At 42.7% G+C, this 61,543-nt stretch overlaps 1 protein-coding gene across 1 annotated transcript; it reads left to right on the top strand.

The window, feature by feature from the left end:
• Positions 1-10,423: 10,423 nt before the first annotated feature.
• Positions 10,424-56,804, top strand: LOC309403704 (protein ELYS-like; the record flags this gene model as incomplete). Its single annotated transcript, XM_081997948.1, has 35 exons — positions 10,424-10,870; positions 12,102-12,355; positions 16,830-17,010; positions 17,795-18,002; positions 19,274-19,390; positions 20,375-20,459; positions 22,222-22,372; positions 25,142-25,274; positions 25,362-25,543; positions 26,018-26,079; positions 27,003-27,131; positions 29,211-29,301; positions 29,388-29,477; positions 29,640-29,780; positions 30,574-30,678; positions 31,440-31,533; positions 34,024-34,147; positions 34,254-34,310; positions 35,497-35,643; positions 36,400-36,587; positions 36,760-36,904; positions 36,999-37,130; positions 38,290-38,437; positions 38,524-38,674; positions 39,218-39,325; positions 39,826-40,021; positions 41,266-41,482; positions 46,468-46,894; positions 48,268-48,370; positions 49,192-49,282; positions 49,900-50,084; positions 52,100-53,936; positions 55,263-55,400; positions 55,878-55,965; positions 56,612-56,804. Exons 1-35 carry the CDS (start codon positions 10,750-10,752, stop codon positions 56,802-56,804), a joined length of 6,819 nt encoding a protein of 2,272 aa, XP_081854074.1. The 5' UTR covers positions 10,424-10,749.
• Between the last annotated feature and the right edge of the window lie 4,739 nt (positions 56,805-61,543).

The following is a 61,543-nucleotide window of genomic DNA, read 5'->3' as shown; positions in this document are numbered from 1 at the left end:
TTTAGGCCAATGTTCACATATGCCTACAACTTGGGGAACATCTTCGGTCCAGACCTCTCCCTGTGTCCTTATTCAGGCCACGTCTGAGCCTTGCAAGGTTTGTTCTAGAAATAATTCCTGACACAAAGCCTTTCTGTCTGCATCCACACAGCTCAGGCTGTATGGATCCAAGCTGCATGCATCCAAGCTGTTGCCACTTCAAATTGTGCTTCCTGCCGAAGCGCTTGTCCTGCCCTTAATAAATGTAGCCCTGTCCTGCACATAATCACTCTAAATGCCTCAGCAAAGGATATGGCTCTAGCTGGTCCTCTCATGCTGCCATGCCTATCTTTGCATTCTCCCCTAGCTCCCTACCCTCTGTCACATGAGATGAGAGCTGCTTGTCGTCATTTTCAAGACCCTCCATAGTCCACCCCAGCTCTGCCTGTCTCAGGCACAGCCTCTCATCACGCCTAACCGAGTCAGCCCTGCCACCACCCATCAGCCTGTAGTATCATCCACGCAGTACGGTCTCGTACATGGCCCCGCGGGTGTCACGCTGTCCAGCTTGTCTCAGAGGAGATGCCTGCACACAGCTGCAAAACTAACGTACCTTCAAAATATCCCTTTTTTTTCTCACAAGAAACACTTCACAAAGGTTAGGCTTCCTTTTGTGCAGGCAAATACTGGCTCACCGATGCCTCGCGACTGTGTGGACAACCTCCCATTAGGTCAGGAGCCAGGCTGTCCCATGTGACTTCATTGCCTGGCACAGTGGGCTCCTTGTCCATGACCAGCACTCTTATATTCTACAAATTAATAGATCTAAAATGGCAACAGCAGCCACCGAGTCATGATCAGCATTTGCATAATAATATGAAGAATAGTAAACTTAACCTTAAGAGGCACAGCTGTAATTTAGAGATATTGTATGGTGTTAATAGCACTAGGAGAAACTGAATGTATTTGTCACTCCTTTGATGATCCTGCCACTTTTTAGAAGCATTGCAGATTTGTTAATTAATATATGAAAATGTCTGTTTTAAAGTCAAAGAGCGTTTTGACCATGTTACAATACATACACTCAAAGGAGTAGCAGTAGATTTGCACTTTTCACTTCATATTTACTTCCTCTCCTTTCAGTGACTAATGGTGTAACCTTAATTTTCTGTTAACTGTGTTGGTTTTTTACATATGCTTTCTCATTAAAAATAAGAGGAAAACTGCAGCTAAATAGCCTACTCCTTTAAAATCCAGAGGGACTGGGGAGTGGGGGCAAGCTGTTTTCAGACAAGTTTGGGATATTGGCAGGGGCTTCCTCTCCTGGGAAAGAGGAGATGAAGAAAGAGGCGGGTGCCTGCTAGTCATCTTTGAATCACATGCCTTAGATGGTTTGCATAGACTATATTCTACAGTGTTCAGCGGAAATGTTTCATACTCCTGGTTGTTTCTTCTGAATTTTGTGTTGAATATATTCATGTCCTTAAAGAAACTCTGAGGCTAGCAGGGAGCCTTGCTGTGATGGGAATCAAATTAGTTCCTACTTAAAAGAAACTATTGTTCTGAAAAGAGCATATGGGAATCTTAAGTAGGAACATTTAGTGTTATCACCTGGTTCAGGTTTTTTTAGTAAACGTTTTTGAGCATGTATGTGTTGTGGGTTTAAACATTCATCTCAAAGTTTAGCTGTTTTGCTCAAAAATCAATTAAACCCGTTATGGATGTGCTAAAGAGGTCTGGAATGCAAGAACTGGCTTGTATTCTGATTTTCACTCTTACCATTTGTATGGTATTTTAGGACATACGTGTGGGAGTGTGAGGGAAAAGGTAGGTATTAAACTGCTGGAGTGACACTTAATAGCTCTGGTATTTTCTGGACAATTTGTAAATTGTCATGAAAATTATCTTGAATGCGATGTGCAATGAATCTCTTTGTGAAGGATACTGTGTGGGTTGGAGAAAAAATAGCATAAAAGTGAAAATTCTGTTAAAATGCCAAAGACCAGAATTCTCTCCTTTGGTTTTTAAAGTTGAAAACAGAAGATTTAATCCTTAGTTTAAACTGAGGGATGAAAAGAAATTATGCTGCAGGTACTACTGTAAGTTCAGTGAGCTTTACTTAACTTGTGACAACAGCAAAACACTCATGTAAAAGAAATTGGGTGGCTTCCATTTAAGTGTGTTAGTGACTGCATTATCCTCTGTTGAAGCTGGGATGGCTAATGGATTTCTTTTATTTAAGATAAGTATAAAAGAAATTGAGCTCTTTTCGTAGCTGAAATAAAAGGAGTACCATATTCTGAACAGGCGTGTGCAAATTGATTAAAAACTGTCTTCTGCATGTTGATGGAGATTTGAACACACATTATAAAAAAGAACACAGTGCCTAGTTCTTGGCTACCTGGAGAAAAAGATGGGATCCTAGGGGCACTTTTTAGGTGGAAAGGAGGTTGGAAATATTTTCTGTCATTTAATTCTTGCTCTGTACAAGCAAGTGGGACTTTGCTCATTTTTTGTACATAAACAGTGTTGTGCAAGAGACACATCAGTCTGTTATCACCATCTCATCCTAACTGAAACAACATCCAGAACATCAAGTCATGAATTAGGATTCAATGAACAGTAATTCACAAGTACAGTGATACTTCAGTCTCCCGAATGTTGCTGATGTTCTACGTCCAAGAGGGAAAACCCAAAAGAGTGAGTATCTTGCCAAAGGTGATGGTGACATGTACCTTGTGTTGTAAAGCAAACAGAAAGAAGGTCACAACTCAGCTTGGCAAATTGACACAAAGAACTATCATCATGACGGTTGTAAAGAATAGTTTTGTACAGTAAGTACCTCCAGCTGCCCTCTCTTCAGTGGTGAATGTGTGTGATTGTCATGGTTTCTATTTGTAAAAAACTGCTTATTTATGCTGCCATATAGGAATTTTTTTAGCCCAAAATTTTATCTAACAACTAGAGCTAAACTATTTTTAAAGCATTTTTAATTGCTAGTATTATTTCATTGAAGTTTAGCTATGTTTCTGCTTCCTTGCAGTTTAGACCTTTGCAGTTAAGTAGAAACAACCACAATAAACTAGAGACAGAATCACAGAATCACTAAGGTTGGAAAAGACCTCCAAGTTCATCAAGTCCAGCCATCAACCCGACACCACCATGCTCACTAAACCATGTCCCGATGTGCCATGTCTACACATTTTTTGAACACCTCCAGGGATGGTGACTCCACCATCTCCCTGGGCAGCCTGTTTTAATGCTTGACCATTCTCTCAGTAAAGAAATAATATCCAGGCTAAACCTCCCCTCGCACAACTTGAGGCCATTTCCTCTCGTCCTATCACTAGTTACTTGGGAGAAGAGACCAACACCCACGTCGCCACAACCCCTTTTCAGGTAGTTGTAGAGAGCGATAAGGTCTCCCCTCAGCCTCCTCTTCTCCAGACTAAACAACCCCAGTTCCCTCAGCCGCTCTTCGTAAGACTTGTGCTCCAAATTCCTCACCAGCTTTGTTGCCCTTCTCTGGACACGCTCCAGCACCTAAACATCCTTCTTGTAGTGAGGGGCCCAAAACTGAACACAAGATTTGAGGTGTGGCCTCACCAGGGCCGAGTACAGGGCGGTTATCCCTGCCCTACTCCTGCTGGCCACACTATTTCTGATACAGACCAGGATGCTGTTGGCCTGCTGCTGGGCACACTGCTGGCTTATGTTCAGCCGGTTGTCAACCAGCACCCCCAGGTCCTTTTCTACCGGGCAGCTCTCCAGCCACTCGTCCCCAAGCCTGGAAATCAAACCAGGACTCAAGCATGCCTGGAAACCTCTTTATTTACAAAATGTACAAAATGTACAAAGTCCTCTTCTGATTGGCACTTAGCATACCTTACAAGCAAATAATCCTGGCATGAACCCCTTTGGACTGCTGAAGGATGTTAATGCAGAGCCACTGCCTTTACAGACACCTTCACACGCTGGTACCAGGCTTAAGCTTTCCTGAAATATGGTTGCATCTTCTCCAGAGTTTTCACTGACACTGCCAAGACTGCAGTTATTGCTGAAATGGCTGTGCTGGCGAGAGTTTGTAATGAGGTATAAACCCCACACAAACCAAGCCTGCAAACTACTAGCAAGGAGGTCCATTTCCAGGCTAAGCTTGGCAGGAGTGGAGCCCAGTAGCGAGGGATGCTGCTCCTGCCAGTGGGGCCTCGTGCCTGAGGAGGGCCCAGCTCCTCTGAAACCCATTTTCAGCAGCAACCAAGTGCCCCAAGGAGGTCAGGCGGCCCCTGCGATCAGAGACACACGTAGGCCAGGCTGGCACAAGGAGGACAGGCGGCCCCTGTGATGAGAGGGATATGCGTAGGTAGGGCTGGCCAGAGCAGGCCATCTCCCCACCATGGCGGGTTCCCTCTTGGTGGGACAAGGGGGCAGGCCCAGCCGCACAGGGTAAAGTGCTGTGCGCAGAGAGTAGGCTCTTCAGGGCGTTTGGTTTTGCCATTGGTGGGAGTGCTCGCTTTCCAGTCCCGCCGGGGCCCGAGGCTAAATGGTGCCTCCCCTACACCCCGCAAAAAAGACGGGGGCTATGGTAGCCCAGGAACTACAGTTCCCGGCGTGCCCCGCGCGAAGACGGCCCACCCCTGAGAGAGCCGGAGCGGGGAGCGGAAGCGGCTGGCGGCGCGGCACGCTGGGACACGTAGTCCGGAGGCGGCCAGTGCCCAGGCCTGTGTTCCGCGGATTTGAAAATTCCCGCGGTGGCTGCGGCACCTCTCGCGAGAACTACGCCCCCCGCCCCGCCCCCCGCGCGGCGGGCGAACGAGAGAGGTGGGTGCTGCGCGCGTGGGGGAGGGGAGCGGCGCGGAACGAAACGGAACGAAACGGAACGGGGAGCGCGCGCTGGTGCAGGAACCGAGCGCGGAACGCGGCGCACGCGGTTGCGCAGGAGCTGAGTGGGGCGCGGCCGGGCAGGCCCAGGGCAGGCGGACGCCACTATAACCGCTGTGGGAGATGCCGCCGCCTTAATCGGCACGTACGGGGGACACAAACGGGCTGGGGGGTGGGGGGGGTGGGCGGACGGACGGACAGGAGGGAGCGGCGTGGGGGGGAAGGCGGAGGCGGCGACCTCCGCTCGCCTGCTTTCCTTCTCCGGTACCAGCAGGTACCGGGCACTCCTGAGGCGGCTAGGCCGGCAGCGCCGCCGCTGGCGCAGCGCGGGCCGTGCGGGGGCCCTGGGCGGGCCCGGCTGCTGTCGCCCGGCCCCTTATGTAAGTGACCCCTTGGGCTGCGGCTCCGTGCCTCGTCACGCGTGGCCCGTCGGCGGCGGGGAGGCTGGGGCTGCCGGCGGCGCGGCCTGGGCAGCGCACATGGGAGGTGGCGGCGTGCGAGGCTCCGCAGCTGGGAGGCGGCCGGGGGCGTGAGACAAGTGGCGGCTGCCGCCGGGAGTTCTCCCTCCGGCCCGGCCATCCGCCGCCCGGCCGGCGCACGCCCCCAACCCTTGTTCCTTAGGTCACTTTCTGAAGGGCTTTTCTTTCTTACGATTTTTTCTCCAGCCCCCCGCTGCCTGGTGTCGTTTTCCAGCAAGAGGCGGGAACTTCGCTGTCCGCCTAGAGCGGCGATCGCGGGAAGAGGGCTGGGTTTAGCGGGTAAAACACACCTTTACAGGAATCCAGCGAATTTTGTGAGGGTCTCTTGATTTTTACATGAAGCATGCATCACCCAGCAAAGTTGCTGACTTAAAAGTGCGTGAATTCTTCATTAATAAACCGTGACTCCAGGTCTGGAGCTTCTGCCAAGAGAAAGAAGCATGGTGTCAGTCTTTCAGGTCTAACAATTCCTTCCCGATCATGTTTGGTAAAACTATGGGAAACGTAGGGACTTAATTCTGTGGGGAATGCTGAAGCCCGTTTGGGGCGTATGGCTAAACGTGGTAGTTCAAGCGCCTCCTTGGGCCCATCAGTCCGGATGATTGTATCCGTCTTGGCTGGCAGCTGTCCTGTGCCTTTGGGCACACAGTACTGTGTCCTGCTCTGCTGAGGACAGCTCCTCGTTCATGTACTGCATCACCTCAATTTCCTGCATCGATTTGCCTGGGGTTTGCTTTTTCAGGACAGTGAAATGAACAGAATCAGGCCTCTGCTGATTTTGTGTCTTCTACCCAGCAAGCTGTCAGGGAGAGTTTTAGAGAAGGAATGGTGACAAGCCTTCGCTGGTGTGGTATTGTTTACTTGTGTGGTGGAGGGCGTACTTAAATTGGTAGGAGAGAGAGTCGCCAAAAACCTGGGCCTGTTGCATGTGTCGCAGATGCTTTGGCAGTTCATCTTCTCAGCTTGCTGTTTGTAAAAGTATCAGAGTGAGATACTCAGAAGCTGTCTGGACATGGTCCTGGGCTGCCTGCTCTAGGTGACCCTGCTCGAGCAGGGGGGTTGGACCAGATGACCTCCAGTGATTCTGGAAGGCCCTTCTCTTCATTGTGATTCTAGAATTTGTGCTGTGAGAGGCAAGCGACCTTAGCCACGTTAGACAGGGACTGCAGCTCTTGAAGGTAAGTCTAGTTGTGTTGGAGAATAACCATAAGAGGCAGCTGGGTAAACTGGCTCTAGTGTCACTTCTGATCTGTGTTGGGTTTTTTTGTTTAAAGGGAAATCACATCTATGGTCTGCATCAGATGCAGGATCTTAGCTGTTGGGGGTTGTTGGCATAGGGAGCTGAAATCCTTTCTTCTATTCACCTTCTGCCGCAGATTTGTGCTACTCGGAGAGCTTGTGGGGCATCCGCACAAACTCTGCAAGGCAACCTGTAGGCTGCACTTGAGTGAAATAAGCCTGATTGATTGTCGAAGACCGTCTCTGTTATGCTAGTGGCTTTTTAGAGTAAACCTCGGGGTTTGGATTAAATGCAGGGGTTCTGCCTAAAACATCAGGGGGAGTTTGTGTGCCTTAGTGGGAAAGAAATCACCCAGTGGTAGTTACTAGATCACCTGCTAACTCACTCACTAAATCCTCTTTCTTCCAGAAGTAAAATATAGCAAAGTGCCAATTCACTGAACCTGACTGCTAAGGTGCAGGAAGTGTCTTTCCCATCTACTGCTTTTCCAATGCTTGTGAGTTGCTTCCTGTTTTTCTGGGGAAAATGTCATTGAAGCAGTCATAATAATTCAAAAAATTCTGTGACTGTCATCTTTACTTGTTATTCAACAAAGTGGGTGCTGTTTTTCTGAAAAGAACTTAGCTGTTCTTCCTGTTCTTCTTCTCGGGCTTCTTCCCACTCTCTGTCCCATTTCCTTTGAGAACGTGATCTGAATAGTGCCACACAATATTGTCCCTTCTCTGATCACCGAGTAACACTCCCCTGAAGTCCCCTTAGCTTCCACACTGGGCTGAAGGAAAGAATTACTCCCGTCAGCTGTGGCCTTTCTCAGCGAGGTCGTGAGCCTCGACGTGCAAGAGGGAGTTAAAAGTTGACTGGCTGTGTCTTGGGTGCTGTCCTTTCTACAAGTAAAAGGGTTTTTTGCAATCCTTGCAAAGTGAGCATGTAGTTTCACACGTGTATGAGCTAGCACAACGGCTTACTGCCTCAAGATGGGGACGGATGAATTCCCTCTCCTGCTTCCCATTGCATTGTCCTGCCTCTTTCCTCATGCCAGCTTTTATGCTTGCTAGTTCTCTCTGCAAGCCAGTTTAACTCTCTAACCTGGTGGAAAACGATCTGCTTTTCTGGGTTAGTTTCCTGTCTGCTTAGGGAGTTCACTTGGCTCATAAAGCGCGCTAGAAAGTGTTCAAGTCAGTGCAAGGCAAGCCACAGGAACAGAGTAGGGGAACAAAAGGGCAGCGGGAGGGATGGGAGGCGGCAGCGAGGCCTCTGTTGTGGTGGCGGTGAAGTCAACATGTTTTGTGAAATCGTATGTTCAGCGCAGCTGACCATAGGTTTAGCTTTTTCTTCAGTAAGGCCACAGCGTTGTTGGCCTTTGATTTTCATGTACTACAGTCAGCGACAACTGACATCCCAGAACTCTGGCTTGGCTGTATGTCATTCTGCTTGAACACGTAATTGCTTGACTTTTTTTCTTTTCCCGCCTGGAGCTTTTTAATCCAAAACTCTATCGTCAGTCTACGACTTGTGACGTGTTCCTTCCCGTGGAAATAGCTGATGATGTTTGGAAGTCGTAAGTACCGAGGATGAAGAAGAATGGTAATTTTGGCAACTTGTACGCAGACCACTTTGGTGTAGGATACAGCTGGGAGGTTGGATTCCGGCTTACTCCTGAACGTGGAGTGAGCCTGTGGCGTTTTACACTAATCTGCCTTCTAACAGACAGGAAGAGGAATAGGATTGTAGTCGCTGTTTTCAAAGAGAGCAGAAATGCAGTTAGTGTTGGATATATCTCCTAAAGGAGAGGCTTCATGCCTCTACCCTAACTCTCTCTATTTTGCCACTGTTTTGATTTCCCAGTACTCCTTGGTTTAGCTTAGCAGAATGACGCAAGTACAACATCCTGTTTAAAATGTCCATTGGCTTGCTAGAGGAAACCTGGGCATGGCTGATGCTCCAGCATTTTCACATGCTTTTATATGCAGTTAGTAGCTGCCGCATGATTGCATTTACTTAATGAATGGTCCAGGTGTTGGAGTGTTACTTCTTTGACAGTTCTTACTGGTGCTATTGGACTGGTAAGCACACTTGATGTGTGCTGTAGACAGGAGTACACTGTGTCAAGGTGTGAGCTTTCCAGCAGAGCAGAATTCTTTCCGATTTGGTGGGGAGTTTGGCTGGTGAGTGGTTTGTTTAGAAACTCAAATCTCCCCAGTAGAGTATGTTAAAACTGGATTTCCAGTTTGGCCACACAAAGTTCAGGCATTCCCTCTGTGCTCTTGGCCTGCCCAGGCAGGCAGTGGCGAAGGCGGGGTGACTCACGGAGAGCATGCAGTTGAGAAGCTTTCTTGGATGCTGCTACCTTCCCTAGTGGAAGATCCTTGTTCACTCTTTTTCTGAAAACCACCTTGCTACTACTATGATATGTTGTATTAGTAGTCGTGGAGTGCTTGGACCACTACCCTCTGGATGCGACCATCCAAAAATTCCTCATCCGCCCAGCAGTCCACCCATCAAATCCATATCTCCATTGGGTGAGTACTCGTGGAGTACTTACCACACAGACTTGTTTTTCAGACACCTCGGTGCTTATTTACAGGAAAGATTTCTTTTTTATTCACTACAGTCATCTATGCAGTTTTGGGAATTTTGTGCTGTTGTTTAAAACTCCTTAATATATGTTGTCATAGCCAGGGTTCTCCCTTAAAGGAGGACTGACCACCTGAATATTCGGGCAAATTCTGGCAAAGTGGTCCGGCTGGCTGGCTGCAGCAGCGTCCCGCAATGCTGGCTTTGCTATCGGCAACATTTCTTTCAAAACCTTGACTTGTGCCTTGTGCAGGACCCTGACGTACCCTGACTTGACACTTGCTGTGTTTCACGCGCTTGTTGTTTTCATGCTGGCAGAAGATGCTGGAACATGCTCACAAGTAGAGTGCTTGTGACTTGCAATTGAGTAGATTCCAGTGCCCAGGTTTCAGAGCATGACCTTGCTTCGCCATAACCCCCAGTGCTGTAAGCAAAATAGGTTACTAGTGCACGCTGGAAGAAACAATCCTAAAACTGTAGTTGCAGGAGAACACGTGTGCTGCAGTTAATGCAGCAAGGCTTTGTGTGCACATTTAGGTGGCTGGCTGTAGTGTTTCGTAGCACAGACTAAGGGTTCTGTTTGACACCTGAGTTGCTCAGCGTGTGTAACAGCCGGGAACAGTGAACGACGCGTACTGCCTGCCTTTTGAGACTTCATGAAGAAAGCAGTGCTGTTTGAGCAAGATAATTAAACTGTCTTGTCTTCCGGGGGCTTTTTCAGTAACGCACAGAACTTGCAAAACATGGATGCTTCAGGTCGTTTGTATTCGCACGTCTATGGAGTATCTCTTATTTGGCCTCCTATGTAATCGTGTCAATCGCTTCAGCTTTTAAGTTCTCCCACCAAAAAAATAAAGGAAATTTTTGTTAAGGCCTGCCAAGAAGTGGGATAAGGACAGGCAATAGGAAGGAAGGGACTGGAATAAGGAATATGAGGGTTCAAGTGTAGGAAGAAAATCAGTGCCTCGAAGTGCTGCATTATGTTTACGTTGTCAGAGTATGGAAAACTACTTTCTAACTGATGAGCTCTGAAAGTCTGTATTGCTCGTAATGTGAAAATATCAACAGTACATTTTCTGGAAGAATTTGAGAGTGAAGGTAGTTAAGAACTTAGTATTCCTTAATGTTCAGAATAAATGTGCAAAAGTGAACAAGACATAAATGATGCATGAAATCTACTAGAAGACAACTGACAATAAATGATATGGTATAAAACCAAGGGAAAGGACAAATGGAAACTTATACCTGTTACTGAGAAGCTTTTTAAGATACGATTTTTCTCAGACCCCGTCTTACTAGCCTATGTGAGTAGACTTGAACTCGGTGTACTGTGTTTTTTCCTGTTACTTACCTTGTCAGTACCTCTGTGATGCTTTTTGTTGGTGATCTCACAGGCATCAGGAAAGCACCGGGTTCTCCTTTTGCTCTGCTGTGGGATCAAAAGCTGTCCTGAGTGCCATTTTTTTAAGGAAAAGAGCAACAGGCGATGTGTAGGAGATTTTTCAGAGCATACTGATGAAACTTCTGTCAATCTCGGAAATATTTATGGCTGACATGAGTCTGTTTTTGCATCTTTGCCTTTATTTCCAGTGAAGAATGCGAGACCTAACGGCTCAGGTAACGAGCAGTCTGCTGCGGTTTCCCGAGGTGACTATCCAGGCCCTTGCGGAAGATGGAATAACCCCAGGTTCTGTGCTGTGCGGGAAGTTTTCTGGAGGTGAGCATTTTCCTTTAGCTTTTAGGTATAAGGTTGTCACTGCCTGGAGGTTACCTGACGCGTAGGGTCACGGTATCAGCTGTGTCAGGTTGGTGCTGTTAAGACGCATCAGGTTTTGAGAGAACAAAAAGGATGTTTTAATGATTAAAAATGCTAATAGTAAAACACTAGCATAGTTAAACTTTGACATTACAACAGCTTGCACCGGTCTTGTGCCATTAAAATAATTCAGTTAGTTACTATGCTCAGTCACTGGGCCCTCCTCCATTTTTCATTAAACAAAAGGCAGTTTTCAAAAAAGTAATAGTGTTGTTTTGGGCTGTATTTATTTGTGCCAGCTCAAGCTCTAGGACCATCCTAACGTCACATGCAGAAATAGTTCTTCTGCAGTGTTGCAGAGGCAACCCCCCCCATTTTTCTTTTCTAGTCTGAATGAAAACAGAAGGAAGAGGATAATCCTGTTCAGCGCCGCAGCCCCATATCTCCCAAGTACTTAATGGGGTGCAGATGAGGAGCCAGTGAGAGCTGCTGGAAGTGGCTGAGCAGATTAGGTAGTTGAGTTTCTGGGTGATCTGAAACTGGATAGAGCTGGGTGCCCATCTGGATGTCTAGGCTTCTGTTAAGCCCAGGTAGAGTCTTATCTACCAGACTGTAAATGCAGTAATTGACTTAAGACTTCCTTTGAGCTTGAAGTAGCTCAGTGAAACAAAGTGTGCTACATTCTTTCTGTGATCGGCATGTGTAAAAGCCTAAGTTTGCTCAAGCAGTGCCCATTTTAAGATAGTTTCTTGCTGAAGTCCAAACCCCTGCCCAAAGTAGGCATGTGTCAAGTAAAACTCAGAAACTAGAAATGGATTGGTTTAGATTTGTTGCGTCTGAAGTATGCTCTAAGAGTTGTATTCCCATATGTATTCAGGTGATTTCTAGCAAAACCAAGCCAAACATGGTATAAAGACTGTAGATCAATATATTGTAATCTTTATCGCAAATGATCAGAATTCTTCAGTGCAGGAATGGCAAGTACAAATGCAAAATAAGAAGGTTGTTAATTCTAAGATGCGTTGCCTGAGGATTTCAGTAGGCGACTTTAAATAATTGACCCGAGTGAGGTAAGTCCGTCTTCCTCTGTTAGGTACTTTTCTTGAAGGAAAGGGGCAGTGACTGTGATTTTTCAGTTGTTTTCAACCTTCTCTTGGAGATGGGCCGTAGTCAGCTTGCTTTTCTCTTACAGGGAGAAATGGCCTCGCATGGCTGGCGTGTGGTCCTCAACTTGAGGTCGTGAACTCTGTGACAGGAGAGCGGCTCTCGGCATATCGTTTTGGCGGTGTGAATGAACAGCCTCCCACTGTTCGTGTGGTAAAGGAGTTTTCCTGGCAGAAGAGAACTGGACTACTGGTTGGGTTGGAAGAAGCCGAGGGAAGCGTTCTCTGCCTGTACGACCTTGGAATATCAAAAGTGGTTAAAGCAGTTGTTCTTCCAGGAAGGGTATGTACTTTTTAATCGGAGAAACGAAGCTTTTAGGTGGTTAGGTGCTGCATAGTCCTGTTGCAGGAAAAGTTTTGGAGCGTCTCTTTGGAAGAGGTATTTTTTTCTATATTACATTAACATGCTGTCACTTAGAATAATAAAATATTTGGAGTTGGAAGAGACCTTTTAAGGTCATGTATTCCAACTCCCCTGCAGTGAGTGGAGACATTGTCAACTAGATCGTGTTGCTCAGATCCCCATCCAACCTGACCTTGAATGTTTCCAGGGATGGGGCATCTACCACCTTTCTGGGCAGCTTGTTCCAGTGTTTTACCACCCTCATTGCAAAACGCTTCTTCCTTTATATCTAGCCTAAATCTAACCTTTTTTTGTTTAAAACCATTACCCCTTATCCTGTTGCAACAGAACCTGCTAGAAGCTCTGTCCCCATCTTTCTTACAAGCTCGCTTGAAGTACCGCATGGCTGGTATAAGGTCTCCCGGGAGCCACCTCTTCTCCAGTCTGAACAACTCCAGTTCTCTCAGCCTGTCCTCACAGGAGATGTGTTCCATCCCTCTGGTCATTTTTGTGGCCCTCCTCTGCACCCTCTCCAATAGGTCCATGTCTTTCCTGTGCTGAGGGCTCCAGACCTGGATGCAGTACTCCAGGTGGGGTCTCACCAGAGCAGAGTAGAGGGGCAGAATCCCCTCCCTTGACCTGCTGGCCACGCTTCTTTGGATGCAGCTCAGGATGTGGTTGGCCATCTGGGCTGCGAGCGCACATTGCCGGCTCATGTCCAGCTTTTCATGCATCAGTACCCCCAAGTCCTTCTAGGCAGGGCTGCTCTCAGTGCCTTCATGCCCCAGCCTGTATTGATACCGGGGATTGCCCTGACCCAGGTGCAGAACCCTGCCCTTGGCCTTGTTGAACCTCATGAGGTTCACATGGGCCGTTCCTTGAGCTTGTCCAGGTCCCTCTGGATGGCATCCCGTCCCTCGGGCATGTCAGCTGTACCACTCAGCTTGGTGTCACCTGGAAACTTGCTGAGGGGTGCACTTGATCCCACTGTCTGTGCCATTGATGAATGTATTAAAGAGTACTGGTGCCAATACGGACCCCTGAGGGCCACCACTTGTTGCCAGTCTCCATGTGGACATTGAGCCATTGGCCACTACCCTCTGGATGCAACCATCCAACTAGTTCCTCATCCACCTAACAGTCCACCCATCAAATCCATATCTCTCCTATTTAGAGAGAAGGATGTTATGGGGGACCATGTCAAAGGCCTTACGGAACTCCAGATAGATGACATTGGCAGCTCTTCCCTTGTGCACTGATAGAGGGACTCCGTCATAGAAGGCAGCTAGGTTGATCAGGCAGGACTTGCCCTTGGTGAAGCCATGCTGGCTGTCTGGAATCACCTCCCTGTCCTCCATATGACTTAGCTTAGCTTCTGGGAGGATCTGCACCATGATCTTCCCAGGCACAGAGGTGAGATAGGCAGGTTGGTAGTTCCCAGGGTCCTCCTTGCTACTTTTTTTTAAAGATGGGTGCAATGTTTCCCTTTTTCCAGTCACCAGGGACTTCACCTGACTGCCAGGACTTCTCGGATATCATGGAGAGTGGCTTGGCAACTACATCAGTCAATTTCCTCAGGACTCTGAGATGCATCTTGTCAGGTCGCATAGATTTGTGCATGTTCAGGTTCCTCAGGTTGTCTTGAACCTGGTCTTCTCCTGCAATGGGAGAGACTTTGCTCCTCCAGTCCCCATCTTGCAGACCGTTGACTTGAGAGGTGTGGGAAGAGAGATTGCCAGTGTCTTCCAAGTATAAACTTCAGAATATCCAGTCTAGAGAGCTTTGATGTAAAGTTTTTCTACAAAAACCACAAAAAAGTGTTTCAGGGGAAAATATGATGAAACCTTGGGGGAAAAAATTGGCTGTTGTGTGATAAAGGTTATGATTTTTGCAATAAAGGGAAAGCTTATCTGAATTTTTGCTCTTATGCCCTGAATGGTCTTGATTACAAGCTTGTTTGGTCTGTTGCTTTCGTTTTGCTTCCGATCTTCTTGCTCTTAGATTAGTTAGATCAGCATAAACAGGACACAGATACTGCTAGTTGGACTGTTAACTTCTAAGTTGTGAGTGGGAGTAAGGGTAAGCAGAACCAAGCAGATAAAACTTGCACTTGGCCACTGTCCATATGTTTTGAATTTATTCTGTAACTCATACTTCAAAATTACACAGTACATAATGTATGTTTTTAATCTGCCTGAATGTTTCTCTGATTTTCACTAATTATTTTTAGAAGTAAAATGCAGATCTATTCTTAGCATCGCTTTCTGCAGTTTTTGTCATTACTGTTTTAAGGATTTAATAAGCATCTTAATTTCTGGACTGTCCTCCATGGGGGTATACCTTCTGTGGACAACTAAGTTGTACAGGTTAACACTGACTTAGAGTAACTGAGGTCCAACGTGTCAGGTCATTACTATATTAATACAGGCTATTTATAATGACTGTATGACTGCCTTTTAGTGTAAGAGTAGATGTGTACTCATTCAGAGAGTAAAGAAATGAGGTAAAAAAACCAAACTCACAAGCTTATAAAGAATTTTGGCATTTTTTTTGTGGGGCCATCTCTAATTGCCCTGTGATATACATCTGAAATGCAGCAGAAGACTGAAGAAGTTAATGCAATATTATTTGAATCGAATTCTAGTAAAAGTAAACCTGAATTAAAAACACCAATTGTATTAAATTGGTTTATAATGATTGTATGTTTCAGAACTATTGAAGAGTAGTTTCACAAATTTTCCTGGTTTGAATGAGGCAGAAGGGTAGCATTCAGATTCAGTGAGCTGAGAACAGTTTTCTTTGTTCATTCCCAGATTGAGTTGGCAGTAGTCTAGGAGAATATGAAAAGCCAGTACTTAGTGCAGTGGAAAAATAGACGGTTTCAGGAACTTCTGCATGGAAAATTGAAGTGTTAAAACTGGGAAACATTTTTGGAAGACCGTTTGCAAATACGGAAAAGATTTGTTTGGAGCCAGTGGTACAATGAAAAAAATCTTAAGAGAAAAAGAAGTTACAAGCAACACTTGAACTTTTGGCTAATTCTGCAGCAAGATACATATAGTATTTCAGCTTTCCTCATAACAGTCATCAAAACTTAGAGGAGCAAGAATTTGAATAATCAAATCACTTTTGATAGTCCTTGGTGTAGCAGAGAAGATGGGAAATTTAATTTGATTTATAGGAAATCTAAACCAAAATGAAGCTGTATAAATTATTACAGGTACTGCTAAGATTAGAATTCTTGTGACCAAGATGAAAGGTAAATTCTGTAGTAGATTGCCAGGCTGTGTAGTCATAGCAAGTGCTTGATACAGAAGAGGAGAAAACTTTGGGGCTTAAGGGTTTGGTTATTTTTCCCCACCTGTGTGGGTAAAAAAAAATATAAAAACATGGCCTACCTTGTGATGCTCACTTCTTTGTGTTCTTTTCATGTGAAACTTTGTTGTTGACGTAAAGCTTTTTCCGTTGTGTTGCATCTTGTAAGAAAGCTAAACGCTAGTTCTTTTGTTGTACAGCTGTAGTGCGGGTGTCTTCATGTGCTTGTACCTCTGCTACAGCAGTCACTATTGCCCTGGGATGTGTTGCAGTGCTGAAAGGTCTGTCTTGACCTCCTAATGAAGTTGCGTGCAGACCGCGTCGCATGTTAAAGAGCAGCGTGCACTTCTTCCTGAGCTGGAGTTAGCTTTTTATCTGACAAGCTGCTGTTACTTCTGCCGTTGTTTTGGGCTGGCTTTTTAAATCTTGGTTAGCATTCATAAAAGTGCATTTAAAACAGTTTTTTTTTTACTTTATCTGGTCATTATTTTTCTTCTCAGTGAGGACCAGTGTAAATGTGACGAAGCTAGTATCTGCCTTCAGCACTTTCTGAAAATGTTTCATTCTCATGGAAATGGTGTGTTTGCCATGCAAGTTGCCCGCCGCCTCGTCTGACTGACAGCCATGGCTTATCCTAATGCCTGTTTGGCAAAGGCGTCACCGGCTGTATGGCAGTGCTGATGGGCTGTGGACAGTGGGAGAACTAGATGTAGTTTTCTCTTTCTTACTTAAGTCCCTTAAATATGATAAAGTTTCTTGCGTAGAACTGATTTTCTGTGCTTTCTTAGAGTTAATTATTTCTATGGAGGAGATGGAAATTGGTAAGCTGTAGGAATAGAATTCCCAACTTTAAGGTGAAGTTAATTCAGTTAGGTAACTGTAGGAACTCTAGTAAGTGGTAGGCAGGAACAGGTTTTTGTAGAGGGCCTTCTGTTCCCCCCCCCCACCTTGATGTAATTTGAAACAAGGCTTTGCTTCCGAGTCCTACGATCCTGTATTTATTGTCTCGTTTCTGATGTGCTAATTCTGGCTTCACTTCTGAATGATTTCTCTTCAGCTTGTCAAACAGCTTGAATAGCAACTTGTAGTTTTCCTGTAGGTAACTGCTATAGAACCCATAACTAATTATGGAGGAGCCAGCGTGAGCACTCGGCACCTACATCAGAGTCTGCGATGGCTCTTTGGAGTGGCAGCAGTGGCTACAGGTGTTGGTCATCTACTTCTGGTTGACCTTTGCTTGGATGACTTATCCTGCAGCCAAAATGAAATAGAAGCATCAGGTAAGCTTGCAGGTTTTAAACTTGAATTTGAAAGGAAGGAAAGTTGTGTCTTTTAAATAAACAATACGCGTCCCACTTTGAAGATACTAGTGTGCAGACATTTACGACTGCTGATTGCAGATGGTGGTTTGACACCGTATAGTCCTGAACCGATGAAGAATGGGAGTGGCTTAATACTCCTCCCAGTGCTCTAAATGCCTCCCTCCCACCCCGACCCCTATGTCGCTATGATTCTTGCTAGTGAGGTATAGGAATTGTAGCATCTGAGTCGGTGCAGCTGCCTGATAGGGAGTTGTGTCAGAGGTGCCCTATTTCTCCGGAATGTTCTTGTGCTTCTGCAAATTGACTTGGGGCAAAATTGGGACTCGTTTTTTAAAATACATCTGACGTATGAAAAATCACGCATTTGGATGAATGAAATCTCTAATTTGAGTACTCAGATTGCATACGCTGTTTCGGCTACTACAGCAGCGACTTCAGGAGTAGATGTCACTTCAGATAGATAGCTTCATCATGAGGCCCAGACTCCTCTGATTTACAGAGTGCAAGAAGAATTTGTCTATGAAGGTTACACTTTTACCAGGTTTTGAAATACGAGTGAGAATACCCATCGCGTCAGAGAGTTCTTAATGTTCTTTGAACACATCCAGCATGGAAATAGCAAGAGAAGTGTTGCATAAACGGGTGTTTTGCCTGGGACGGTAGAAGTAGATTATACCTGTTGTCACGTCAGTGTTTAAAATGGCATACCGCATTCATTTATTGTGTGGTTTTGTGTGTGTAGATCTAGAAGTCGTCACTAGAATTCCTGCTGAAGTTCCACAAAGAAGAGAAACTGTGACCAGAGAAGGAAGACATCTCTGTTTCCAATTACAAAATCCTTCAGGAGCAGCAATATCAACCCTGTGCTACATAAGCAGAAGCAATCAGCTCGTTGTGGGTTTTTCAGATGGCTACCTGTCACTATGGAATATGAAAACATTGAAGAGGGAGTAAGTAGGCCTGTACCCTTGGCCATGCCAGGACAGGGAGGGGTCTCAATTTTTTTGCTGAAGGAAGTATGTTCATTTAGGAGAGGCCTTTTTCAGGGACTGGAATTTTGATTATAAGCTTGGAATGTTTGGAAATCCTCTTCTGAGACAACTGCTAAGTCCTACATGGATTAAGTGGACCGCCTTCTCCCCCATGGACTAGCATTGTTTTCCTTCTTGTGCCTGTGGATTGAGGAATCGTGGAAAGCATGCTCCTTTGGGGTGACGTCAAGCAGTTAGGGTGCGATAGAGCTGAGTTCTGTAAGACAGTGTGTCCTCTCGGTAGGATTCAGTGAAACCAGGAAATGTGTGTATTTCGATGAAAGAGATTTTAGAAATTATGTTGCAGCACCAGTTGCTGCCATTGGGGCATACATGGAAAGGCTTAAGTATGTTAAGAATGTGCTTTTGGTGATAGTATTCTCTAAAGTGTCCAGGGTGAAAGTAGTGAGACATGAAAAACCAGTAGCTGATCTGTGCCAGAAAGTAGATTCTTTCCTGCATTTCAGCCTTGACCGACGTAGGGGATTGACCCCTTCCAAGGCAACGATGCATGTGAAGGAAAGTTTACTTGGAAGACTTGCAGATGAGGATAAGGGACCCGTAAATCTATAAGCAATAGAAAAATGAAGAGAAGATTTTAACTCTGCCACAGAGCAATCGCACTTGAAATACTTGACCAAATTCAGATAGGGATTCCCTTAAGCACATCTGCAGTGACTGACCAGAAACAATTGGATGCATAAAAAGACAGTGGAGGAATAGTTAGGGGGCAAGAATGGATTGTGAAGGTGCAGATACAGTTCAGAAACCTGGAAGAAAAAGTGGTTTACGTCGTCCAAGTGAAGAAGCGAGGAACTTCTTCTGCTTGGTGCCATTTTAGATTTGTTCAGGAGCTATGCTGCTTTTTAAGTTCAATATTGAAGTAGGCTACAAGAGCAGGACCAATCTTCTGCGTGGCAGCTGAAGTAGTCATTTGTGTTCCTTGTCCTCAGGCAGAGTAGGACGTTAGCCCAGGTTATTGCATTTGATGGACAGTAGTTTCCTCACCTCCTGACTGTTGCATAAACGTAGTGGCTTCCTTGACTCACTTGTCTGAGCCAGAAGTATGACCTTTTGTGCTTTGAGGATAAGCATGTAAGGTGCTCTTTTTCTCAGAAGATGTTTCTGCCCTTCTGCAAACAGTTTGTGCCAGCGGGCTGACCTTTCTTCTTTTTTCTTGAACCCTGCAGGCACCACTCTCAGCTTGAAGGAGGAAGGATTCCTGTCTATGCTGTTGCTTTTCAAGAGCCTGAGAACGATCCTCGTAATTGTTGCTACTTGTGGGCTGTTCAGTCTACACAAGAAAGGTGAATTGAAACTTACTGGAAGCCACTGACTTTTTTTTTTTAATATATTTGTTGACATACAGTTGGTACATGTGTATTGCTTTTGTTTATGTAGCTGTGTGGGAGGTTGTCTGAGGTAGGGAAGGTGTTACGCTTACAAGGCAATTTTGACAGGCTTTAACGGACGTGAAGAGGGACCTAATAGTTCCTACCTCCTGAAAAGAAGGCAAAGGAAAAGCAGCCATATTTTCGTGTGCGTTCTTAAATGATTTCCTTTTGTTTCTTGACGACTGCTTCGTGGCTTGTTTGAGATTCGCACCATGGTATTAAAATACCGTTAAAAGTTGTTGAGGCTGCAGATCTAGCCCAGTAAACATGCCGATGTAACAGCCTGCTGCCCTTAAAGGAGGGAAGTGACAGTATTGCCGATTCCCTTGCGGCAACTCTAGCAGTCTTTGGAGCCTTCATGAGCCGGTTCAGCTCAGCTGGCAGAGAACGATCACTGGTCAGCAGAAAAGTCACCGGTTGCCTGCTGGGCTAATGAATCAAATCAGTATGTGGAAGGGTGCAGTGTATGCAAGAGAGGGACTGGAACTTTGGTGGGAAGGGACGGGGAGAAAGAGCTCTCTCTTCCAGCACCGGGAAGCTATTTAACCAGCTCAGGTGTTCATGGAGCGGCAGTCTGCTTCAGTTTGACTTTAAAGCAGTTTTGATCGAGAGCTCTTCACTGTGAAGAACTATCTCCAACACTGTTTAGTCCATACAACATGCTAAAGCCTCCAGATCATATGGTTAGCATTTGCCCCTCAAGGTGTGCTAGTGTCAGATCGTCCTCCTTTATGTTTTAGCAGCTAAATGTGACGAATCGTGATGTTTTGGGAAGTGGTGTTTTTCTTTTCAGCAAGAGCACGCTATTAAGAATACTTCAGTCTAGATCTAATAAAATGATAATGAGGACTATAAAACAGCTTTGTCATCAAATTTCCTCATTTTTACCTTTTTCAGTGAAGGTGATGTTGTGAGTTTACATCTGTTGCAGTTAGCATTTGGTGACAGAAAACGCCTGGCATCAGGACAAGTCATGTATGAGGTAAGATGTGCATGCATGTGAAAAAATGAAAACAGTTATTTTCTCTAAGTGCGCATCAGTTAAGTTGTCAGGGCTAATATTTACCATGAAAATTCAGAGACCATTAAAAAGGGATCTGGTTTGCTGAGTCTTATCAGGCACAGCCTATGGCCATACTTTTTGAAAACAAGCCAGGCAATTGTATACTGCAGTGTCGTGTGTTCCAGCTAGATTCGTCTGCAACGAGCCCATATAAATTGAATTCCTGAAGAAGCAGCAGCTTTTACCAATAAAATTGTTCTTAACGGCACGTAGGAAGAGAAGACAGGGCTTTGAATAGCTTTGCTTAACCAAACCACATGCTTGAATAAGCTTCTCTCTGTCTCCCTTTCTTAAAATACGTGTCCCTCTCTCTCTCCGCACCCCCCCGCAATCTCCTTTTGTGATCTTTGTTTTTATATTATTTTTTTTTCATTTGAGCTCTACAAGCTGGACTTGGAATGAAATGAAGTTCCTTCCCTTAGATTTGCTTGCCCCAGGGTAAATGTAAAATAAACTGCTGGGCTTCAGAAGTATTTTTCTTCTCAGTAATGAAAGAGTTAATTTTGGTTTTTAAATTATTTTTGGTTGAGACTGCCTTGATATTTATTTCCTGGAACTATGAAGAGAAAGCTTGCCTTTTCTCAGATTAGGCGAATTAGATGTATCACATGAGATGATATTGGAATGTGTTGTTTCACGCCAACAACTCAGCTTCTCAGCTTTGAGAGCTCTGAAAGCTTAGGGAACTTGGGTAGAATGTGGTCTGATCAGTTTGGGGGTTGTTTTATGTTAGGTGGTGCGTGGGGTTTTTGTTGTTTTTTTTTTTGTTTGGTGTTTTGTTGTTGTGGTTTGTTTTGGGTGTTTTTTTAGTTGTAGAGCTGCCATTTGTCCACAATACACACATTCATGTGTTGTGCGGTAGACCGGATGAACAAATGCTGTATTTGGAAAGAGGGTATTTCATTTAATGCTTACTTGGGAGATGGTGGTAGCAGAGTTTCAACACAATCCTGCTGGGGTCTCTGTGTATCTCAAAGTAGTTTGCTTACTCTGTAGTAATTCGTGATCCTAAACACCTTGTCCATGTGCACCCCATGTCCTCTCTGTTTTTCCCTTTTGCTGTTGGCTGTGCTTGGTGCAGGAACTGAGGGATATTTCACCCGTTAGTCTCTGACAAGCTTCAAGGAGGAGCTGGTAAGAGCTGACGTGGTTTGAAAGAAGATTGTGAACCAGTAAGAAGGCCTCATAGTTGCGACAGAGGGGTGCATGTTCACTCCAGTGGTGTGCCTGTAGAGAAGAGCTCTCAACAGAGCTTTAGCTGCTGTAGTGCCACGACTTTTCTAACTCCATCGGTTCTGTAATCAAGACATGGAGCAAAGAGCTTTGTGTACATATCTGTTGTATTATTTCAGGTATCGCTTTGTAAATATACGTTTAGGTTTGTAAAGAAACGTTGATGCTGCATGGAATTCTGCAAATTCTTTTGATCTGAATAACATTAGGGAAATGCTACATTTTGGAGCTGTGCAAAGCCTTTAGAGCCAAACTTACCCATTACAATTTGACACTTAATTCTCTTGCATGTCAGTTGTACTTTCTATTTACCGTAAGAAATAACTCAAGGGAAATACACAGTATAATATGCATATTATGTCAGAGAGAGACATTCGTTCATATTTAGGTATACTGTATGTTTTAATCTCAAAATGACCTTTTTCCTCCTCTTTTATTCTTTCCCCAGGGTTTGGAATACTGTGACGAAAGGTACAGCTTAGATCTCACGGGTGGAGTCTTTCCCTCGAGAGGGCAGACGAGCAATACTAAATTACTCAGCTGCCAGACTGTAGAAAAATTTCGCAACCACGTTGACAGAGAGGATAGTATTAATGAAGGTTTGTTCTGATGTCCGTGTTTGGTTATTCTACAATAAATGCTTTTGGAATCTAAGCAATGAATGCTGTTCTGTACCCACAGGCTGAAGGTCTTAAATGTTGTTGGGCTTATTTAAAAAGAAAAACTGTGTGCTTAAGTGATGTGGGACTTCTTTCAGGGGAAAAATAGGTTTTATTTTATGCTTGCTGAAATGCTATAGCGGTGTATCTGTATAATGCTGGTCAGTCCCTTTATTCCTCCAGCTGTTGTCTTTGAACAACAAGATCATTCCCTCCATTGCTTAGGAATGTTACCCGCTTTTTTTTTTTTTTTTCTGTTCAAACTTGTATCTGCATCCAGTTGTCAGCCAGTCACAAGTGGTGTTCCCCAGGGCTCGGTTTTGGGGCCAGTCTTATTTCATATCTTTATCAAGGACTAGGACGAGGGGATTGAGCGCACCCTCAGTAAGTTTGCAAACGAGAGCAAGCTGGGCAGGAGCGTTGATCTGCTTGAGGGTAGGAAGGCTGTACAGAGGGATCTGGACAGGCTGGACCAATGGTCTGAGGCCGACTGTATGAGATTCAACAAGGCCAAGTGCCAGGGCGCTTTGGTCACAACACCCCCATGCAATGGTACAGGCTTGGGGAAGAGAGGCTGCAAAGCTGCCTGGTGGAAAAGAACCTGGGGCTGCTGGTTGACAGCCGGCTGAACATGAGCCAGCAGTTGTGCCCAGGTGGCCAAGAAGGCCAAGAGAATCCTGGCCTGTATCAGAAATGGTGTGGCCAGCAGGAGTAGGGAAGGGATAACACCCCTGTCCTCATCCCTGGTGAGGCCACATCTGGAATCCTGTGTTCAGTTTTGGGCCCCTCACTACAAGAAAGATGTTGAGTTGCTGGAGTGTGTCCAGAGAAGGGCAACAAAGCTGATGAAGGATCTGGAGAACAAGTCTTATGAGGAGCGACTGAGGGACCTGGGGTTGTTCAGTCTGGAGAAGGGGAGGCTGTGAGGAGACTTTATCATTCTCTACAACCACCTGAAAGGGGATTGTAGTGAGTTGGTTGTTGGTCTCTTCTCCCAAGTAACTAGGGATAGGACGCGAAGAAAGGGCCTCAGGTTGTGCCATGGGAGGTTTGGACCGGATATTAGGCAAAATGTCTTGACCAAAAGGGTTGTCAAGCGTTGGAACAGGCTGCCCAGGGAAGTGCCTGAGTCACCATCCCTGGAGGTATTTTAAAGATGCGTAGATGTGGCACTTAGGGTCATGGTTTATTGGTAGACTTGGCAGTGTTAGGTTTACGGTTGGACTCAGTGATCTTATGGGTCTTTTCCAACCTAAATGACTCCATGATTCTATGATTTTCCTGTCCATGTTTTCCTCTCTAAGTCTAATATGTTCCTACTCCCAACAAGTTTTTAAAGTAATAGTTTTCTTTGTCCATATACACAGGTATTATGGTGTCTTTTGTTATTCAAGGGTATACATCCTAACTCACTGTCATGGCAGAATGTTGTGTACTTGTCTGAGAGCAAATGTTGCATGTCTGTCTGTGGAGTCTGTACCATCTACCCCAGTGGTGGCTGATGCCTCCTCCCTGACAGAGGTGCTGAAGGGAGAGGCTGCAGTGCAGACCTCGGACTGTAGGCAGTACCTAGCTCTTTCTCCTGGGCAGGGACAGGTGGCAGACCTGCCTGCAAGAAGTGTGTCCAGGTTGAGGACCTCCTGCAGAATGTGGTTGAGCTGCAGGAGGTGGTGAGAAGGCTGTGTAATATCAGGGAGGCTGAGAAAGAGTTAGATAGCTGGCCAAGCGCAGTGTGCAGTGGACCCACAGCCAAACAGCCAAAAACTCCCCCACCAGCACACACAGAAGGGAGGGGGGCCAATAATGCAGAAGAATGAATGGTTGCAATGGCAAGGACCAGCAGGAGGAAGAGACTTCCCTCAAAGCCTGAGGTGCTCTTGCAGAATCGTTTCATTGTTCTGCAGACTGAGGAGGAAAGAGCTGTCAGATCAGGAGAGATGCTGGAGCTAAGGCAGCCTGATCTGCTCCCCGTATAACAACCAGTGCAACTAAGAAAAGGCGATGGGTGATAGTTGTAGGTGACCCTATTCTGACGGGTACAGAGGCACCCATTTGCCAAGCTGACACACTCTCTAGAGAGTTGTGCTTCTTACTGGGACCTCATGTCAGGGATGTCACCAAGAGACTACCAAGCCTTGAGAGAACTCAAGTATAACATCATGAATGTTTTATGTTAAAATTTTTATTCCAATTTCCTGTTTGCAGGGTTTGGCTTTTTTTTTTAAATTTATTTTCTGTGGTAATTGATTTCTTTCATTCTGAATATGCTGGGAAGGGGCTATTCTTAAAACTTGCAGTTGACTCAAATCTGGAAATTATGAATGCCAACTGATTGATACGAGTGTACGTGATAAATAGTTGTATGCTTTCTGAAAGTAGCAATGTACATGTCCCTAGCATATTTTTTTCCCTAAACTATTTGTCTAGCTAAACGTCTTGATCAACTCTTAATGTCTGGAAAACTTAATTAGCTAATAATTGTGTGTTTGCTTTGGCTTAGAACTGATACCATTTGAACAAGAAAAAGGGGCAGTATGACTGAAACCTGTCACAGAGATGTTTGCTATTCCAGACATTTTTTTGATTATTCTTAGTAAGTGTTGTGTTTTCATGGGAGATAGAACAAAGCCAAAACAGAAAGTGGTGTTTTAAAAATATCAGAGAGATCATCTTTTCTACACATAAGAAACAATGTCTTGTCTTTTACAGTAATATCTCCCGAGACCAGTGTGTCAATCTTCACTTGGCAAGTGAATACATATGGTCAGGGAAAACCATCTGCTTATTTGGGTGTATTTGACATTAATCGCTGGTATCATGCTCAAATGCCAGATTCACTAAGGTAGGTTTTTCTTACATTGTTTTCAATACCCCTCCAAAAACTTCATTTGAATGCCGGCCTTTAGCTTATGCACTTGTTTTCTTTAAGGCCAGAAGAATTCCTTCATGACTGCCCCTATTTTGCATTGTGGTCACTGGACACTGTGATAAGCATGACTTCTCCAAACTTCCTTTTGGATATTCTGGTACATGAGCGAAGTCTAAGTCGGGGAGTTCCTCCTTCTTATCCACCACCTGAGCAGTTTTTTAATCCAAGCACCTATAATTTTGGTAGGTATTTCACTGCTTTTAATAGAGATAAGCTTAATTTGAGGTCAAATGCCACTTATTCGTTCTCTTGTTCATTGTTTGTCAGTCAAAAACCAAACCAAACAAAAAAACCCGCAACCCGCCCCACCCCAGCTCTGATTATGTTGTACTAACAAGATATTTAATATTGTGAAACGTCTCTGACAGTCTGCTGAGTTTTGGGTTTTGGTGCTCTTGTCATGTAGCCTGTGAGGTGGTGGCGGTCATAAAACGAAATGACTTTGAACTGAAGCTCAAAGCACAGCACCTCAATAGCACTAGAGATAAAATTTCTGCATGCAGTAATTGTTTTTTAAAACAAGTCTGTAAGTGATCTGATGAAGAAAATGGGTCCTCAGTTATGTCTTTCCAGACACTGGTATTTAAAAAATGTAAACTGGTCATAACCTGGCTGTGAGAGTATGGGAGGTTGTCAAACGTTCCTTGTTTTTGCAGATGGTACGTGCTTGCTGACCTGCGGAGTTGTTCATGTGACTTGCACCGGCTTCCAGAAGGAGGTGATCTTTTACTGTATCTTTACTGAGAATGTCAAGTACCTTGTCTAAGTTTTCTGTTGCACGGCTTTGAGTGTCAGAGACCATTTTATGCTTGTGCTGCCCATCCACGCGCATAATTGCAGTTGTGTCCTGCCAGTTTTATGCAAAGGGTAACGTTTTAGGTGCACTCTTGGGGCTGTAAAACTACTGTTGTCTCCTGTTGAAGCATGGTCAGGGATTGAATGTCTAGAAGGGAATAGATCGCTGCTCCAGGAGCAAGAACAAAGATGTTGTGGAAGTCGGGGAAAGCTGTTACTTCTTTACTACCCCTCAGTGGAACTGCCTGCATAGTCCTGAGTTAGGGTTTTGATCCCCGGTTAACTTGAAAAAGGAGGACAGAATGGAGAGAGGCGAAAATTATTTAACTGTTTGAGAAGTGAAATGTTTTTTTTCTCCCGCAAAGTATAACTTCTGAGCCTCTGCACAGGTTGTGACAAAGAACTTCGCATTAAGTTTGAGCTCACTAAATATTTCCAACGTGAATCAGTTTGTGCACAAACAAGCATAGAAAGGATCTTCCAAAGTATGATGAAGTTGTGTGTTAGTTTTAGCTTACATAGAACGTATTTTGTGTCAGTGTTCATGGAAACAGAAGGGCCTGTGTATTGACAGAGAAGCTCGAAAACACATAATTAAGCATTGCAAGGGCTGATAGTTTGTCGTACAGGATTTCTTTAAAGATACTGTAACTCTTGCTTTTTCTGCTGTCTGTAAGATTCTACGTAGTAACGCTTACTCAGATTGCAAACCTAAAGCATATTACTGATGCAAGCTTTCTGACAGTTTAAGTGAATATTTGTATTATTTCTCTCAGTGGTTATCCAGAACCTTGGTGACTCAATAATAATGCTGTCTTAATCTGTAATTCTCGATTGGTGTTTCAGACCTTGAAATTTTTAAAGAAGTCAGGTCCTTCAATAAGAGAAGCCATTCATGAGAGCTACAATAGGTGTCTTGTAGCTGGCTTGCTGTCTCCGAGACTAGTTGATGTCCAGCCATCCAGTTTGAGTCAGGTGAGTGCACATCAGGGAATCAAGGTGGAAATACATCCGTCTTGTCTGACAGGGCTGTACAGGCTGTAAGACATGCTAATCTGATTTTCATACTACTTGCAAGTTGCACTGAAATGCAGGTGTTGACTTTAGTTCACCAAGGTAATAGTATACTTAAACGACTGAGTCTGACTGGGAACAGCCCCAGTAGGTCTCTTTTGAGACCCATCTATTAATTCCGTGCCACAGATAGGCACAAGAAATTGTGCAGTCCGTGCTGGTCATGCGCAGCAGAAAGCGTCTTTCCCTCAGAACGACCTTGATCCCCATCACTTTCTCAAGTGTTAGGTCCAGTGCAGTAGCTGACGAGGGGGGTGTCTCACTCGGATGCGAGCTATTGCAAACATCAGCTTGCTGCACTAAACAGGATCATTTGCTTCCAAGGAAGTGGGCTGTGGTAAACAACTCCTGTTGTCAGCTCTACGTGACAGTTTCATCACTGCTTGCCCTCATTTCCCCTTCGTCAGCAGGCTTTTCTGCAGCCTCTCGAAGCAGATCTTCACCTCGGTAGCCTTTGCCTTGTCCTACAGTAGCCCAGTTTTCTCCTCTTAGACGGCCCTCTTGTTGCTGCAACACCTTAATCACCTTTGTCTTATGACACCCATGACCTTCTGTCTGCTTTCTCCCCCCATAGTGACTTCACCCCCCTCTGTCATAGGCTTCCCATCTGCAGTGCACCTACCTTTCTCTCTCATCTGAAGAGTTTCATGAGAGATGGAGCCTATGTGGTGCACAGCCCATCTTCCCCCAGGCAGGAACTAAGCTGAAGGATCAGCTAGCTAGTCATTGCCCAGTGGAGCAAGTAGTAGGACAGGGAGAGCAGTCTTCCTGCTGGCCTCATCTTCCTGTCTCCTGGATTCTTCACCAGATTTGTGGAAACGTGGTAGGGCAGAGAACACTTCTGCACAGGGTGGTAGCTAAAATAAATTTCTTGGCAAGCTGGCCTAGCATGTAGACTGTTTCCTTTGCAAGCCTGATGTAGACTCTTACATTCAAATGAGATATTCTGATCATGGCTCCAGTTTGGAAATAACTTGGTAAATCAAGAACGTTTTTAATACCCTTTGCTACCTCTCTATTGTTCAGAGACCTGTGATGCATTTGAGCAGGGATTTCTTTTGCATGTTAGTAAGACAAATTTCAGAATTGTGGTCAGGAAGCTTGGTTAGGAGTTTTGTTGGCCACCATAAGCAGTATTTGGTGTGTTTCCTTGTCTGAAACCTGTTTTCAGAAGAAGATGGGAATATGCCATGTGTATTCTAATGTGTAGAAATCGCTTTGGATTTAATGATTATGCCTAGAAGGGAAAGATACTTCTGAGCATGTTTAAAAACAAACAAAGAACCTAAAAGAAAAAAGTAAAATTTTATGAAGGATCATTTCACCAGAAAGAAGTATCAGAACACCAGCTGAATTAAGCTGCTACTTTGTGTCATATGTCTGTGCATTGTGCGTCTAAAGGATTACCACTACATGATAATACGGTATTTGAACAGCCTAAAATTTAAACCTATTAGAATTTAAATGCTTCACGTCTTTTCTGTCATTTTAGGAAATTGTACCTTAGCGTTTTGGGTGTCAGAACGGCTTCCTGTCGTCATAGTCCAGAAAGCTGCTTGACCTTAGTTCTACGCAATGACATTTGCAGGGAAACAGCAGTTGTACTTGTTCTGTCCCCGTCGTGCATTCCTGATGGCAAACTCAACTGCACAAAATGCGCGATGGGTAGTAGCAGAGAATGTTCCCGAAGCCAGTTAGTTGGAACTCAGTAAATGGAGCCTATAATGCCGAGGCATGGAAGCAAAGATTAGAATTAGCCTTCCGTAACTTGAAATGTCGAAGGAAAAGTGAGAGTGTTCCTCAGACCAACAGGCAGCCCAGTCTGCGGCTAGAATTAAGCAAAGAATGTGGAATTAGTTGCATGTGTCCTAATTGGGTTTGTGATGTCTGAATGGACAGGTGGACAGAAACATTTACTGTTGGTGGGTCAGATACTGAAAGTATGCAAGGTTCTCATTTTATTTTGTCTGTTATGTTTAGGAGGAGCAGTTAGAAGCAGTATTGTCAGCAGCCATCCAGACAGGTTCTTTAGAGCTTCTGACTGGATGCATTAAATATTGGACATCTGAAGGTAATGGTTCTTATGCTGTTTTTATGTTATGTCCTTGTTAGTTTGAAATTGTTGATTTATTTCTTTTTTGTTTTCTTTTTTTAAAGAGCAGCCAAGTTCTGCTGCTAATTTACGGTTTGTTCTTGAGTGGACATGGAACAAAGTGGTCTATACAAAAGATGAATTTGACCAAATATGTGAGTACTAGCATAGTCATTTTGCAAACATAAACTCATTCTTTCTAACTGAGCTTATGCAGTAATCTGCGGTATATGATACTGCACGTGGTTACTTTAGGTGTACTTTGAAACTCTGCAGTTGCACTGTAGGCTAATGATTTGATGTTTATTCTTGAAAAGGTGTTCCGCTCTTTGATGGCTCTTGCAACTTCATTGACCCACAGACATTACAGTCTCTTCAGCACTGCCAGTTGCTTTTGAGCAACCTTAGCACCGTCTTAAACTGTTTTCTAACAGAAGCACAAGAGCTTACTGAAACAGGTTTGTAATAGTATTACTAAATCTTTGCTATGTTTTATTAAGATTTGGAATTATGCTTGGGTTATAATTGTGGAAACATGAGCTTTTGTTTGTTTTAATGGTTGGAAGACAGTCACATTTAGCTGGGAGAAAGGGCTTAAGTCTGGGACCTTGGCACCACCACTTAATACGCTTTGAGTTCAGGGAAACAGTTTGTTGTGGAGTTCATGCAAGTGGGTAGGGGAGGCTACATTCAGCGAGAGCCTATGTAGGCAACTGGGTTGAAGTCACAGCAACTTGAATGTGGTAATGCTGAAAATTAATCCTTTTCATTCTTCACTAGCAATTTATAATTGCATGCAAATCTTGTATTGGAAATTGCTAAAACTATGAAGGAAGCATAAATGAGTAACTTTGTAAAGTAAGTTACTTGAGTTTCTATCGCTTTTTATATTTTAAATTGTTCTTGGCACATTGAGGGGAAAAAAAAAGAAAAAAAAAAGAAAGAATATCCCTTTGCTCTAGTAAAAAACTCTGCTACATGAAAACAAATGTCTTATTCATGAGTGTATTTAATAGCTCAGGCTTTATTTATTTTTTTGTTTTAGCCATTAGTGAATCTCGTTCTTTGTAGGGGTTGCTTTTTGTTTTGTTGGTGATTGTGGGTTTTTTCTTCTAATAAGAAAGAGTGAAAAATGCAAAGACAAAGATTTCTACTGTGTTATTTTTGTACTTTCTATTTAGTCTGATGAAGGGAGTTTTGTAAAAATGAAAGGAATTGCATCACAAAAATCATCCTTGTGCCTTCTCTCAGGTTTTGCAGACTTGACAAATAAGCAAGTGGTAACTAGCCTCATTTCTTTGTATGCACAAGTGGTCATCTGGTTCTGTCGATCCAGTCTGCTTCCAGAGGCTTTAGGTGAGCATAAACCATAACACGTTTGTAACAAGGAGACTATCCAGTAAGGGATTCCTATGAACATGTTCCTAGCCATGCTTCTGTAAATGTTTCAACAGTAACAAGTTGTGTTGGTTCAGTGAGAGCGTATGCTGAAGTTTCTGGTGAAATTGAGATTTTGCTGGTTTACATAGTGTGGAATAATGCAACCGGTGTCTTTCCTGGATGTTTTTTTAGAAATAGCAATAAGCCTCTGACTTCAAGGGGTTGCTTGTGTCCACAGCTTGAACTACACGCCTTTTTAACCAAATAACCATTAACCAACTAGTACTGGAATGCTTGTTTTTACAGTAAAAGCGTTACCTGCATGTTTTGAACTTTTTATGTGTTGCTTGAGGAAAAACTATACCTTGGAAATACTTCTTTATTTGGATGGATTATAAATTCTATTGCCAGCCTTGACTGTCTTACAGATGCTCACGTGGTATTTTCAAAAACACATTCCCTTTGAGAATTGTTTTTTGTTATATAGTGAATTTCAGCTTACACTGCATGTTCTGAACACTACATCAACTGTAAACTTGAAATGGCACTTGAGACGAGAAGGCACTGAGTCTTGTGTCCTACATCTCTTTTAGCAAAGGCAGAAATAGGACTGGCTTCTTTGGGAGTTAGAGGCTCCTGATGCTTAGCTTGTGTGATCTTCTGTCTTTTTAGTCAAAAGTTCTAGTTTAAAAATGGGATATTACTTCTTTGACTTGCTCTGCCTTTATTGCCTGTAGATGATGATATGCATTTGTCTCGACCTTTCTACAACTATCCTCTGATTCAGAGCTACTATACCGGTCACCGACAGAAACTTGAGCGTTTATCAAGGTAAGCCTTGCAGGAAAACTCTAGAACAGTTCCACTGCAAATTCACAAGTGGAAATGGATGGCTTTTATATCAACAGTTGTATTTGCTATGCTTAATGCGTTGGCTGGCAGTACTCTCGGTGCATGTGTCCTGTGGAACACAGAGGCTACTTTCCTGTGTTAAAATGTTTATATATACCTCTGCTCAGTAGCATTTGTTGGTGTCCTCATTTATTGGTAGCGGACTTAATTTATTGGCTAACCTGTACAATTCGTTACTACTGAAAAAGATGGTGTGATTAGGATAGGGTCGGTCGTCTCCGGTTCAGCAAAGCACAGCGTTCACAGAGCAATCACAGAATCACAGAATCACTAGGTTGGAAAGGACCTTTAAGATCATCAAGTCCAACCATTAATCCAGAACCACCATGTCCCCTAAACCATGTCCTGAAGCGCCACATCCACACGTTTTTTGAACACTTCCAGGGATGGCGACTCCACCACCTCCCTGGGCAGCCTGTTCCAATGCCTGACCACCCTCTCAGTGAAGAAATTTTTCCTAATATCCAATCTAAACCTCCCCTGGCGCAACTTGAGGCCATTTCCTCTTGTCCTATCACTAGCTACTTGGGAGAAGAGACCAACACCCTCGTCGCCACAACCCCCTTTCGGGTAGTTGTAGAGAGCGATAAGGTCTCCCCTCAGCCTCCTCTTCTCCAGACTAAACAACCCCAGTTCCCTCAGCCGCTCCTCATAAGACTTGTGCTCCAGACCCCTCACCAGCTTCGTTGCCCTTCTCTGGACACGCTCCAGCACCTCAACATCCTTCTTGTAGTGAGGGGCCCAAAACTGAACACAGGATTCAAGGTGCGGCCTCACCAGTGCCCAGTACAGGGGCACAATCACTTCCCTACTCCTGCTGGCCACACTATTCCTGATACAGGCCAGGACGCTGTTGGCCTTCTTGGCCACCTGGGCACACTGCCGGCTCATATTCAGCCGGCTGTCAACCAGCACCCCCAGGTCCCTTTCTGCCGGGCTGCTCTCCAGCCACTCCTCCCCAAGCCTGTAGCATTGCATGGGGTTGTTGTGGCCAAAGTGCAGGACCCTGCACTTGGCCTTATTAAACCTCATACAGTTGGCCTCTGCCCATCGATCCAGCCTGTCCAGATCCCTCTGCAGAGCCCTCCTACCCTCCAGCAGATCAACACTCCCACCCAGCTTGGTGTCATTTGCAAACTTACTGAGGGAGCACTCAATTCCCTCATCCAGATCATCTATAAAGATATTGAACAAGACTGGTCCCAGAACCGAGCCCTGGGGAACACCACTCGTGACCAATGGTTTTGGACAGAGAAGAAAGCATGTTATGAAAAAAAAAAACAAACCATCTGTTTTATTGACTAGTAACGGATGGGAATAATTGTGTTGGCCTCAATCTCCTACTCACAAGTGCATTTGTGTAATTTAACAAGATAGTCAGTTACATGTAGTTACTAGGCACACCCAGCACTCTCCTGGCTGCTGGATAGAAGTCACTTCCTAATGTGAACTCTCTTTCCTGGCCTAGCTTGCTAATGCCTCGGATTAGATAATAGGTTTTTCTTTGGAAATTGTGCTGAAAACTAAAGAAGGACCTAAAGAAGCTTAGGCTGTGGCACTGTGAACAAGATGAGTTAAGGGGGAGGCTGCAGTCTGTTAGGTATTGACTGGGAGGTTTGGCTTACTTAGCTTACTGCTCAGGTGACTTCTGTACAGACCCGAGTGTTCCTTAGAAGCATACAGCCTCTAGCGTGCTTTTCCTGCTTTTTATCATCGGGAAATTAAAGGGTAGTGTCGCAGTCAGCAGAAGACTGTGATGGACTTTTGAAGAATGTGATTTTTAAAAGTTCAGCCATCCATAATTGTACTGGTATGTGTCAGAAACATAAATACTGCTTAAGATGATGCCAAGATTTTACCTGTATGCTCAGCTTTCTGAAAGTAACTTGTTTTCAGTAGCAGAAGAGAGATGCTGAGAACAAAATCTGAAATTTCCATTATGTTGTCTCACAGCTGTGATTTGGAACACTTGAGTTTGAGGCACTGGAGTTGTGTTGCAGAATAGTCCTGATGTTTTCATACTGTTATGTTTCCTCTGCTAGAATGTATGAGTGGTTATTTCTGGCACTGAAAGAACTTTGTTTACTCTTCCTTTGTACTACAAGTAACACAACAAAAAAGAAAACCTACACACTAAAAGGTCATTGCAACTTTTCCCTTAGTGAGAGATCTTTTAGGATTTCTATTTCAAACTCCTTTAATAATTGAATATGAACTAACGAACATCTTTCATCTGACTTGGAAATTTCTTTCATGACTTGAAATTCAAGTCACAGTCATGCCTTTGTGTGTTTGCTGTTTTCTTTGCCTCATGGGAGCTTTTATTTTGTTTTGACTGGAGGAAATTTGTTTTGAGAGGCTGGAATTAGTGTTTTACTCTGCACAAATCCTTGCTACCTTTTGTTCCAGAGGAAAATGGGATTCTGACTGCTTGATGATTGATGGAATGGTTTCCCAGTTAGGAGACCAAGTTGAGAAGGTGTGGCAGAGAGATGAAGGAGGAACTGGGAGATACCCACCTGCTAGTTTGCATGTGAGTGTTATCATCACTGAAAACAACAGCAGCAGCCCCTCGATCCCCAAACCAATGATTTATGAAAGACAGGAGTTTATTAAAAACTTCCACTTTTTCATTTCAGGCGCTGCTGGATCTCTATTTGCTCGAAAACATTGAAGAAAGCTACAAACATGCAATTGTATCCTTTCTCGTTATTTTTATTACACTTTCAGTACATGCACATAAATGTTCCTAAGTGTTTGCCACCTACGAGTTTAATATAATTTTTCTGTTTATGCCTCAAACACAATGCAAGTGAAAACCTTTAGTGTAGAATTAAGTCATAGACAGAAGGATTGTTTTATTTCTTAGCACTGTGAGTTTTTTATGATTTATTTTTTTAATGTTTTGTTGCAAAGCCTTCTGATATGACAAAACAAGTTTACTAAAAACATTGAAGATGATAAGCCTCTTTAGGGTGTCTCAAAATTTAAACACAGTTTTTAATTTTTGGAAGCACCCGTATCCGTAGCAAATGGCTACTTGCTAGAACGATGCACTGAAACGTGCAGCTTCAGAGCAAACATATTTCTAACAGTGGTTAGAACCAGTACCTGTTTTTTGCTGAAATCATCAATTTTCCAGCCCAGCTGACAGTGCTTGCTTTTTGTTCTGTTAAAAGTGCTGGCACACAGAATAATAACCAGGGAGAAGAGAAAAGGCATTGGGCAGCAACTTAATTTTTTAAGCTGCTGAAATACAGAGAATTGCTTTTGGTTGGTTGTTGCCTAACCCCAGAGGGGAGCCAAGAGAGCAAGGGGGTTAAAAACTGTTGTAGCCCAGAGCCATCTTATTAGAACATGTCTCTGAAAACGATGTCAGAAAGAGAAAATGACACTACCAATGAGTGATCCGCATACTGTTTGAAACCCAGTTTTAATCATTCAGAGCCAAGTTGTATTGTAAGGACACTGTCATTTACGTTGTTTAATATACCCAAATGAGGGGAAAAAAACAGCTGTAGAATTTGTGTGCTTTAATCACTAAGCATTGGATGTTCAAATGTTCTGATTGTCCAGTTGGTAGTTCCGTTGCCTAAAGAGGGAACCTGAGTTTATAACGGAAGTATTTAAAGACCTGAAGTTAACCTTTTTGATTGCCTTACAGAAATCAAAGAGTATTTCTTTCTGGTTATTTATTCAGAATGCAACTTTGTGGTTAGAATCTGACTATCTTCAGGTTACAATAGCTTAAAATGGCAAGATTTATACATTAGTATTTTCTGCTTCCTACTTATATTCTTCCTTCATTATGTTTTTCTAAATGTAATGTGATAAAATTTTGGTCTTAAAATTTATTAGCCTTAATTAGATACTTGATATCAGACAATTTACTTGCTGCTCGATATCATGCATTCCTTTCCGAATAAAACGGAAACTTCAATCGACTCCTTCCCAACTGCCTTTGCTATCCCCTGGGGTCTTGTTAAGCTTATTCAAGGTTTTTGGCTTCTAGATCACAATGATTATGAAGTAAGTATGTTGCAGTTTAATTAGACATACATTGCAGTACAAAGCTATCATCTAAAACATGATTTAAAAAAATTGGTGCTTAGCTAATACCAGGTGCTAAAACCATAGATGCCTTTTTGTAGTACTGCTATGACATCTTCAGCAGTAAATTATAATTTGAAACTTTGTTTTCATTATTTTGATAGAAAATTGATTAAAACAAAGAAGAAAGCATCTTTCAGAATGCTTGGTATTTGAATTTTCAAAGCCATCCGTTTAGGTTGTTTTCAGCACACCAGTTGAGCACTTTCTCAAAACCAGTGTTTTAAGTACTCTAAATAGTGAAACTGCGGTCGTGGCAGCAAGATTTGAGACAGAAGTCTGCAAAAGAGACTTTTCACCCGAATTCATGTTCTTTCTGATGCTGAAGGTTGTGCTTTGCCTGTCACGATGTTAATGTAGTCTGTTTGTCTGGGAGAATAACTGGTTGTTTAGGAGTGTATTTATAAAAAATGATGTTTGTGTAGAGAGATTTGATTAACCTAGAAGAGTGTGAATCACTCCTTTTGAAACACCCGCTTTCTTCTGTATGGCCAAGTGAATTTTTTTTCCTGCCAAATACTTAAGAATTGTTATTTACGTACCCTGTATCAAATATTTCATGAGTCATGTAAGTTTACTTAACACCCATTCACCCTCACTTAAGAAAGTTGTGAATGTTTTTGTTGCATGGGTGTATGTATATATTGTAATAAACCTGATCTCCAACTTCTGCAGAACTCCCTGGCCCTGCTCTTTCACCCAGCTACAATCAAAACTGTGTCATGGCAACATACGAGAATTATTCAATCCCTCATGTGCCAAGGAGAGCATAGGCGAGCCCTCAGATACCTGCAGATGATGAAGCCATCAATGTCAAGCAGCAGTGAAGTGCGCCTTTTCCTCACTGTGTTGTTGTCCAATAGGTAAAGAAATATATCCTGCCGTTTTGGCATTCAAATATTGTGAGAAGTGGAGCACAACTGATGTAAATCACGATCCCCTGAATTTCCTTGAAACTTGGAATACAATAACTTTGGGGCATCTTTTTGCTTATACTAAGACTATTCCTTTACATCTCAAAAAAATTAATTACAGGTGCATGGTGGAGGCGTGGAGTCTGTTGCAGCAACATTCCACTAAGTTAAACATAGAAGAGCTGTTAAAACACATGTATGAAATCTGTCAGGAGATGGGACTGATGGAAGACTTACTGAAGCTACCTTTCACAGACACTGAACAAGTATGTGTGGACAAGAAAAAAAATCTTAATTGTCTCTTTGAAAAGAGAAAAAGCAGGATCATAATAGATTTTTGAAATGTGTTCTTTCTCATAGGAGAGTTTGGAGAAGTTTTTACAGACCAATGCTGGTGTTCAGAATCATGAATTTCTTTTAGTCCACCATCTGCAGCGTGCCAACTATATTCCAGCACTGCAGTTGAATCAGTCAATGAAGGTTAACCTTATGGTAAGCGTAAAAGTTCTGTCAAGAGTTCAAGCTTCTGTGTAGGTGTAACTAACTGTTTTTGATTGTACTCAGTAATAATCCTGCGTTGTTTTTTACACCATTCGTTGAAATACTAGGAATAAGATTCTACACCTTAAGTTATAGCTGAACCTAAACGTTGAACAGAATACTTCGCTACTGCAAAGCTGCTCTGTGAAGTTAAGAACGAAATGTTACAGACCATTGCTGATGCAACCTACAGTAGTTTGTTTGCATCTGAGGACTAAATACACATTTTTTCTATCAGCCAGTCTTATCACGCAGTTGTTCACATATGTATGGTATAGATGATCAAAAGTGTTTTTTTTGTGTCACTCCTTTCTGTGGAATGAAGAGTATGGTGTGTGTGATCTCTTGTATCTGGCATGCAACTTTGTTTTTCTAGCTGAGAGCATTGTGCATGCCCATCCACGGGTAAAATTTGCGTGGTGGTTTGGTTTTCTTTGTTTCTTCAAGTTATAGCGTGCTCCGCAATTCCAAAACTTTGACTGTACCACTTTTATGACAGAAATTCTTATCTAACTTCCGTTTCTCAAAATAACCAGATTAACTTTTGTATTGTGTGAACTTCTGTGATGCCTTTGCTGTTTTCCGGAACCCTAGTTTTCCAGTGCACCAAACTTAAAAGGTGCTTTTGGAAGTTTTAGATCCTGCATTTGAAAACTTTCATCCAACCAGAAGGTGTGCGTAGGTAGGTTTTTCTTACTCATTTTAGCATGCACATCATTTTGTCCAACATCATTTGCAGTTCTCCCATACAGTCAGTCATCTCGGACATTGGTGTTTCAGAAAGAATAAGGGAGAGCCTGCTGTTTTGTAAACCGTTTGAGGATTGCAGGTGACAGCAAGTGTATCAGAACAAGGTTCTGCAGAGTGCCAGAGCTGTTTTACCTTGAAGTTGTGGGTTCTGTTATTCCTCTAGTCTTCCTTCCACTTTGCCAAAACTACCAGGTGATGGCGTGTGCTGATGGGCAGAACTTGCTGCTGGTGTGTGCAGTGGGTGTATTTTCCTTGACCTGTAGAGGAAATTTATTCACTAATTAGAAAGAGCACAGATAGTTCTGTGCAATGAACTTCTTGCAGTCAGTTACCTTTTTGCTTTTTGCTTTTCATGGATCAGAACGATCGTGATCCTCGCTTGAGAGAGCGAGCAGTTGCCAGAAATTCCATGCTAGACCAATATGGCAAGATCCTGCCTAGAGTTCAGAGGAAGCTGGCTGTGGAGAGAGCCAAGCCTTACCGTTTGCCTTCATCGGTCTTAAGTCAAGGTACTTTTTAGGGGGTGAAATATAATGGACAACTAACCGTGGCTTTGATTACACAATGCTGATGTTTTTTCCCTCTTCCTTTACAGTCGCAAGACCAACACCATTGTCAACAGTAACAAAACAAACTAATGCAAGAAATGTGCATACAAGAGCAACTTTTATCAGTAATGTATTGTCCAAAATTGGAGAAGTTCGAGTGGGAAATGAGCCGCAAACCAGTTTCTCACACTATGCTAGGTGAGCAGCCTTTTCACAGAGTTTAGTCTTGAGGTACGTGTTGGGAGAGAGAGAGTAACATCCGTTTGAATGACGCTAGTGTTTCGGAGGGAAGGTGCGCCTGAACAAAGATTTGTTTGGCTGTTTTGCTCATATGATATGTAAGAGCGAACAAACAATATAGCATAAGTAATAGTCGGAGAGAGTTTTTCTGCTACGATGATCTTATTTGTGCAAATATACGTGCTTACATGATGGCAAATGTGTTTACAGAATTTAAGATAGCTGAAAGTAAAGCTATGATTACCGTTCAAGCTATTGGTGTACGGATTTTGGTAGACTTGATTGCATGACCAAATAGTACTCTTTTACCTCCTCCTGCCCAGTTTTTGCCTCGTTTCTGCCTTTTTTACCCCAAAACCAGGCAGAATTGTAAAGAGCGGAAAAGAGGCTAGCAGCTGTCTGATGATTTTCCTCCAGGTGGTATGGTCAACTAAATTTGAGTTCTGATACGTACGGACTTCAGGGGATTGAAAGTCACTTACATTTTCCTTTTAAATCTAGTCCTAGAGCTACAGAACCACCAGCCGTAACACATCCTCTCCCTGACGCAGAGTTGCGTGATGCATTTCTTGAGACACCAGTTACAAAATTTTCACGAAACTGTTCCAGGTATAGTAGATCCACAGAATGACTATTTCAAAAAGGTGTTGCTTCTCATATATATCTAATATATATGTGTGAGTGTGTCTATACTCTCAGTGTTTCCAAAGCGTTCTGTTTGCATTTAGTTTTGTATCTGCTAAAGAAAAGGCCAACTCAGGGACACAACTAAGTGGAGAATCTGAAGTGGTCCCAGCATTGAAATGTGGATGATTCTTCTTCTGGCATGAGAAGCACATCACTTGTGCAGCTTAAAATTAGACTACTCTTGCCTCAGAGGCAGTGACTTGGGAAATTATGTATGAAATGTAAAGAAGTCATTAAAGAAAGAGAAAATGGCTGTAACTTGTTCATGGGCCTCATGCATCACCCGAAGAGTGAGGGCTTACCCGTATGTCTTGTTCGTTGACTGTTTTTACTTTATTTCATCTCTGTTTTTTTTAACACAGCATGATTTTTTTCCCAGTTTATTTATTTATTTCCCTCTTTTAAATTGTATATCTTAACAGATTGCTGGATTTGGTGGTTCGTCCTGTTCCTTCATGCTCTGCAGCACAGGGTGGTAGCTCTCAGTCACCATGCAGAGCCTCTGCTTTGTTCATGGCCTCCAGCCCACTGAAATCGAATATCCATGGTTCCATCTCTCAGAAGGATTTTTCAGGAGCATCAGAGCTGAATTTACTGGAGACTCCTCTTGTGGTTAAGGTTGGTATTTTAAAGAACCGCTAACAACCAGCCAAACCAAAAGCGTGTCAGCTTTTTTTAAAATGAAACCACCAAAGTTATTTTACATCAATGCTGTTGGATTCAAATTGTGGAGTATTTTCAGTACACATTTGGTTATTGTAGATACAGTCCTTTTGGAAGCAGTATGTTGGGAACAGTCTTGAAGAGGGAAAGTTTAATTCTAGGTTAATTGCAGTATGCACCTTTGTCGTGTAGGTTCGTGAAATACGTTTGTTTTTATTGCCTGGAAGAAAGTGAATTAAAATTGGGCTTTTCAGTATTCTCAGGTACTTAAAAATGCAGTTTGTGGCTTAACAGTCTCATTATTTAATTGCTCAGTAGCTCTCTAGTTTGACTTGCATACCTACAAGTAAGAACATTCAATTTGTTAGTCCCATTAAATGAATGACACCTAAGTGATGTTAGTCTCTCTCAGATTCAGTAATAGCTTTTTGCAGTAATTTTAGTTATTAATTGTTTGGGTGAAACTGTATTTCCATTCAGTGCCATCAAACTCTTACCGTGCAAGGAAATAACATTTGACATATGTTCTTGGTGCTGGCCTTTTTGCCTTTGACAACCTGAACCAAGTAGTTGTGATGCCTCTGTATTGTAACCTTTTTCTTCTTATTAAATATTGTCCATATCATGAAGCTAGTTTCGCTATCCTCCTTTTAAACCATTTCAATAGTGTCAAATCTTTGTTGAGCTGAGGTAAGAAGACCTCAACGCTTTTCGATGAAGAGGTCTAGGTATTTTTACAGCAGTGTCACTTAATTTAGTCTAGTGCATGGATTGATTAATGGTGAGAAAACAAGCCATTTTGTGTGGCAGTGTTTTCTGTCCCTGTGTCAGGCTAACATTTGAAGTCTTATGCCGTTTCAAAGAGCAGTGTAGGAATTGCAACAACTACTGGGGTGGGAGATAACACTGCAGACAACAAGGTGCCATATCCTTCTTTTTTTCCATATAATTAATTTGAAAAATACATTTGTATGTTGGCATTAAAAAAAAAAAACAAAAGAAACATAAACAGCATGTTTTTTTTTATCATTAAGGTTTTTGTACCTTTGGAAAAAGAGCAGTGCAGAGGCTAAACTTTGTCCTCTCTGCTGGTACAATCTCAGTTTACAATTTTTTACCCTAATGCTCTTGTCGAGTGGAGTCTACTGTTTGGAAGATTTACCTGGTATTCAAGTAAATGTTTTTATTTCTTTTCATAGAGAGCTAAAGTTTTGGCCACATCTGCTTCTGGTTTTCCTGGGTTTACTCCTCAGTCTATTCTCAGATCCAGCCTTCGTACCACACCCCTGGCAACTCCCTCTGCATCTCCAGGACGATCAGTCACTCCGCCTCTGCGAGCAAAGGAACCTAGAATATCTTTCAGGGAAGAGAACTCAAAGGCAAGATGGACTGTTGGGGTAAGCTGGGCTATAGTTAGTGACTTTTACAGTTAAAGGCTTTACAGACTCTGATTTGATTTAGATTTTTTTTCAAGTTTGCCAAAACTCCCTATATTGAGAATTGGAACTGCACATCGGGATGGCAGGCCTGAGTTTGCTCAAAAAGCATTATGTTAGACCTTCTGTAATGTCACGTGCCTGCAGGAACGTGTTCATAAGAAATGCCAACGAGCTTGGCGGTTTTTACCCGAGAGGTGTTAGGAGCTGTGATTGTTCCAACCTGTGAGTTCAGCTCCCCGCTAGACCTTTTGAAAGGCTGGTCTGGCAGGAAGCTAAGGACTATAGATTGAGCCAGTTGTTTGGGTTTGTTAAGCTTTGTGAATTAACCCTCTTCAAAAGCAACATGAGTCATGAGCTGCATTTACTTTCAATCTCTCTTTTCGCAAGGCTGCGTTTCCTTCAGCTATGGTAACAGTAGACGCCTGGTGAAGAGAGCTGTACTGTTGTCTGTTCTCCAGCCCTGAAGTTCTCGGGTTTCTTGCCTTGCATCAGGGGTAGCATTTGTACAGCTATCAAACGAAGTTGGTCCATCTGAACGTTGCCCCCTTCTACTCCCCCTTTTGTTCTGTCATTTGGATTCCCTGGTTCAGCTCCTCCTGCAACTGCCGATCAAAATCAGGGCCAAATGGGCATTTTTACGATACCTTTTTATACCTGTTTTTTGTTTTTATTGGCTGCTATAAAGAGCTGCTCAACTGTAACAAGAGGCTCTCCCTCCGATATGAAGTTCTTACTAATAATGCAGCAAGGAAGATGTTCTATGTCACCCAGGCAAGTGGACCACCATGGAGAAAGGTATCCAGTACCTGAGGGAGCTAGCTGTGCTGGAAGTGATTTATGGTGACCTGGACAATGGACAATCATCCAAAGCTCCAGATGAAGTCAATTGCACGCAACCTATGTGGCGGAAGTTTGTACGGAGTGCACCATCATCATATGCCAACTCATTAGCAGTAATGGCCTGGAAAGACGGAGAGAGACCAACGGTGGATGAATTGGCTGGCCAACTCCAGCAATACGAAGAAAGTCTCTCTTCCTCCCTACGGGCCTGTGTCTCTGCTGTAGAGAAACTGTCCCGGGAGTTCCGGCAATTCAAAGAGGATATGCCCTACCCTCCACCCATATGGACCAGTGTCTCAGCCATTAGGAGTAAGCGCTCTTCTGTTCAAGAGAGAAGATATAGAGGATACACACCACGAGCCACCCTGTGGTTTCAATTGCGTGACTACGGAGAGGACATGAGGAGGTGGGACGGAAAACCTACCTCGACCCTAGAGGCACGAGTACGCGAGCTGCAAGGAAAAACAATTACAAAAGGGGGTTCAGGTTCCTCCAGAAAAATCGTCGCTCCACTTTCCAGTAGGCAGCTTCCCAGAAAGAATAGAAGAGCTGATCTCACCTCTGATCCTCTTGAAGGGACTTCTGATTCCTATTTACAAGAAGTGGGTAACGAGTACTATGAGCAGGACTAGAGGGGCCCTGCCTCCAGCCAGGCGGAGGAGAGGGACAACCGAGTTTATTGGACTGTGTGGATTAGATGGCCTGGCACATCAGACCCACAGGAATATAAGGCTTTAGTGGACACCGGTGCACAATGTACCCTGATGCCATCAAGCCATACAGGGGCAGAACCCATCTGTATTTCCGGAGTGACAGGGGGATCCCAACAGCTGACTGTGCTGGAGGCCGAAGTGAGCCTAACTGGGAAGGAGTGGCAGAAGCACCCCATTTTGACTGGCCCGGAGGCTCCGTGCATCCTGGGCATAGACTACCTCAGGAGAGGGTATTTCAAGGACCCAAAAGGGTACCGGTGGGCTTTTGGTATAGCTGCCTTGGAGATGGAAGAAATTAAACAGCTGTCCACCTTGCCTGGTCTCTCAGAGGACCCTTCTGTGGTGGGGTTGCTCAGGGTCAAAGAACAACAGGTGCCAATCGCTACCGCAACAGTGCACCGGCGGCAATATCGCACCAACAGAGACTCCCTGATCCCCATCCATGAGCTGATTCGTCGGCTGGAGAGCCAAGGAGTGATCAGCAAGACTCGCTCACCCTTTAACAGCCCCATATGGCCAGTGCGAAAGTCTAATGGAGAGTGGAGACTGACAGTAGACTATCGTGGCCTGAATGAAGTCACGCCGCCACTGAGCGCTGCCGTGCCGGACATGCTAGAACTTCAATATGAACTGGAGTCAAAGGCAGCCAAGTGGTACGCCACCATTGATATTGCTAACGCGTTTTTCTCGATCCCTTTGGCGGCAGAGTGCAGGCCACAGTTTGCTTTCACTTGGAGGGGTGTCCAATACACCTGGAATCGACTTCCCCAGGGGTGGAAACACAGCCCTACCATTTGCCATGGGCTGATACAAACTGCACTGGAACAGGGTGAAGCTCCAGAGCATCTGCAATACATTGATGACATCATCGTATGGGGCAACACAGCAGAAGAAGTTTTCGAGAAAGGGAAGAAAATAATTCAAGTCCTTCTGAAAGCTGGCTTTGCTATAAAACAAAGTAAAGTCAAGGGACCTGCACAAGAGATCCAGTTTTTAGGAATAAAATGGCAAGACGGACGTCGACAGATCCCAACGGATGTGATCAACAAAATAACAGCTATGTCTCCACCAACTAGCAAAAAAGAAACACAAGCATTTTTGGGCGTTGTGGGTTTCTGGAGAATGCATATTCCAAATTACAGTCTGATTGTAAGCCCTCTTTATCAAGTGACCCGGAAGAAGAACGATTTTAAATGGGGCCCTGAGCAACGACAAGCCTTCGAACAAATCAAACAGGAGACAGTTCATGCCGTAGCCCTCGGGCCAGTCCGGGCAGGACAAGATGTTAAAAATGTGCTCTACACGGTAGCCGGGGAGAATGGCCCTACCTGGAGTCTCTGGCAGAAGGCACCAGGAGAGACTCGAGGTCGACCTCTAGGGTTTTGGAGTCGAGGATATAGGGGATCTGAGTCCCGCTATACTCCAACTGAAAAGGAGATATTGGCGGCATATGAAGGAGTTTGAGCTGCCTCAGAAGTGGTTGGTACTGAAGCACAGCTCCTCCTGGCACCCCAACTGCTGGTGCTGGGCTGGATGTTCAAAGGGAGGGTCCCCTCTACACATCATGCGACTGATGCTACGTGGAGTAAGTGGGTCACGCTTATTACACAGCGGGCTCGAATAGGAAATCTTAATCGCCCGGGAATCTTGGAAGTGATCATGGACTGGCCAGAAGGCAAAGATTTTGGAATATCACCAGAAGAGGAGGTGGCGCGTGCTGAAGAGGCTCCACCATATAATGAACTGCCAGAGAATGAAAGGCAATATGCCCTGTTTACTGATGGGTCCTGTCGTATTGTAGGCAAACATCGAAGGTGGAAAGCTGCTGTATGGAGCCCTATACGATGAGTTGCGGAAGTGGCTGAAGGACAAGGTGAATCAAGTCAGTTGGTGAAAGCCAAGTCAGAGGTGAAAGCCATCCAGCTGGCTTTAGATATTGCTGAACGAGAAAAATGGCCGGTACTCTATCTTTATACTGACTCATGGATGGTAGCAAATGCTCTATGGGGGTGGCTACAGCAATGGAAACCAAGCAACGTGCAGCAGTGATGGAACCAGAACTGGCTTCAGCAGCTTGCGCCCAACAAATCTCTCGAGACCGACATCTTCGACCTGCAGATCATGGACATGGACCGTGCCAGATGACAATCCAACACCACATACCATCTACCCTGCCCTGAGAGACTGCTATGATGGATGAAGCCCGGAGTCATGGACTGACTGAACTCCACAGACATTTTAAAGTGATGGCCCATGGACTAAGAAAGTGATATCTGTGTGTATATATTAAAAGACAGGAAGAGTAATAATGAATAATTGGAATGTATTGAAAAGTATAGGACCTGGGCATGATGTAAATGGTATGGAATAAGGGGTGGATACTGTCCTGGTTTCAGCTGGGATAGAGCTGGTTTTCTTCACAGAAGCTAGTGTGAGACTGAGTTTTGGATTTGGGATGAGGAACTGTTGCTAATGTGCTGATGTTTTGGGTTGTTGCTGAGCAGTCAAGGACAGTCCAGCTTCTTGTGCTGGCCTGCCAGCAAGCAGGCTGGGGGTGCACGGGAAGCTGGGAGGGGACACAGCCGGGACAGCTGACCCAGGCTGGCCGAAGAGATATTCCCTACCATCCGACGTCATGCCCAGTACATAAACTGGAGTTGGCCGGGGGGTGGAAATCGCTGCTCGGGGACGGGCTGTCGATCGCCGGGTGGTGAGCAATCGCTGTATTGGGCATCACTTGTTCTTGTACATTCCTTTGTTGGTATTATCATTGTTGTTCCCTTCTTTCTTTCTGTCATATTAAACTGTGTTTATCTCAACCCACGAGGTTTTTCCTAATTCTCTCCCCCGTCCCACTGTGGGACGGGGAGTGAGCGAGCGGCTGCGTGGTGCTTAGTTGCCGGCTGGGGCTAAACCACGACACCAGATTAATTTACTTGCTCCATGCTACAGGCACAGTGAATGCTAGGATATTTTAGTAGTGCATCCAACTTGAAAAAGCAAGCATAACAAAAGAGAGCTCTTGGGTTATGCTTTTAGTTACGCAAAGCTCCCTCCTCTTGAAGGCACAGTAATGAAGCCAGTGAACAGCGCTGAGAACAAGCCTCACAACAGCTTGTAAGCAAGCACTTACAAGACCCCCTCCACCTTAATTCTCCAAGGACCTGGAAACTCAGTAAGCAGTCAAAAGTGTGATTAGTTTTTCCCCTCAGCTTCAAAAGATAGTGCTAGAATGAGAATTAATCTTGTAGTGTCTTGCTTAAGGTGATGCTTGTAAAACTTAGAAACACTGGTACATATTTGTTCTTTTGTGTGTATCTTGCTTTGACAAAAAGCATATGCATGTTATTTGTTGTGACTGTGTTTTTTTTGTTTTTTTTTTTTTTTTTAAAGAAAAAAAGGGTACCAGAAGATGCTAAAGCGCTGTCTGGAGACTCATCTGAGCATCATCATGGAGTGGTGGAGGATGCTTGGTCTGAAAGTAGAGAGAAACCAACGCTGTTTACTCTGAGCAGTCCTGAGGATGATTGTGCTGAAGCAGAAGTTTCTTCAGAAAGCAGACCTGGAGATGGTTTGGAGAAAATGGATGTCAGCCAAGAAAATAGTAACTTCTCTGCCAGGTCAGACCAAACTACTTTGGAGTATCATGATGCAAAGTCACCTGGCGATTTTGAAGATGATGTCATCTTTATAGCTGCTAAACCAGCTCATTCTTCCACTGAAGAAACTGCTGATTTTCCAGAATCGAAGAAGGAAGAAGACAGTCAAATGGTCAAAGATAAACCTTTCCAGATGGAACAACCCGATTCATCAGAACTAAGAAAAGAAGCTGGTGTGTTTCACCCTAACATAACCTAAGATCCTGAATTTTTCAAATGGCTTCAAAAGGTCATGTTACTGATGAGTGCAGCAGTTGATGATGAGCGTTGACAAGTGTCCTAGGCCCTTGTGCTAGGCTTTTAAAGTTGCCACTGTGTCCTGAGTCCTCTTTTAGGTATCCTGGACGTTATGAATGTATGCTGCTTTTGGCTGGTGTTTCTTGTGTGCGATTGCAGCTGAGAGGCAGCAGTGATTTGTGGGAGTTTTGAGAGGGGTACAAGTTGAAACCTTAGGCTTCTGATTGTGTTTTAGGGGCACTTCTTTAGGCTGCAGTGTTGTTAGAGCAAGTTTAGTGTATGGTGCAGCTTTGACGAGATATTTTTTTTCCCCAGCCACCCCCCTTTTTAGTGCTCAGTTAAATCATTTTCTTCTGGGAGTGGGTCTGCCTGTGTATCTACTTCTCCTTACAGCTGTGCTTGCCCATTTTGTTATCTCAATAGCTTATGCAGCTTTTTCCACATGTCTTTCAGTTGGTCTTTGGTAATTCAGCTCAATTCAAATCATCCAAGGCAGTCCAGCTGATGACATTGTATTCATAGGACCATATCTGCTGGCAGTTTGGAAGAGCTGTAGCTCACTAACTGGTGAGCAGTAATGAAGAGCTGGGAACAAAAGTAGCGCAGGAGTAGGGAGATGATGTGCAAAGACAGCTCCAGTCAGTATTTGACAACCAGAGCTCTGTCCGTTCAACTCTGTCTAAAACAAGTTTGCTCTTCCTGGAACGTGTATGCAAGTGTCAGAGTTCTGCGTCTGAGGTCTCGAAACCATTCGTAGCAGTGAGCCTGCCTGCAATATCAGTGCATCATAGCTCACTGAGTCGGTCCTAAGTCTGGGCTGATTCTGGAGGATCCTGGAGAGTGATTGTTGCTGTTGAAGTTCCTCAGCTCCTTTTTGTTCTGAAGACCAGGAGTGCCAAGACACAGACTCCAGGGGTTCCCCAGATCTGAGTGTTAGATGCATTCTTGTGAAAGAGGGGAAATGGAGTCAGGAAAAGAAAGAAGCATTGCTGGAAAGAAATAAATATCCAAAGAGAAATAAGAAAACTTAGTACCCACTTTTAAGAAGGAGGCATGTTTTCTGAGGTTTGGATGTGTTAGGTCAGTAACATGTCAAGCTTAGTTTGTAAACAGAGTGTCCCTGGTCATTTTGTCTCCTTGCCTGAAACTATGCATCGGATTTCTTGTTTTACTGGGAAGAAGAATTCAGACCTCCTGTGCTTTTGAAGCCTTGGCAGCATTATTCTGGCAGATCACTCTCCTAGCTGAAATGCATAAAGGCTCACTTTAAAATCATATGAGTGTTTTAAAGGACATGATGTTAAGTGCAACAGGGAAGTCATTCATCTGCTTGTTTTTGTAGGATTTGTGGAAGACTCAAGTGCTGAATGTCTCCCCCTTCCTGAGGATGGTAAATTGGTGTTAAAAGCTGCTGAGGCTGCTACTTTTGGGACTGCAAGCGAAGGGTAGGTTTCTAAAATCGATACATTTTTGGGCTCACGCAACATGTAGCTGCTGGCTTTCGTGTGTTTGGAAGCTATGATTTTGACGAGGTATTGGTCCTCTCCTGTGTTCTTAAATGTAACGGCTTTTCTAGTCCTTTCTGTCAGTGAACAGAACTGGCTTGGCATGAATAGAAGTGAACTTGACTAGCTGCCAGTTTAGGCCTTTTTCCTCCGGTCATTGCAGGCCCCAAAGTGTGCTGATGAAGACTTCCTTCACCAGCCTATGTAAGCCTTTCTACAGTTTGAGGGTTACTAAGCAGATGCTGTGAACATACGCCTTGCTTGTGTCTGAAAATTGTGTAGCTACAAATTACACCTGAGGTTCCTGTAACTTTAGTGGCTTTGAACACTTCCTGGCAGTATTTCATACACTGAATTTTTATTTTCTGCGTGTGCTCAATTGGCATCTGCCTGTTTCTGGTAGGGAAGCAGTTTTCTCACCAGACACTTTAAAAGCTGGAACGGCTTAGTGCTAAAGAGAGAATGTAGGCAACAAAGTAAGCCTCAATTTCAAGTGGTAACATACCCTGGTACAAACTTTTTGTTCAGTTTGTTCTAAACCTGCAGTAGAGCAGTTGCACTCTTCCTACAGAAGGCAAATAATACAATACATTATTCTTTGGCATAGCTCTGTTGTTATGTTACTATCTAGTGTTAGATATTGGGGAGGAATATTAAGTACTTGTTTCATTGTAGAGAATTGCAATCTCTCTCTCTCTTTCTCTCTGTTCATGAAGTGAAACAAAGCACCAGGAGTCCAAGATGTCCTCTTCATCAGAAGAAAAAGCCATACCAGTTGCAGCAAATCCACAGCTTTCTGAATCCCTGGAGGCAGACCATGAGTGTATGTACAGGTTGTTGTTGATGTTATGTGAGTTAAGGTAGCTGAACTCCTGAAGTAAAATGTGTGGTTTGCCATGTCACTACTGGTGTCTCAGACTGAAGTAGTATGAGTTTGTTGCTGCTAGCTTCCATTAAACTGTGGAGAGAATACTCTCCTCAGCGAAAGTCCTTGTAGAAAATGCACAGTGAATGTTTCTGTTCTTGTTAAAGACATTGAGAAAAATGGTGGAATTTAAAATATTAGGAGGAGAGATCACTACTAATATTTGTGCTATGAGATCTGCTGCTCGAGCTAGTATTTTCAAAGATGGTGCATCCTCAGTATTCTGTCTGTGAAGAATAACTTGCTACCATTGTGCCTTTCCAGCCCCGCTGTCCTTGGTTGTTCTTTTTCTCTGTGGACTTGCCAACTGATTTTCACTTTTTTTTTTTAAATTGTGGGGCTGATTCCTTTTACCAGACAGATAGTTCTGGCTTCTAGTTTTTGGAGAAAGCCCAAATATATGTGGTGGGATGGAGAGATGTATTGTTGGCTCCTGCTTCCTCTGTTACTTGCTGTTGCTTAAACCAGAGTCATTTATATAGCAGTTAAGTTAAAATTACATAAATCTCTTCCAGCTGTGATAAGTATCCTTGACAGTGAGGGTGTGGTCAGTACTCATTCAGAAAATCACCTTGAGGAGAAGCATGTGGATTTGCCTAAAGAACATAACCTAGAAGCAGCTGAAGTTGAAGAAAATCTTCCTGTTCCACAGGAAGAAATAACTGTTTCTAACAATCTTCCTGAAGCCGAGGAAATTAATGTAAGTAAACTATTCTGCCACTGCCTTGAAAATAGAAAACACCTTGTAAATTGAGGACAGTCCTGTCCTACTGACAATTAGAAGGCACACAAAAACACCTCTGTTTCCTTAGCTGGTTAACACAAGTTCAAACCTCATTATGTAAGGGCAGATACATGTTTCTCCTATACATTTTCTGTACTTAGAATAGAACCTGTCAAGACTTGGGCCTTTTGAGAGCTGTAGTAGTGCAAAAAAAATGCCTAAACTATTTGTAAAAATAACCACGCTTTCATTTGGTTAACTTAAATGTTTCTTATTTGACTTAAAAAAGAAAGAGTTTTCATGTTAAAAACAATAATAACAGAAGTTGTGGAGTGCAGCTTTTCGATACTGGGGGCCATTTACCAAATGACAAAATGATGTGGGAACCAAACTCATTTTCAGAATTATGTAGGTGCTTTGATCCGTTACTATTTGTTCCTTAGTAACATAAGCAGAATTCCCAGTAATGAGTTAATTTCAGTGTCAAGATATGTTTTGTTTTACAAAACTGTGTATTTTTAACATCTAAACATTGCCAAATACTAATTCTAAAAGGTTGTTCACATGGACTGAAAATTACAACTAGAGATTCTCAAGCTGTCCCAGGTTTTTCCCCGTTGTTCTTACTTCTGCTGGAGCTGATGAGTTATTTGGATTCATTGTGGATGTCCTCTAAGCACCACATAGAGTATACTGTGAATTTCCTGTAGGATTATACTGACAGAAATTAATAACAGTTAGAGTGAAATACAAACTTGTTACCACAAGAAAATGCTTTTCAGTGTCCCAGATTTCAGGGGAAATTAAACAGGCAATCACTTATTTAGCTCATCTGGGCTTTGGGATTTAGGACAATGCTGTAGAGAAGATGATTCTAGACTTGGGAATACCTAAATCACTTGTGGGAGTAAATGGAAAATTTGTGATGGGAAGAAGGGAGCAGGCACATGAGAACATCACAAAGCTCCTGCAGTCATGGGCTGCAGTCCAGTGAAGGCTTTTCTGCCTCCGTTATAACTGGTTCTTCTTGATTTATATGTAAACATCTGGTTTTGGCTTGTCTGCCTTCGCTGACTTTAGGACAAACTACTTTCTTGTTCACAGATTTGTAGGCATAAAAGGAAAGTTTATGCAGACTGGTATTTCTTGGATTTAGTTTTGAAGCATGGCATGTTGCTATAATATGCTTTAGCAACTTTTGGCAAGGCAAAAGGCAGGAAAATAAGCAGATTCTATGGAGACTCCCATTGAGTGGCTTTTTCCTTCTGCCATTGTTGGTTAGCACTGCAACTTAGAAGGCTGGGCAAAGGTCTTGACCCATTGATTAAATTATCTTGACCATTTGAGTCACTTGAAATACTTAAGATACTACTTTTGTTCTCAACATAAAAGCTTGAGTATCTCGTGGATCTGGAAGGAAAGAATAACTGCTCGGTACAGGGAACCACAAAACATGAGGAAGGTATTTAGAATGTATGTGTTGTCTCGTGCAATCCAAGTGATTCCTTAAAGTGCAGTGTTGAGCTGTCAGATGCGATACTAAGTGTTGGAGTCACAATTATCATGACCGAAACTTTAAACTCTGGGGACATCATTGTATTTTACCCTGTTAGATGCAGAGTCGGTCACTCTCAATTTGTATTCAATCCAGAAAGCACTGGAATGTGATGACTACTGACAGTTGTGTATACAGCCTGTATTGTAAATACTGCTCACTTTGTTCATGGGTGGTGTCAAATTGTTATTCATGAACAGAAACATGAGAAATGGAGCAGCATGTGATTGCGTACGCGAAATACTCTTGTTCTCTGTCCCTTAAACACATAAACTTTTGTCTGTAGCTGAGAGTACATTGTATGTTTCTAACTTTACCTTCAGTGGTGATATGAAAGGAAAAGCAGCATTTCACTGTCCTCAGTTTCATCTGGCTCAGTTTGAAGTTTGTTTGTTTGGTAATTAATAATGCATTAACAGACATCTTTTAACTTTAGGTTGTTGAAGATAGTGGAGTTAAGGCACAAACCTCAGAAGTCCCTGAAACATCACCATATAGTGAACTACATCCATCAGGCAGCCTTCGATATAGCTATGATACGATAGAGCAACAGTTTGCATGTGATTTGCCGGATAATCAGGATGGTGTATGTGATGCAGCTGAGGGAGATGGAGAGCTTTTTATACCTCAGAGTAATTTTACTTTAGTCTTGGAAGGAGAAGAAGGTGAAGCGGAGATGGGAGACCCTGAATTAGTAGATGCTTCCCAACCGGCTGGCACAACAACAGAGGAAAAACCTGTGAACAATTTAGGAAATACTGAAAACCAAGAACATGTTACAAACTCTGTGTCCACTGTAACTAGTGATCAGGAATCTCAAAATATTGCAGAATCGCTCCCATATGTGCCTGAACCCATTAAGGCAGCTATTGCTGAGAACTTACTGGATGTGATCAAAGACACAAGAAGTAAAGAATTTACATCTGAAGTTGTAGAACAATCTATTCATGAAACCATAGGTAAGAAGGTAACTAGATTGCAGAAGGCAAAAGCTCCCTTAATGACTATGCCAGAAGGAGTGGAAGATGAATCCAGCAGACATCAAGTAGAGTGTGTCATCACTCCTAGAACACGCACAAGGGGACAACTGAGTAGAAGTTCAAGTATTCCATTGGCAGGCGATCAGCAACTACTGAAGACAGACAAATCAGTTCTGTTTGGACTGTCTCCTAGGAGAAGTACGAGGCGAACCAAAGAAGCATCCAAGACTTTGAGTCTTCAAACAGAAGAAAATGCTCAAGATGAGCAAATACCTGTGATGGCTGTTACTCCTAGGAGAGGTAGGAGGCCTAAACAGACTAATATAGAAAAAGTAGAAAGCAGCTATTCTGACAGACAAACATTGTCTGTCAGTACGCAGTCCATAGCAGTTACTCCAAGAAGAGGATTAAGGAGAGCAAAGGAAGCTGCCTCTGAACTCTTGGAAGAGGCTAATGAAGAAACATCTCTTGCTGAAGGTAGCATTATTGCTTCTGCTACTTCCAAAAGGACTAGAGGAGGGAAACATTCAGCAGGAGATCAAGAAAGTGGCCAGATTGACACTGATCATAAGAGAAAAATGGCAGTCAGTCCCAGTAGAAGTGTGAGAAAACTGAAAAGTATTAGTTTACAATTTACTGAAAATATTGTCAAACATCAAGAGGTGCAGCCTAGTGACCAGCTCATTTTAACTGGGCCAAGTAAAAGAGGCAGAAGAAGAAAGATGAGTTCATCAGAGGTTTCAGAAAATTCTGACTTTGATCTCTTTAAGTCATCACTTCCTCAAACAGAATTTAAACTTCCTGTCACTCCTAGAAGAAGTGCAAGGAAGCAGATAGAAAATCTCTTGGCAGACACAGAATCTGCCTCTACTCAGGAAGACATACATTCAGGTGGGAAAGTGGAAATCCTTGATACACCTAGGAGAAGAACAAGAAGAGTTCCCCATGCAAAACCAGAAAAAAGGGATACGCGTGAGCAAACACCTGCCCAGCCAAAGGAGGAATCAACCACACCCAGGAATACAGTAAGGACAGGGCGTCGGGGCAGAAAGAGAGGATCGGTATTGGAGGAGAGCAGAGGGGAGGAGGCCTTCCCCCGAGGACCTGGGGGCAGTCCTTTGCTGCTTAAAGACATAAACCCATCAGGACATGATGAAACATCAAGAACTTTAACAGATCGTATTACAAGAACCAAATCCCGCAAAACTGCTATGTGTCAGAAACTGTCTGTTGAGGAAAACGAATCCTTCCTTTTTTCTCCTCCTCTCACAAAGCTGACAAAGAAATTCAAAGGTAGGTGTACTATGCTTATGTGCAAGGTAGTTTTGTAATTCACAGAAAACAGACTATGAGATTGCATTAAGTATTGTAAAGAACGTAACCATGCAAAATAAAAAAAATTTGGAAAGAGGCAGTTAGTCTTTTTTCAGGACAGTACATGACTGGCTGGTTAGTTGTGGTGGAAAGAGGTAAGGAGGCTGATCTGAGTAGAGTGAAATGAAACTTAAGCTGAATTTTTGTCATAAGCTTAATTTCTATCAGTTTTGAAAACTGGAGGGTATCTGTTAATACACGATTGCTATCCCTTCCTCCCAACAGAGAAATAAAGGAGACATGCTTCCAAATTGTGTTCACTTTTTAACTTTAAAATGAGCTGTGTGTTGGAACAAACTATACAGCTGTTTAATTCTGTGATTGTTTTTCCCAGGCATATACTTTGTTAGTGAAGTTACTGCACAGAGTTCTTTTTACTAGACTATCACAGAATCATTAAGGTTGGAAAAGACCTTTAAGATCATAAAGTCCAACCACCAACCCATTTCCACCATGCCCACTAAACCATGTCCCAAAGTGCCACATCAACACGTTTTTTGAACACTTCCAGGGATGGTGACTCCACCACCTCCCTGGGCAGCCTGTTCCAATGCTTGACCACTCTCTCAGTAAAGAAATTTTTCCTAATATCCAAGCTAAACCTCCCCTGGCACAACTTGAGGCCATTTCCTCTCGTCCTATCACTAGTTACTTGGGAGAAGAGACCAACACCCTCGTCTCCACAACCCCCTTTCAGGTAGTTGTAGAGAGTGATAAGGTCTCCCCTCAGCCTTCTTTCCTCCAGACTAAACAACCTTGTTTCCAGACCCTTCACCAGCTTTGTTGCTTTTCTCTGGATGTGCTCGAGCACCTCAACATCCTTCTTGTAGTGAGGGGCCCAAAACTGAACACAGTATTCAAAGTGCGGCCTCACCAGGGATGAGTACAGGGACGCGATCACTTCCCTACTCCTGCTGGCCACACTATTTCTGATGAGCCCGTGCTAAAATATCTTTTTGAGATGTGTGAGGACTGTTGATGCCTCTTGAGCATGGTATCTTTGATTATGTCAGTGCAGGTAAAATCACTACACTGGCTTATTTTTGTTTATCAATTTACTGTATAAGAGCAGATCCCAAAAGGCAGTTACTAGGGGAAAAATACCTCCACATTGAGTGTTTATAAACCTGATTGGAACTTTTTTTTTCGGGAAGGTATTGTGCTCTTGATTATCATCTGTAATTTAATGTCACTGTCCTTTATGTATAATGCGACATGCATGTTAACAATAGATTGTCATTTTAGCTGGAAAAGCAGACCATCCTGTGCAGCTTAAGGATTTAGACCCGGACTTGTCTTCTCAATTTGTCTTTTCACCCCCTCTTTTGAGGCCAAGGAGAATAAATGTATCGAGCATTTCCCGAATTGTGAAAGAGCCAGTAAGTAAAAACTCTAATTGTGTCACGTTCTTGATTTTTGCTGTGTACCACTTTTTCAGATCATACTTTGCAATGCCTTGCCTTTTTCATTGAATGAATATCTAAATAGAGAGCTTTAAATTAATCAGCTAAACAATTTATTTTGGATTTTTCTTTCATGAAAACTAGCTACAAAAATCACTTTTGAATCTATGTATGTCAAGAATTAATAAATACTGCTTTGCCTTTAACAAAAGGCACAGTGGCTTTTTTTAAACTTACTTGATGTGTTAACAGTTAATTTCAGAACTTGAACTTTTAGGATGGTACAATAATTTGAGATGGAAGGTCTGTTTTTGCAGAGGGAAACTGCAATGCTTTTGGAAATAACTTTGTCATGACTTCTTCATGAGAGAAACATTAATTTGTATTCTGTAGAAGTGTAAGACCGTGTGCATGAGTAATGTTTTTGTTGCCTTAACATAGGAGCTTCCAGCTAAAGAGGAAGATACCCAGTCCATAGAGTCTGTGGGAAAGCAAAAACTGAAGAGAGGCAGAACTGCAAAATCAAAAATGAAGAAAGCGAGCAAGTATGAAATTCTTTTTGAACACTTATTCACATTCCTTTATTGTGGTATTCATTCAGTTCTTAGCCCCTTAACTTCCTCTTTCTCGCTTGGCTGTGCAGTTCCACTCCGACTTTACGAACCTGTTCAGCTTGCTGGTCTAATGGGCACCTTTTTCCCCACTTACCAGTTTAGGTCTCTAATGGAAACAGAAGAGAGCAGGGATAGAAAACGGCAAGTGGATACTGCTCTTTGCAATGATAGCATGCTCTTATGTTGTCTGAATCCACCTTATGAAACCATACTCTTACAGTCCTTAGTTCCCCATACAAGGCAAGAGGGGGTCAGACAATGAGTGAAGAGAACTTCTTGTTTCTGGACATGTCTTCTGATTCCTTCTGGAAAAATTGTTTGAGGACATTTACCTCTTAAAAGGGGGGCTCTAAAAGCTCATGAATGGTGACTGAGAATGCTTGGGACAGTCTGGTAAGGAATGAAAGCAAAAGGAAGCTTATTTATCTCTTTCCTGCCTTGATCCTATCTACAAAGAAGCCCATAAATAAATCTTCGGCATCGGTTTTGTAATCCCATATGTTCTTTTTTTTTTTTTTCTCTACTAAATACTGTTGGTGATTAAAAAAATCAATTTGATACTTCTCTTTCTTTTCAGATCAACGATAAAAGAAGGTTCTTGGTCACCTCCACCAGTGGAAATAAAATTCATCTCTCCTTTTGGAAGTCCAGTTGATGGAACAAAAAGCAAACAGAAAGAAACTGCAGACACAGCAGAGAAGATTCTACGAAAGAACAAAAAAAGACTGTCTAATTTTCCAAAGCCAGTTGTGCGCCGGAAGATGCTGTAACTGTTTTTTAAGTTTATAATGTACACCACTGTTTGTAAAGTCATCAATATTGTGTGGATTAGTAAAAAAATTATCATCTAATTTGGAAGAGATAATTTATATAAATTATTGTAAAATTTCATAAACAAATGGTCTTCAATAAGTAACTCCATATGGAGTGTGATTTCCTCAGTCAATGCAGTTTTCTATTTTATATTAAGACTTCATACATTTATATAATATGTAAATATAGCTTATTTTAGGAATGTTAAATAAAAATGTATACTTCACAATACGCTTACTGTCTGATAGCTTTTTGAGGGAATAATGGGTTAAAATGCCTGGGTTGCTCAGAAATTTTAGTGTTGGTTTTCAAGATTGGTCTCACTTTTGAGGGTCAGCAAAAAGCTTTTTAAGATTTTTAAAAGTTTGCTTAGAATTCCTATAACAAGTATACATCTAAAACATACTAGTTTAAATTTTATAAATTATCTTTGACTTTCTGGCACAAGTAATTTGGCTCACAATACAAACTGGTAATTCCTCATGTTCATGGTTAAGTTGTACTGTATTGAAGTCAGAATGTAAACAATTGTACTTAAACTGTGCAATATTTTTTTTCTATTTGTCTTAAACTTTGGGAAAGCTGCTCCTTAGTTCATAAAACTAGATCACACCTTAGATGTTTCACTATTTTTTACAATTTTTTGTCGGCAAAAAATTTAAGTGTATAGAGGGTATGATGCTTACCATAGCATATAAAATTTAAAAGGATATTATTCACATACTTTGAAATTTGAGCCAAAATTATTTTCATAAGGTTAGTAGGAACGCTACTATACTTGAAATAATGATTGTCTGTAAACATATTTTGCAATATTTGAAGCCTGTATATCACAGCACTGAAAAGCTCATGGTAAAACTAATATAATAGTCTGAAAAAGGTACAAAAATATACAGAAATCTTAGTTACAAACCATATTTTTGAATAATTATTTGATTAATAAATGTCCCTATAAAGCTTCAATTTGTAAAAATAAATTCAAAAAACTATTCTTTTAAAAACAGACATGGAAGTACTATTTTGATGTGCAGTCTTTTAGACAATGGATTGTTTTTAAGTATGTTAATTTATATATGGATGCAACTTTGAAGACTACAGAATGGTGGAACCTGGCATTAAACTTCTCAATTAGTAAAAAAATACTACAGTTATTCTAAGAAATAATTTATTGGTTAACTAATACCTTGTGCATAATGCATGAATGTATTAATAACAGACTAAGCTTGTAAAAGAAGATTCTTCTGGGGCCATGATTTTCTATCTCAGAACAGATCATTCTAGCGAAGCAGTTGCACGCACTTGGATATTTTTCTCCTTGGGAGTATTCATGACTGAATGAAAGCCTAAAAAAAAAAAAAAAAGCCAAATGTTGACAGTGTGAAAGTGTCAGTTCGAGTGAGACCTTTCAGTCAGGTTAGTAATTATTTGCTCTGAATATTTTGTACTTCAACTACGATATAAATATGGTCAAAGAGGAAGGGGGAGGAGTTCTGGCAATATTTTTTTTTTTAAATTCACAGTATACAGAAATGCAGTGAATAGCTCAGAAAAGGGTAAAAGGTCAAACTGTCAAAACTGGAGTAGAAAATGGATGTCAAATCTGAATGTGTTTTGTGTAGTACACGAGTATAAAATGCTCTGCTGATCAAATAGAATTGACTGCTGAAGTGCTAGTGAAGGTTGCTTAATAAGGTTTTAACATGTTTCTGTCATTTATACTTGCAGTATATTTTTTGGTATGAAAATCAGAACAAATGAAAGCATAATATTAGCTAATTTTATTACTAATTTGTAGTAATTTTTAGCCTCTTTATTTCATAACCAGCTCAGCTGAATTATCCTCATTTGGCAGTGCTTTGGAGGAAAAAAGAAAGCAGTAGTTAAAACAGAAAATTGGCATGAGATTTAATAACTTCCTAAAGGTTTGTAATAATCTAGTAGTTCTTTTACTTTTAAAGGAGTCTTAATCCAATTATACGTTAAAATGTTTTCCTCCATTTTTTTCAGTTACTTGGATTCAGTGCATAGTTCTTTGGTGATGATTAATTTCCCCAGGGAGCAGTTTAAAAAGGAGTGTAAGCATAATGTGTAACAAGGAATGGAATTTCAGAAAGTTGAAGGACATAGAAGGAAATGGAAGCAAAAACAGGCACTGGGAATATTTATTTAGAGCCTGAGGGAAAAAAAAAAGCAGCTAGCTAACAGATGGCAACTCAAGGATGGGTTTATAATGAAGTGGAGAAAATAGATTTTACTTGGGTGTTTTTTGGGTAGGCCTGCTACAAGTATGTGAAGGATAGAGTGGAAAAGATCCTTTCAACAGTGGTGAGAGAGATTCAGTGCATGGGCAGTGCTTCTAAACAGTGAGGATGAATTGGGAAGAAAATTGCCATTTAAAAGATTAAAAAAGGGTTGGGGTGAGTGGCTGAGCAGGCTAGGAGTCTTAATATGAGAATTGCAGGTGCTTACACATGTATCAGAAAGGAAGATAATATTCATGGTGCCAGAGAAGGGCATGAGGGGCCTGTGAAAGAAAGAGGGGTGATGGATCGTTGTGGTGGATGCATGCAGAAGGCTCTAGGGGCATAGAGCAGCAATTTTCTTATGTGCAAGATGAGAATTTCCCAGGAGCTACTCGGTACAGTTCATCACTAAGTGGAGTAATTCTGAAGTTTTTCTGTAGAAAATATAATTGCTTCAGGAGTGTGTGTTTTTCTCTCCCTAAAGAAAAGCTAGAATTTCTTAAGAGTGTTTTGGTGCATCTACTTTGATCTAATGTCAGATGGCTAAAAGCTGAAGCTAAATTGTGCATCTGTACCTTTGTGCCTGTAACCGTGGAGGAAACTCCACTGGGAGATTGACTGCCTTGGGATAGCAGACTCTCACCTTTCAGAAAGAATAAAAACAGGTGTAATGGCAGATTTCCAGGAAGCACATAGTAGGAGATATTAGGAAGGGAAAATTAGTATTGATAAGATTAAGGACTGTTAGAACTGAATTTGTCAAAAAAAGAAATGTTTCAGTAGAAATGATTCCCTGAGTTATCTCAGAGTGTCAACACAAATATTCATAAGATGTTTTTTCTTCAAATGTTCAGAAGCAAAGGCTTATGAAAGTATTCATTCCAGGTTATACCATGAAGGAGAATTAAAGCAAATCTATTTTAGTTTTGATAGCCACTTGGTGCTTAAAGCATTAACTGACTCGCATTGACTTAGTGTATTTGCTGTAGTATTTGTACATGCCCAGTGTGCAATTAAGGCCTCAGATACCTGAGTAGTTTAATCCCTTGTCAGAACTTCCTCTCATGGAAGACTACTCTCAAGGTTGTCAGCGCAATAAATTTGTTTGCTGCAATTTCATCCATTCCCATGTAGTTTATCAGAAGTAGCTTAGTTGTTGATTTCTGGTGGGGGCAAAACAAGCTCCAGGCAGAAGCCAATCCATAGTTCCTCGTGAGTAGTTAGACAATGCTTGTAACCTGTTAGTCTAGGCCAATCTCAACATACTATGAAGTAACAGAATTTCAAGTAGTAAGAGAGCATTTGTTTCTTATTTTGTTTGTACTTTTGTCTTCTGTGCAAAACTTGCAGGTTTCTATTCCAGGACTGCTTTTTCCACCAAAGTAGTCAAGGTAACAAGTCTCTTTGATGTGCCTGGAGTTAAATGTACTGTGGTTGCTTTTGATTTAAAGCTGTTCCTGAAATAAAATGCATTTTGCAGTGCACTGTGCTGTGTGGATGACCTGTACATGAGGTAGAGGGGAAAAATGCAAGTTATGGTTACTGATGTGTCTGTTCGGGTCACTCCTCGGCTGTGTTATCACCTGGTATGGTTCAAGAGCAGGCTTATGCCACAGCGGTCATTGGTGTGGTATGCATTGCTGTTTTAAATCCATACTAACACATGAATTATTAGTGAATGACTGATTGCTTGTATTTTGATACTACGATTGTAATTTTAATACACAGGAAGAGAAGGATGCAGGAAGTAGGTGTGTGATTTCTATGAACACCAATAGCACAAACATATATGACCTTAGGAATCCAGGGCACAGGAAGACCTTTACTTTTGACCTGCCCTATTGGTGTCATAGTGGCTTCCTAAAGGATAAGAATGCCATGCTCATCTCAGCAGGATCCAACACTTACGCAGGCCAGGTAAGATTTTATTCAAAGAACCAATTAAAAGCAATTTTACCTAATACACAGTTGTAGACTGGTCAGTTTGTTTCTCTCCTGTTATTAACCTTCATGTAAGGGTAATGCAAATGACTGGCATATATCAGTTTACTGGTTTGAAGCACTATCTAGATTTTTATGTACATTTCTGTCATCCTGGAACTCAGTATTACTTTCAAGTGTATTTGCAAATCTTGATTCCTTATTTAAACTATTAGTGGGGCCACTCCTACTGGCTAGCAGTGCTTGTGTTTGCATTTGCTTGCTCATCTGTGAGGAGGATGCACTTAGTAATTTTTTAGAGACAGGTCTGTTGTGATCTTGGTCAAGGAGTGATGGAGAATGTCTGGCAAGGTTATAATGCTACTCTGCTGGCATATGGTCAGACCAGCTCAGGGAAGAGCTATACGATGATCGGATATGGTGCAGAGGCCTGGTGCCTGTTGTGTGTGGAGAGCTCTTCAAAGGCGCCTGGAATCGGGAACAGAACAAGCAGTGCCGAGTGGGATTAGCAC

The sequence above is a fragment of the Phaethon aethereus genome (genome assembly GCF_964289735.1).
Source record: "Phaethon aethereus genome assembly, chromosome: 3".
Taxonomy (NCBI): domain Eukaryota; kingdom Metazoa; phylum Chordata; class Aves; order Phaethontiformes; family Phaethontidae; genus Phaethon; species Phaethon aethereus.
This window is presented reverse-complemented; position numbering and strand designations above follow the sequence as displayed.